General features: G+C 41.8%; 2 protein-coding genes across 3 annotated transcripts; one reads left to right on the plus strand and one right to left on the minus strand.

The window, feature by feature from the left end:
• Positions 1–13,615: 13,615 nt before the first annotated feature.
• LOC118359860 (acidic mammalian chitinase-like) lies at positions 13,616–19,031 on the plus strand. 2 transcript variants are annotated; one of them, XM_035738714.2, is made up of 12 exons: positions 13,616–13,675; positions 13,888–13,960; positions 15,864–15,893; positions 16,142–16,346; positions 16,489–16,545; positions 16,708–16,873; positions 17,067–17,191; positions 17,336–17,465; positions 17,594–17,776; positions 18,037–18,153; positions 18,332–18,464; positions 18,576–19,031. In XM_035738714.2, exons 2-12 carry the CDS (start codon positions 13,936–13,938, stop codon positions 18,869–18,871), a joined length of 1,467 nt encoding a protein of 488 aa, XP_035594607.1. In that variant the 5' UTR covers positions 13,616–13,675; positions 13,888–13,935; the 3' UTR covers positions 18,872–19,031. The 2 variants fall into 2 exon arrangements, with proteins under 2 accessions (XP_035594607.1, XP_035594606.1); XM_035738713.2 differs by lacking the exons at positions 13,616–13,675; positions 13,888–13,960 and having other exon boundaries at positions 15,821–15,893.
• Positions 19,032–24,361: 5,330 nt separating this feature from the next.
• Positions 24,362–37,696, minus strand: LOC118359861 (N-fatty-acyl-amino acid synthase/hydrolase PM20D1.2-like). Its single transcript, XM_035738715.2, has 13 exons — positions 37,334–37,696; positions 37,130–37,216; positions 28,950–29,185; positions 28,159–28,245; positions 27,944–28,077; positions 27,642–27,761; positions 27,088–27,163; positions 26,871–26,932; positions 26,669–26,747; positions 26,315–26,386; positions 25,951–26,116; positions 25,688–25,787; positions 24,362–25,336 (listed from the first exon to the last, which is right to left on the minus strand). Exons 1-13 carry the CDS (start codon positions 37,551–37,553, stop codon positions 25,207–25,209), a joined length of 1,569 nt encoding a protein of 522 aa, XP_035594608.1. The 5' UTR covers positions 37,554–37,696; the 3' UTR covers positions 24,362–25,206.
• Positions 37,697–72,089: the final 34,393 nt, after the last annotated feature.

Raw genomic sequence — 72,089 nt, forward strand, 5'->3', positions numbered from 1 at the left:
TGAATTTCTTCAGCCTCCTGAGGTTGAAGAGGCGCTGCTGCGCCTTCTTCACGACGCTGTCAGTGTGAGTGGACCAATTCAGTTTGTCTGTGATGTGTATGCCGAGGAACTTAAAACTTGCTACCCTCTCCACTACTGTTCCATCGATGTGGATAGGGGGGTGTTCCCTCTGCTGTTTCCTGAAGTCCACAATCATCTCCTTAGTTTTGTTGACGTTGAGTGTGAGGTTATTTTCCTGACACCACACTCCGAGGGCCCTCACCACCTCCCTGTAGGCCGTCTCGTCATTGTTGGTAATCAAGCCTACCACTGTTGTGTCGTCCGCAAACTTGATGATTGAGTTGGAGGCGTGCGTGGCCACGCAGTCGTGGGTGAACAGGGAGTACAGGAGAGTGCTCAGAACGCACCCTTGTGGGGCCCCCGTGTTGAGGATCAGCGGGGAGGAGATGTTGTTGCCTACCCTCACCACCTGGTACGGCAACTGCTCCGCCCTCAACCGTAAGGCTCTCCAGAGGGTAGTGAGGTCTGCACAACGCATCACCGGGGGCAAACTACCTGCCCTCCAGGACACCTACACCACCCGATGTTACAGGAAGGCCATAAAGATCATCAAGGACATCAACCACCCGAGCCACTGCCTGTTCACCCCGCTATCATCCAGAAGGCGAGGTCAGTACAGGTGCATCAAAGCTGGGACCGAGAGACTGAAAAACAGCTTCTATCTCAAGGCCATCAGACTGTTAAACAGCCACCACTAACATTGAGTGGCTGCTGCCAACACACTGTCATTGACACTGACCCAACTCCAGCCACTTTAATAATGGGAATTGATGGGAAATGATGTAAATATATCACTAGCCACTTTAAACAATGCTACCTTATATAATATTACTTACCCTACATTATTCATCTCATATGCATACGTATATACTGTACTCTATATCATCGACTGCATCCTTATGTAATACATGTATCACTAGCCACTTTAACTATGCCACTTTGTTTACTTTGTCTACATACTCATCTCATACACTCGCATTAACATCTGCTAACCATGTGTATGTGACAAATAAAATTTGATTTGATAATAACCAATAATCATAAAGTATTGGTGAAATCATTACAATTTTTAATGTGTGTGTGTGTGTGTGTTTAAACAAACACAAATTTGACCTCGTTAGTCCCCAAGAGGTCAAATGCTATTTCTATGGGGTTTAGGGTTAAGGTTAGAATTAGTGTCAGGGTTAGAATTACGTAAAGGGTTCGGGTTAGGAGCTAGGGTTAGGTTTAGGGGTTAGGGAATATTGTGTCCCTCCACAAGGTTAGCTGTACAAGACAGTGGGTGAAAACTAGACATCACATTCTTGCTTCCTCTGCCCTTGTTTCCTCCACTCCTTGCCTCTCCTTGAAAGTATATTGGAGAAAACTGAGAGAATCTCGATTGCATTTCCTTCATTCCTCATGCCCTCTCTCCCCGCCTCCTTAAAACCCATTAGATAAGAAGGTGAGAGAGGAGGGAACTCTGACGTTCTTGTCCAATGGGTTTTGAGAAGAAGCTGAGGAGAGAGGATGCAACAAATCAAGGAAATGTAATTGAGATTCTCCCAAGGATAGAGGAAGCAAGCATTTGACAGTTATTACATTTTTTTTGATAGTGCCAGACTGATTGAGCTACCATAATACCCATGGTCCAGAAATAGCCCCTACTACCCAGAGTCTAGACACATGTGGAGATCTGAGAGGGATGGATGGAGACATGGTGAGAGCGCCACCTTACCCTCTGATAGGCTTGGAGGAATTTTGATGGTATTGGGTACACCTGTCCAATCCTCTCAGATCTCCACAAGTGTCTAGGGCTAGAGGCTAGGGGTAGTTTCTGGAAAGGATGCCACAACCCTTTGGGTGAGTGGTGGATCTACAGCATGACACTTGGGGCATTGGTTGGATGTTTAATTCCATTGCTATACACACAGGCTGGACACACCCACAGCACCCTATCAGTCTGATCAGACAGGTCTGGGTAGCTAGAGACCTGCTGTAAACAGTGAAAGAACATATTTGCATGCCTACTATTCACACACTTGCTTAATTTCAGCTAGTTAGATGTGCAACCATTGACTAACTATAGCTAGGGCATACCTCTAATCTAGCAATAGGTACTGTTTTGGTTGTTTTGCATCATGTAAGATATATCCTAGCTAGGTAGCTAGGATATATCAGTCAGCTAACCATTTACAGTAACAGCAGTTCATAAGTCAATACACACTAAATCTTATGCAGAAATCAAGAAATCTTACTTTATCTTGGCACTGTGGCACGGTATGGGCAGCTATTAATAAATTAATAGAATGGAGTTAGAAGGGTGACCTCTTCAGCCATGAAGTGTTGGCTCTGCACTTGATCCAGCATTTCATATTTAACCCCACACACATTTGAACATCAAAATATCAAGTTTTTAAAAGTTTTACATGCAATTGTATCCGTTTTCTCTGTATTACCTAGGAAAATAAACTTTTTAAACATACATGGACCGTAATCTTACCTCAGGAATCTTGATTTAATGTTGTCCACGAAGTAGGCTAACAACATAGACATCAAATGTTCTGTCAATCCTACAGTTAATTCCCGCACTTTGGCTGTTAAGTCACATGCAGTTTCACACAAGCTCTTATCATTTGACAGTCATTCAGAAAATTAATGAATCAGCTGATGTTGCGTGATAATGTCCCCATGTAACTAAACAGCTAGACATCAAACGGACATCAAACTAAGATGAGTACTTATTGAAGAACCTTAATGACAGTATAAATGTTTATTCATCATATTAAAGTTTGTATTTGTATTTATTATGGATCCCAAGGCAGCAGCTACTATTCCTGGGGTCCAGCAGAATTAAGGCAGTTTATTCAATACAGTCACAGATTTCCCAACACAGTGTGTGCCCTCAGGCACTTACTCCACCACTACCACATATCTACAGTACTAAATCCATGTTTGTGTAACAGTATAACTTTACGTCCGTCCCCTCGCCCATACCCGGGCGCGAACCAGGGACCCTCTGCACACATCAACAACAGTCACCCTCGAAGCATCGTTACCCATCGCTCCACAAAAGCCGCGGCCCTTGCAGAGCAAGGGGAATTACTACTTCAAGGTCTCAGAGCACGTGACGTAACCGATTGAAACGCTATTTAGCGCACACCTCTAACTAAGCTAGCCGTTTCACATCCGTTACATTTGTATATAGTGCGTATGTCATCGACCCCTTTCTGTATGAAACAGAGATCTCCATACAAAAAATAAATAAACAATGTCCAGGAATTTCACAGGATCAAGGTCAATGTAATTCAATTGTTAAATGCTTAATATATGATACAAACCGTATCATAAATGTAAGGAAATAAAGGTACTGTTATGTCACATGATTTTTGCCAAATCTGTGAAGACTCCAAACACAAAAAAAGGGTTTAAACATTCGTTTTTAAACATTAGTTTTGATTCAAATCATGAATTATATACAATGCATCTATGTTCCCCCTTCATTTATCCACATGAAAATAAAAGTGATGAATGTCTCTGTAACAGCTCCAAACAGTTGTACACTGCAGGAATTGCACACTGGTACCCTAGTTTATAGAAAGACCCATCCATACTATAATATGGTGTGGTAATAATAGTCAACAGTGAAACAAATCATTCAATTTCCTAACAATATTGTACCATCCAGTGTTGTCATTATTTCAGAACAATGTATTTTTCCTGATAACTCCCCCATCCTTAGAATTGATCTCTTTATTGTGACTACTAATGTTTTCACATTTTTCCTTTGGACTACTGAAGGTCTCTGGAAAGGTATGATAATATGAACACTAACACAAGTCTACACCATGTACACCATTTCTACTGTATTATTTTACTTATATATTGACTGTATTTTGTATTTATAACCAATAAATTGGAACTAAAATAAATGTTTAGGTAGTCTGCATTTCAACATGCCATCGCTGTTGAAACAAGTTAATGGTTTAAGTGACTTGATTAAAATATCCTAAAATCATTGATAATTCATAGAAATGTTCTTCAAAAATGTAGCTCTCAACACAAATGATAACCAATATTTTTGAACATTTCAGGATAAGCTGTGTCACCACCATTCCCTACTCTGCCCAACGGTAAGTGTTACAACCACACAGTCTGTTTTTAATGTCTAGAACTGTATGGTGAAAGCTGGGAGCCATAACACAGCCTCTAATACTTTCACTTTTCTTCCAGGGAAAATGAGACTAAAGTCAGGAGGGGTTAAACGACAGTCGACACCATGATGAAATGAACAGAGAGTGACGACAGTCTGGTGGAGTACGGTGATGGACGGGAGATTGAGTTCAACGAGGACGGCTCCTTCATTGGCCAGTACACTGGACACAAGGAGCGGGATGGCAGAGACCCAGCATTTAGGGAGAGTAGGAGCCAGGAGGCCCTCTCCCCCATGAGCACCATCTACTCATTTGCATAAGGAAACAGGACTTACAATGTGTGCTGTGGTGACCTGTCATTCAGGGCAGGTGGGGCAGAGCCTGTTTTGCATGTTATTTTGGCATTAATACGTGTCACATTAGTTTGCAAACAAAGTCACAAAAAAAAAAAATGTTAATAAACCTGCATACAAACATGGTCTCTTTTTTGCTATCTTGAGTAAGGCAGCTCCAAAATGAAGGTGTGTCAGCCAAGCTCAGTGCTTTCTGTGGTGGTGGGGCATTCAACAGAAAACACGAAGCTTAGGGGTTGATAATGTTCTCTAGTTGCGCCATGATTGGCTCAGTATTCTGTCGCTCATGGGGACACAACGTCACAGCAAAATCTACAGGGAGAGCTCGAAAATTCAAGCCCCCTGGGTGCTGCCATAGAGTTACATTAGAAGTGGCCATCCAAGAAGACTGAAGGTCATTGGTCACAGTTAAAATGACATCAATTCATGTTATATCTACAGTAGCCTTGATTGGACTGATCATGTCAAAATCATACTTTCAAAATCTTAGCTAGCAAGCTAATAGTCATCATCATCAATCAAGTCTACAATCTACTGGCAAATCATTTTCAATCCTTGTCATATTTACATTTACATTTACATTTAAGTCATTTAGCAGACGCTCTTATCCAGAGCGACTTACAAATTGGTGCAAACACCTATGACAACCAGTGGAACAGCCACTTGCATCTAAATCTTGTTGGGGGGGGGGGAGAAGGGGGGTGAGAAGGATTACTTACCCTTACTTACCCTATCCTAGGTATTCCTTGAAGAGGTGGGGTTTCAGGTGTCTCCGGAAGGTGGTGATTGACTCCGCTGTCCTGGCATCGTGAGGGAGTTTGTTCCACCATTGGGGGGCCAGAGCAGCGAACAGTTTTGACTGGGCTGAGCGGGAACTGTACTTCCTCAGTGGTAGGGAGGCGAGCAGGCCAGAGGTGGATGAACGCAGTGCCCTTGTTTGGGTGTAGGGCCTGATCAGGGCCTGGAGGTACTGAGGTGCCGTTCCCCTCACAGCTCCGTAGGCGAGCACCATGGTCTTGTAGCGGATGCGAGCTTCAACTGGAAGCCAGTGGAGAGAGCGGAGGAGCGGGGTGACGTGAGAGAACTTGGGAAGGTTGAACACCAGACGGGCTGCGGCGTTCTGGATGAGTTGTAGGGGTTTAATGGCACAGGCAGGGAGCCCAGCCAACAGCGAGTTGCAGTAGTCAAGACGGGAGATGACAAGTGCCTGGATTAGGACCTGCGCCGCTTCCTGTGTGAGGCAGGGTCGTACTCTGCGGATGTTGTAGAGCATGAACCTACAGGAACGGGACACCGCCTTGATGTTAGTTGAGAACGTCAGGGTGTTGTCCAGGATCACGCCAAGGTTCTTAGCGCTCTGGGAGGAGGACACAATGGAGTTGTCAACCGTGATGGCGAGATCATGGACGGGCAGTCCTTCCCGGGAGGAAGAGGAGCTCCGTCTTGCTGAGGTTCAGCTTGAGGTGGTGATCCGTCATCCACACTGATATGTCTGCCAGACATGCAGAGATGCGATTCGCCACCTGGTCATCAGAAGGGGAAAGGAGAAGATTAATTGTGTGTCGTCTGCATAGCAATGATAGGAGAGACCATGTGAGGTTATGACAGAGCCAAGTGACTTGGTGTATAGCGAGAATAAGAGAGGGCCTAGAACAGAGCCCTGGGGGACACCAGTGGTGAGAGCGCGTGGTGAGGAGACAGATTCTCGCCACGCCACCTGGTAGGAGCGACCTGTCAGGTAGGACGCAATCCAAGCGTGGGCCGCGCCGGAGATGCCCAACTCGGAGAGGGTGGAGAGGAGGATCTGATGGTTCACAGTATCGAAGGCAGCCGATAGGTCTAGAAGGATGAGAGCAGAGGAGAGAGAGTTAGCTTTAGCAGTGCGGAGCGCCTCCGTGATACAGAGAAGAGCAGTCTCAGTTGAATGACTAGTCTTGAAACCTGACTGATTTGGATCAAGAAGGTCATTCTGAGAGAGATAGCGGTAGAGCTGGCCAAGGACGGCACGCTCAAGAGTTTTGGAGAGAAAAGAGAGAAGGGATACTGGTCTGTAGTTGTTGACATCGGAGGGATCGAGTGTAGGTTTTTCAGAAGGGGTGCAACTCTCGCTCTCTTGAAGACGGGAGGGACGTAGCCAGCGGTCAGGGATGAGTTGATGAGCGAGGTGAGGTAAGGGAGAAGGTCTCCAGAAATGGTCTGGAGAAGAGAGGAGGGGATAGGGTCAAGCGGGCAGGTTGTTGGGCTGCCGGCCGTCACAAGACGCGAGATTTCATCTGGAGAGAGAGGGGAGAAAGAGGTCAGAGCATAGGGTAGGGCAGTGTGAGCAGAACCAGCGGTGTCGTTTGACTTAGAAAACGAGGATCGGATGTCATCGACCTTCTTTTCAAAATGGTTGACGAAGTCATCTGCAGAGAGGGAGGAGGGGGGGATTCAGGAGGGAGGAGAAGGTGGCAAAGAGCTTCCTAGGGTTAGAGGCAGATGCTTGGAATTTAGAATGGTAGAAAGTGGCTTTAGCAGCAGAGACAGAGGAGGAAAATGTAGAGAGGAGGGAGTGAAAGGATGCCAGGTCCGCAGGGAGGTGAGTTTTCCTCCATTTCCGCTCGGCTGCCCGAGCCCTGTTCTGTGAGCTCGCAATGAGTCGTCGAGCCACGGAGCGGGAGGGGAGGACCGAGCCGGCCTGGAGGATAGGGGACATAGAGAGTCAAAGGATGCAGTAAGGGAGGAGAGTAGGGTTGAGGAGGCAGAATCAGGAGATAGGTTGGAGAAAGTTTGAGCAGAGGGAAGAGATGATAGGATGGAAGAGGAGAGAGTAGCGGGGGAGAGAGAGCGAAGGTTGGGACGGCGCGATACCATCCAGTAGGGGCAGTGTGGGAAGTGTTGGATGAGAGCGAGAGGGAAAAGGATACAAGGTAGTGGTCGGAGACTTGGAGGGGAGTTGCAATGAGGTTAGTGGAAGAACAGCATCTAGTAAAGATGAGGTCAAGCGTATTGCCTGCCTTGTGAGTAGGGGGAAGGTGAGAGGGTGAGGTCAAAGAGGAGAGGAGTGGAAAGAAGGAGGCAGAGAGGAATGAGTCAAAGGTAGACGTGGGGAGGTTAAAGTCGCCCAGAACTGTGAGAGGTGAGCCGTCCTCAGGAAAGGAGCTTATCAAGGCATCAAGCTCATTGATGAACTCTCCGAGGAACCTGGAGGGCGATAAATGATAAGGATGTTAAGCTTGAAAGGGCTGGTAACTGTGACAGCATGGAATTCAAAGGAGGCAATAGACAGATGGGTAAGGGGAGAAAGAGAGAAAGACCACTTGGGAGAGATGAGGATCCCGGTGCCACCACCCCCTGACCAGAAGCTCTCGGGGTGTGCGAGAACACGTGGGCGGACGAGGAGAGAGCAGTAGGAGTAGCAGTGTTATCTGTGGTGATCCATGTTTCCGTCAGTGCCAAGAAGTCAAGGGACTGGAGGAGGCATAGGCTGAGATGAACTCTGCCTTGTTGGCCGCAGATCGGCAGTTCCAGAGGCTACCGGAGACCTGGAACTCCACGTGGGTCGTACGCGCTGGGACCACCAGATTAGGGTGGTCGCGGCCACGCGGTGTGGAGCGTTTGTATGGTCTGTGCAGAGAGGAGAGAACAGGGATAGACAGACACATAGTTGACAGGCTACAGAAAAGGCTACGCTAATGCAAGGAAATTGGAATGACAAGTGGACTACACGTCTCGAATGTTCAGAAAGTTAAGCTTACGTAGCAAGAATCTTATTGACTAAAATGATTAAAATGATACAGTACTGCTAAAGTAGGCTAGCTGGCAGTAGCTGCGTTGTTGGCACTACACTAATCAAGTCGTTCCGTTGAGTGTAATAATTTCTACAGTACTGCTATTCGGGGGCTAGCTGGTTAGCTAGCCGAAATTATAGATAAAAGGTATCAGTGCTCATTGGACATAAACATTACACAACAAGTTGGAAATCACAAATTAAACAATGGTTTGGAAGAAATCAGTGGCTAACTGCAAGCATTGCAAATCCATCACTAACCTGCTATTCAGTGGAGTGGATGTGTGGTCTAAGTCTGGGTTTAAGGGTCTCTTTTCCAAGCTTAAAATGATAAACATTCAGCATTGGTCATGCAGTCAATCCAGCATGACTTCTGCCACTTTAAAAACAACTGGAAACTCGCAACTGGGAAATCTCAGACTTTACTGGAAACTCTGATAAAAAAATAACTCGGACTGGGAAAATGCGTTTTCAACGATCATGCAACTCGGATTTTGGCTGTGTGCTTAGGGTCATTGTCCTGTAGGAAGGTGAACCTTTGGCCCAGTCTGAGGTACTAAGCACTATGGAGCAGGTTTACATCAAGGATCTCTTTATACTTTGCTCCATTTATCTTTCCCTTGATCCTGACGAGTCTCCTAGTCCCTGCCACTGAAAAACAACTCCACAGCATGATGCTGCAACCACCATGCTTCAGCATAGGGATGGTGCCAGTTTTCCTCGACATGATGCTTGGCATTCAGGCCATAGAGTTCAATCTTGGTTTCATCAGACCAGAGAATCTTGTTTCTCATGGTCTGAGAGTCTTTCGGTACCTTTTGGCAAACTCCAAGCGAGCTGTCATGTGCCTTTTACTGAGGAGTGGCTTCCGTCTGGCCACTATACCATAAAGACCTGATTGGTGGAGTGCTGCAGAGATGGTTGTCCTTCTGGAAGGTCTCCCATCTCCACAGAGGAACTCTAGAGCTCTGTCAGGTTCTTGATCACTTAACTGACCAACGCCCTTCTCTCCCGATTGCTTCGTTTGGCCAGGCAGCAAGCTCTAGGAAAAGTCTTGGTGGTTCCAAACTTGATGGAGACAACTGTGTTCTTGGGGACCTTCAATGAGGCAGAAATGTTTTGCATACCCTTCCCCCAGATCTGTGCCTGATACAATCCTGTCTTGGAGCTCTATGGAAAATTCTTTCAACCTCAAGGCTTGGTTTTTGCTCTTATGTAGACAGGTGTGTGCCCTTCCAAATCATGTCGAATCAATTTAATTTACCACAGGTGGAAATAAATCAAGTTGTAGAAACATCTCAAGGATGATCAATGGAAACAGGATGCACCTGAGCTCAATTTCGAGTCTCACAGCAAAGGGTCTGTATACTTGGGTAAATAAGGTATTTCTGTAATTTTCTTATTTTTATAAATTTGCTACAATTTCAAAAAACAGTTTTCACTTTGTCATTATGGGGTATTGTGTATAGATTAATGAGGATTTTATTTTATTGAATCCACTTTATAATAAGGCTGTAATGTAACAAAATGTGGAAAAAGTCAAGGGGTCTGAAAACTTCCCAAATGCACTGTATAATGTAGCTACGAAAGCAATACTAAGTGTATGTTGTGTAGTAAGGTGTTAGTAGCCCATGTGCCTCACCCTAATAATTTAGTCGCATTTCCCCTCATAATTTAGCCTACTGTTCTGACTTGTTGGTGCACATGTAGCCTGTTTTAGAAAAGTGTAAGAGCTTCCATTGTCTGCTTCTATGCCCCCTTAATTTATCCCATGGTTCTGACTTGGTGTACAGGGAGAATACTGTAAGGACAGTCCATGTTCTGAATTATGTCGCTGTACATTTCAAAAGTGCTGAACAAATAGTTATATTGACTATGTCCGTCCTAGCTCGCTCATTAATGTCTTAATTACGGATTACCTCTTATACGCTCGTCGTCCCTTTATGCTATATTTTGTACATCTCAATTGTCAATAGAAACCACATTTGTTTAAGCAAGTCGGCCATGTCAGCTATGTTTTTTTAAAGACATTAAATTAGCCTGAATAAACTGTTTCGCTGCCAAACAAGGCTCCCCTGATAGCCAGGTTTAACAGTGGTAAGTTGTTGGGACTGCTGTTGGGACAGCTTTATGTAGGCCCTAACAGTTTGTGGGCACCGTTATAGTCCAATTAATGTATTGTTTAGTGTTGTGTTGTGGCTTTGCTGGCATGCATCTAAAAGAAAATTGGGGGAGTTTGCCCCACCAAGATTTACATACTAAAATCGCCACTGAATGGGTGCAATACTCAACTAGCGCCTCTATAAACAGTTGTATACGAGACTGACTGAGTCCGGAATGCCCACTGCCCACTAACTGGGGGACACAGGTGTTCCCAAGCAAATCCACCACCTTTTCTTAATTCCAGGCACACAAGATGATGTGGTTGGAGCCTGATAGTGTTCCTCTATTCTCATGCTCTGCATTGACACTGGGTTGGTAGAGCATTTTAACAAGAAAATGAAGGTTACAGCCTGTGGTATTTATGACGTGGTGAAAAGTATATAATTTTCAAGTGGGTGTGGAAGTGTGTGCGCACGTGCATACATGTTGATGTGGGTGTGTAATATTTCTACTAAGGGAGAGATATTGACTGGATGGAGGAATACACTGATACGTTTATCATGTTGATAAAAGCAGTGACACCTGGTAGAGGAACTATTTATATGATGACAAGGGTAGAAAAACCTTAATGAATGATTCTTTGCTAAATCACTGGTTTAGGCCTGGTAGGATTGCTAAGTAGATTTGAGCTCTTTATCTCTACCTGATGGAAGTATATCATAGTACCATCTTCAGGGCACTGTACCCTTGACTTTTTTGTCTGTTGCTTTGTCTCAACATTGATCTGTGAATCTTAGCTGATGTACATTGTATACATACCTTTCAGGACTGTGGGCTGCTTCAACGTTCTTCAGAGAATGGCAGATTTCATCTTTAGCCTTTAAAATGTCTAAAACACAGACCTAAACACCCCCCTAATCGATGTCTCTGGGACCATACTGTACCTACCTTATTTCCCCTTGTGCACCTTTATTGTATAATTGTTATATGTTGATCTATGGTTTATAGAATATGGGTTTTAAATTCTATGAAGAAGGCTAATGTTTGCACTTTTGTACACAAGCATGACAAGCAAAATAAGAATGATGTTTTGCTTACTAGAACTACAATGTGCATTCTTATGGCATCCAGTCATTTCTGTCTCTTTTGCTAATCATTCATGTACCTTGTGATTTTTGACAATATTAACCGATAGAGATGTACTTTGTACTTACGGTCCTCTAATGGATTGACTCTAGTCTCCAGACATGCTCATGTTACTGACAACATTGCAACTCAATAATCCCTGACTGGGAGGTTCATTACAGTATGCTGTGTGCACCATTTAATTGAGAAAATTATGATACTGTACTTTACACACTTAACTATGATGGACATATGCTGCTGACTTTAAGCATTGCCTGTCATGACAGTAACTTTCATGGTCGGAATATTATTATGATTATGACAGTGTGATATCATTATGGTACAACAATAAAAAAAAAATCTTATGTTTGAAAATGTCCTTTCTAATTAAGCTCCTCGGTGTAGTTAATGTGAAATGTTTAAATCCTGACAGCCTGATAACAGAGCACATTAGAACAGTGTTTTAATCCAGGGAGGAGGAGAATACTGTAGGTTCTGAGTAGTTTGTTAATGGGAGCAAGAGCTCAAGCTGCGTGGTGATTCAGGGCTGTAACAGAAGCCTTATCTCAGCCATAAAGAATAGAATTTTCACTGGGTTTTTATTCCCTTTAATATCCCGGCACTTGTAAATTTCTCTAATCTTACTGTCTGTGGAGTCTTCTGTGTATGGAGTCTATTGTGTGTGACTGTTTGCTGACCTTTAGAGACAGGAAGCTGACTGACATTCAAGATCACTCACAATCATTCACACATGATCAACCTGGATGGTCAGTCCGCTTCATGTATGGCAAACATGTATGGCAAATTTGCTACTATACTGAACAAAAATATAAATCATCATGCAACAATTTCAATGGTTTTACTGAGTAATATGTTCATATAAGGAAATCAGTCAATTGAAATAAATAAATTAGGCCCTAATCTATGGTTTTCACATGACTGGGTAGGGGTACCAGGCCCACCCACTGGGGAGCCAGGCCCCCACAACATTTTAGAGAAGTAAGCTTTTTGTACATATGGAAACATTCCGGGATCTTTTATTTCAGCACATGAAACATGGGACCAACACTTTACATGTTGCGTTTTTCAGTGTAGACTTGAATAAATAAAATGTAAACGTAAGCAATGTCTTTTCTAATCTCCGGAGTGATTGGGCTATATTAAATAGACTACAACCACTTTATTCATGTAGCAACACTTATGATGCAATGACAACATAATCAGACCTCTATGAACTAAATAAACAAATTGTTACATAAAGACTAGAGAAATTTACAAGAGCCGGGATATTAAAGGGAATGAAAGCCCAGTGAAAACTCTATTCTTTATGGCTGAGATAAGGCTTCTGTACAGCCCTGAATCACCACGCAGCTTGAGCTCTTGCTCCCATGAACAAACTACTCAGAACCTACAGTATTCTCCCCCTCCCTGTGTTTATTGCATTGGCTGTATTGTTCTGTGTCATGTGACCTCAATTAGTAAACCAAGGACCAACCTCCCCAGTTTCAACAAAAGAAGCAAAGGTAATCTTATCTTAAAACCAATCAATACTAGCATTTTTATGACAGCTTATCTTGTCGTGTCTCTCGTGCTATGTCCTGGAGCTTGCATAATGTTTGTTCTAAGATTTTGAGCCTTTTCTGTACATTTATGTTTTCTTTGTTTATGGCGTGAACTTCACATCAAAGATATCCAAGAGAAAGGCCTACAGGAAGCTATTATGTGTGAATGGAAGATAACTACTACAATAGGTCCAGTTTGTGGAATATTTATATTCAAACTAAAACCTCTTAACTAGTTAAAGAAGATTGCTGACTGAATGTTCCAATTCCACATTGCTAATGCAGAGGATAGAGATGGTTTATTTCACCCTCAATATCAATCATCCATGGTTGTTTATCTGACCATAAATATAAAGGTCTATCTCTCATACAATTCAGACAGGTTATATCCTTAAATGAAACTAGCATAAACGATGACACTGATTAATCCCGATCAAGAGCAAACAATCTCCCCCAGGTTGCCACTTCCTGATACAGGTATGTAGCCTTTGGCCCAGGCGTATCAGAACGGTATAAAAGGTGAGCTGTATTGTCTTTCAGACACTGATCCAGTGTCTCACTGAGGACCAGGTAGGACTTGTGCTATATGTTTTTATTAACATTATTATTGCATTATAGTTTTACTATCACCCGACCATCAGTTACAACCTTTTAGGTACAATAATTGCAACACATTAAACTTGAAGCTGGACAGTGCAGACGCACTCGGGCAACCTTAGCCACACACAACATTCTAACCACCATGGTTTGTTCTATTAAATGAAAATGTTAATTTTTTCCAGGTGCCTCTTCGGTTTTGTAAGGAGAGGCCGTGTAACTACAAACTCATCATGGCCCAACTAACACTTCTCGTTGGTAAGTCAAATTCTGGCAATGGAATATTTTATAAATTTTCAGTGGTGTAAAGTACTTAAGTAAAAATACTTTAAAGCACTATTTAAGTCATTTTATGGGTTATCTGTACTTTACTATTTATATTTTTTGACAACTTTTACTTTTACTCCACAACATTCCTGAAGAAAATAATGTACTTTCTACTCCATATATTTTCCCTGACACCAAAAAGTACTTGTTACATTTTGAATGCATAGCAGGACAGGAAAATATACCAATTCAAGCACCAAAAGAGACAATCCCTGGTCATACCTACTGCCTCTGATCTGACGTACTCACTAAATACAAATCGTTTGTTTGTAAATTATGTCTGAGTGTTGGAGCGTGCCCCTGGCTATCCGTAAATAAAATAAAAAAAGAAGGAATTTGAACATATTTATACTTTTACTTTTGATACTTAATATATTTTTTACTTTTACTCAAGCAGGATTTTACTGGGTGACTTCACTTGAGTCATTTTCCTTTTACTCAAGGAAAAGCTAGAGCTGTCCCGGTCAACTGTAAGTGCTGTTATTGTGAAGTGGAAATGTAGCGTCAGCACAATAACTCTTTGTCGGGAGCTTCATGAAATGGCCTTCCGTGGCCGAGCAGCCGCACACAAGCCTAAGATCACCATACGCGATGCCATGCGTTGGCTGGAGTGGTGTAAAGCTCACAGCCATTGGACTCTGGAGCAGTGGAAATATGTTCTCTGGAGTGATGAATCACGCTTCACCATCTGGCAGTCCGACGGACGAATCTGGGTTTGGCGGTTGCCAGGAGAATGCTACCTCGGGCCTCCTGGGTGGCACAGTTGTTAAGGGCGCTGTACTGCAGCGCCAGCTGCGCCACCAGAGACTCTGGGTTCGCGCCCAGGCTCTGTCGTAACCACAATTGGCCTAGAAGCACAATTGGCCTAGCGTCGTCCGGGTTAGGGAGGGTTTGGCCGGTAGGGAAATCCTTGTCTCATCACGCACCAGCGACACCTGTGGCGGGCCAGGCGCAGTGCGCGCTAACCAAGGTTGCCAGGTGCACGGTGTTTCCTCCGACACATTGGTGCAGCTGGCTTCCGGGTTAGATGGCACTGTGTTAAGAAGCAGTGCGGCTTGGTTGGGTTGTGTATCGGAGAACACATGACTTTCAACCTTCGTCTCTCCCGAGCCCATACGGGAGTTGTAGCGATGAGACAAGATAGTAGCTACTAAACAATTGGATACCACGAAATTGGGGAGAAAAAGCGGTAAAATTAAAAAAATTAAAAAGAGAACGCTAGGTCAACTGTGAAGTTCGGTGGAGGAGGAATTAAGGTCTAGGGCTGTATTTCATGGTTCGGACTAGGCCCTTTCGTTCCAGTGACATTTTAACGCTACATTCTAGACGATTCTGTGCTTCCAACTTGTTCCCCTAACTGTGGCAACAGTTAGGGGAAGGTCCTTTCCTGTTTCAGCATGACAATGCCCCCGTGCACAAAGCGAGGTCCATTCAGAAATGGTTTGTTGAGATCGGTGTGGAAGACCTTGACTGGCCTGCACAGAAGCCTGATCTCAACCCCATCAAACACCTTTGGGATGAATTGTAAAGCCGACTGCGAGCCAGGCCTAATCGCACAACATTATTGCCCGACCTCACTAATGCTCTTTTGGCTGAATGGAAGCAAGTCCACGCAGCAATGTCCCAACATTTAGTGGAAAGCCTTCCCAGGAGTGTGTAGGCTGTTATAGCAGAAAAGTGGGGAATAACTTTATATTAATGCCCATGATTTTGGAATGAGATGTTCGACAAGCATGTGTCCACATATTTTTGGTCATGTAGGGTACTTTGTTAACTGCAAGCAAATAAGCTTGTTTGATTAGTCTAATGAACAAATGTTTCATTTCTGTTTCAGGACTGTCCGTTTTGATGTGTCTTCAAATAGGTAAGTTTTGTAGTTCTTACAGCATTACTCTTGATGTCTATCCAAACGTAATTGTACTGTAGCTACCACAAATAGGATATCGTTAAGTAACATTCATAGGGAGAAAATAAATCACTTACTGTTGAATAACATTGCTCAGTACATAGCATACAACATTGATACAATCCTAGACAAAGTCACTGTCAACGTCTCTGTCTATCACTTTGTTCTGATGGGAGCCTGATACCAGTATTTTAAATCCTCAACAGTGTCATCAACCAAACTGGTGTGCTACTTCACCAACTGGTCCCAGTACAGACCAGGCACTGGGAAATATCTGCCGGCCAATGTGGACCCCAACCTCTGCACTCATCTGATCTATGCCTTCTCAATGATCAACCACAACAACGAGCTAGTCACCTACGAGTGGAACGATGATGTTCTCTACCAGTCCTTCAATGGGCTGAAGAAGCAGTGAGGTTTAGCTGCTGAGCTATATGATGTCTTATGTTCTCAATCAGCACTTTGTGCATTTACAATCATTATTCCATATTCACATTTCTCTTTAAATGCATTGAAATTGAATGTGTTGATGAATCTTTCTTGTCTTGGAAAGAAATCCTGCACTGAAGACCCTGTTGGCAGTTGGTGGATGGAACTTCGGGTCCAGCCAGTGAGTATTGTTGTCATATAGCCATGATTAAGTTGTACATGTTTCAAAGTATTTTACTGAAAGAAATAAACATGTTCTTAAGTATCTATTGGTCATTATGCTTTTCCAATGAATAATAACAATTACAAGTATTATGATTACTGACACTGAATAACTTTTCAGGTTCACCATCATGGTGTCAACACCTGCCAATCGCCAGAAGTTCATCCAGTCATCCATCAGTTTCCTGAGAATGTACGGCTTTGATGGCCTGGACCTGGACTGGGAGTACCCTGGAGCACGAGGGAGCCCCCCAGAGGACAAGAAAAGGTTTACACTGCTGTGCAGGGTCAGTTTGACATTCACAGCCACAGTAGCAATAATCAAACTTCTGGAAAACATTATATTTGGATCCTGAGTGACAGTTTTAATGGGGCACCATAATAATTATGTTCAACTGTAACTGATCCAGCACAATGTCGTCATAATATTATTTCATACCATTAATAAAATACACTGTCTCATTTGGTTCTGGGGTCCAGGAGTTGCTCAAAGCATTTGAGAAGGAAGCCGCTGACACCAGCAGACCAAGGCTGCTGGTCACAGCTGCAGTGGCTGCTGGGAAGGGAAACATTGATAACGGTTATGAAATTGCAGAGGTTGCAAAGTGAGTTCAAAGGTTAAAACAGAGGGCCTTCATTCACCATAGGTGATTGGTATAGTAATAATTCTTGTGAAGGTTCATCATTTACCAGTTGGTGTTTTCCATGTTACATTTCGTGACCTTTGGCCTTGTGTGACTGTGTAACAGGTACTTGGACTTCATCAATGTGATGTCCTATGACATGGGTGGAGCCTGGGACCCATTCACACGCCACAACAGTCCCCTTTACCGCGGTGCTTCAGATGCAGAGGAAGGAGAGCACAAGTATTTCAACGTTGTGAGTAAAAAATATTTACTTTACAATATTTTTAAAACTATTTTGAAACCATAAATCATTTAGAAACCATTTTAGAAACCGTTAACTATTTGTCAACCAGTTGTTGAATGTTTACTCCTTTTCCAAAGGACTTTGCCATGAAGTACTGGAGGGACCAGGGCACCCCTGTTGAGAAGCTGATGATGGGTTTCGCCACCTATGGGCGCACATTCCGCACTGTCTCTGGAGACAATGGTGTCGGAGCCAGAACGAGTGGACCAGCCTCTGCTGGACCCTATACCCGTGAGGCCGGCTTCTGGTCCTATTATGAGGTCAGGGAGAGAGGTCAAAGTTCAAAACTACAAATACAGTTGTCTCTAGTGGAGCGATCTCCCAACTAATTAATATCATGTTAATTAACATGATATGATATGTTTTGGAACCAGGAGATTGTGAAACACTTGTAGGATGTAAAAAATAGATTAACACAATACATCAATGCACACTTTCAGTATACTGTACTCAGGGCCAATTCAAAACAAAGGTATTCTTTATGTAAAGAATACTCATGTTTATTTTTCTTTTCCACCAGATCTGTACTTTCCTGAATGGAGCAACTGTTGAGTTGATTGAGGATCAGATGGTTCCCTTTGCCACCAAAGGAAATGAGTGGGTGGGATATGACAACCGGGAAAGCTTTGAAATAAAGGTAAGGTATCGTATTACTTAATACACTGCCAAAAGTAATCTCCTTTCAGTTGATTGCTGTAAATTCTAGCAGTTGAATGTCCATTGCTCATTTCAACCCTCATCTTTGTTATTGATTACATGGTGATTGGTAGAAGGCTATATGGTTTCGGGAAATAAAATGTTTGGTCATTTTATAGGCACGCTATCTAAAAGACAACAAGTTTGGAGGGGCCATGATCTGGGCTCTGGATCTGGATGACTTTGCTGGACAATTCTGTGGGCAGGGCAACTATCCCCTGATCAGCCATCTGCGTTATCTTCTGGCCTCAGGTATGCAGCCATTACTAGAGCACTGAGGTGTATGTCTCATAAGAGGTTTGGTTGGTATAACAATGACATTGTATCATTCCACGCTTGACAATAACACACTGTGTTTTATAGATTTGCCACCCCTTCCTTCCACAACACGTCCACCACCCCTTCCTTCCACAACACGTCCGTCACCCCTGCCAGGAACTACCACCAGCAGTGTGCCCGACACCACCTCCACTCCTCTGCCCGGCAGTGGCTTCTGTGGGGGGAAAGCTGACGGCCTGTACTCTAACAAGGAAGACCTTAATGCCTTCTACCAGTGCGCCAATGGACACACCTACCTCCAGAAGTGCGCTGCTAACCTTATCTTCAATGAGAAATGCAAGTGCTGTGACTGGAATTTGTATAACACGAGCCCGGCATAGGTGTTTTCTGTTCATGTACACATTGTAGCCTGAGTAACTGATATACTGTATACTGGTTACCTCATTTTCATGGTACCAAGGCTAGTTTAGATTTAAATGATAAAATATCTACTCCAATTACAATGGAATAATACAAAAAAAATAAAGTATTTGTAATGTTTTTATGTAATAGTTATTGATGCTGCTTATTGTGACTCGATTCCCAGAGATTGTAATCTCTTCCTTTCATTGTTGTTACACCGTTAACCCAACTGTAAAGTACTTCCAAGTAGTTAGTATAAGTCACTCGTCAAACTCATTCCACAGGGTGTCTTCAGGTTTTCGCTCCTCCCTTGTACTTGATTGATGAATTCAATCAATCAAATGTATTTATAAAGCCCTTTTTACATCAGCTGATGTCACAGTGCTGTACAGAAACCAAGCCTAAAACCCCAAACAGCAAGCAATGCAGGTGTAGAAGCACGGTGGCTAGGAAAAACTCCCTAAAAAGAAACCTAGAGAGGAACCAGGCTACGAGGGGTGGCCAGTCCTCTTCTGGCTGTGCCGGTTGGAGATTATAACAGAACATGGTCAAGATGTTCAAATGTTCATAGGTGACCAGCAAGGTCAAATAATAATAATCACAATGGTTGTAGGTGGTGAAACAGGTCAGCACCTCAGGAGTAAATGTCAGTTGGCTTTTTATTTTTTATATTTTACCCCCTTTTCTCTCCAATTTCGTGGTTTCCAATTGTTAGTAGTTACTATCTTGTCTCATCGCTACAACTCCTGTACGGGCTCGGGAGAGACGAAGGTCGAAAGCCATGCGTCCTCCGAAACACAACCCAAACCCTCCCTAACCTGGGCGACGCTAGGCCAATTGTGCATCGCCCCATGGACCTCCTGGTCGCAGCCGGCTGCGATAGAGCCTGGGCTCGAACCCAGAGTCTCTGGTGGCACAGCTGGCACTGTGATGCAGTGCCCTAGACCACTGCGCCACCTGGGAGGCCGTCAGTTGGCTTTTTATAGCGGAATCATTCAGAGTATCTCTCCTGGGCCAGACTACACTCAATCATAGGACCTACTGAAGAGATGAGTCTTCAATGTCGAGACAGTCTGCATCTCTCACATGGATAGGCAGACCATTCCATAAAAATGTAGCTTTATCGGAGAAAGCCCTGCCTCCAGCTGTTTGCTTAGAAATTCTAGGGACAGTAAGGAGGCCTGCGTCTTGTGCCTGTAGCGTACGTGTAGGTATGCATTGCAGGACCAAATCGGAAAGATAGGTAGGAGCAAGCCCATGTAATATTCTGTAGGTTAGCAGGAAAACCTTGAAAATCAACCCTAGCCTTAACAGAAAGCCAATGTAGAGAGGCTAGCACTGGAGTAATATGATCACATTTTTTGGTTCTAGTCAAGATTCTAGCAGCCGTGTTTAGCACTAACTGAAGTTTATTTAGTGCTTTATCTGGATAACCGGAAAGTAGAGCATTGCAGTAGTCTAACCTAGAAGTGAAAAAAGCATGGATACATTTTTCTGCATCATTTTTGGACAGAAAGTTAGATTTTTGCAATATTACGTAGATGGAAAAAAGCTGTCCTTGAAACAGTCTTGATATGTTCGTCAAAAGAGAGATCAGGGTCCAGAGTAACGCCAAGGTCCTTCACAGTTTTATTTGAGACGACTGTACAACCATCAAGATTCGCTGTCAGATTCAACAGTAGATCTCTTTGTTTCTTGGGATGTAGAACTAGCATCTCTGTTTTATCCGAGTTTAAGAATAAAACATTTGCCGCCATCCACTTTCTTTTATCTGAAACACAGGCTTCCAGGGAGGGCAATTTTGGGGCTTCACCATGTTTCATCGAAATGCACAGCTGTGTTTCATCCGATAGCAGTGAACGTTAACATTACGTTTCCGAACGGCATCACTAAGAGGTAAAATATATAGTGAAAACAATAGTGGTCCTAAAACGGAGCCTTGAGGAACACCGAAATTTACAGTTGATTTGTCAGAGGACAAACCATCTACAGAGACAGACATATCTTTCCGACAGATAAGATCTAAACCAGGCCAGAACTTGTCCGTGTAGAACAATTTGGGTTTCCAATCTCTCCAAAAGAATGTGGTGATCAATGGTATCAAAAGCAGCACTAAGGTCTAGGAGCACAAGGCAAGATGCAGAGCCTCGGTCTGACGCCATTAAAAGGTCATTTACCACCTTCACAAGTGCAGTCTCAGTGCTATGATGGTGTCTAAAACCAGACTGAAGCGGTTTGTATACATTGTCTTCAAGAAGGCAGTGAGTTGCTGTGCAACAGCTTTTCAAAAATTTTTGAGAGGAATGGGAGATTTGATATAGGCCGATAGTTTTTTATATTTTCTGGGTCAAGGTTCGGCTTTTTCAAGAGAGGCTTTATTACTGCCACTTTTAGTGAGTTTGGTACACATCCGGTGGATAGGAAGCCATTTATTTTGTTCAACATAGGAGGGCCAAGCACAGGAAGCAGCTCTTTCAGTAGTTTAGTTGGAATAGGGTCCAGTATGCAGCTTGAAGGTTTAGAGATCATGACTATTTTCATCAATGTGTCAAGAGATATAGTATTAAAAAACTTGAGTGTCTCTTGATCCTAGGTCCTGGCAGTGTTGTACAGACTCAGGACAACTGAGCTTTGGAGAAATACGCAGATTTAAAGAAGAGTCTGTATGATCATGATCTTTTCTTCAAAGAAGTTCATGAATTTATCACTGCTGAAGTGAAAGCCATCCTCTCTTGGGGAATGCTTATTTTTAGTTAGCTTTGCGAGTGTCAGTAATAAATGTTGGATTCTTCTTATTTTCCTCAATTACGTTGGAAAAATAGGATGATCGAGCAGCAGTGAGGGCTCTTCGATACTGCATGGTACTGTCTTTCCAAGCAAGTCGGAAGAGTTCCAGCTTGGTGTAGCGCCATTTTCGTTCCAATTTTCTGGAAGCTTGCTTCAGGGCTCAGGTATTTTCTGTATACCAGGGAGCTAGTTTCTTATGAAATTTTTTTTTGTTTTTAGGGGTGCGACTGCATCTAGGGTATTACGCAAGATGGGAGAATCCCTCCAGCTAGGATAGAGTCCGTCACTCCTCAGCAGGCCAGGCTTGGTCCTGTTAATCTACTAATTCTATATTTTGCGAGGTGCAGAAAACAGTTTTTAACCAGCGATTGAGTTGTGAGACTCTGCTGTAGAGCTCATCACTCCCCCTATCTGGAAGGGGGCCAGAGACAATTACTCGATGCCGACATCTTTCTAGCTGATTTACACGCTGAAGCTATGTTGCGCTTGGTGACTGATTCATCCTAACATTTTTGGTGCCGACGTGGATAACAATATCCCTATACTTTACACTCGCCAGTTTCAGCCTTAGCCTGCACCATCTTCAGATTAGCTTTAACGTTGGTAGGCCTCCCCTGGAAAACAGTGTATGATCGCTGGATGATTCATTTAAAGTCTAATACTGCGGACAATAGAGTTGCCAATGACTATGGTTTTCAATTTGTCAGAACTAATGGTGGGAGGCTTCAGCGAGAGACAACATTTCTTTCCAGACACCATGCGGCAGTGGGAACTGTGCGAGGGGATTTATACTAACTACATATTGGTGGCACAGACGCGGTTTCATCCTTTCCTACACCTAAATTAGCCTAACGATTTTGTCTTAAACTGGCTATCCTCGCCATAAGGCGATTGTTCTCCTGTATATTATGAGTACAACGACTGCAATTAGAAGGCATAATGTTAATGTTACTACTTTGCGTCGGCTGGTGGGTGTCCAGATAAAGCGTCCGGGATGAAAAAGTTGATTGAAAAAAGTTGAGCAAGGGAAAAAATATAAAACGGTAATTAAAAAGTAAAAACCGTAAAGTTGGCAGGTAGCAAAGTAAGGTAAGCAACAAACCGCACAGCAGCACGTAAACAAGTCTACAAGTTGTGTCCAGAAATTTTGCAAAAAAGGTCACTAATTAGTAAAGAACTCCCCTCACCCAGTGTTGCCAACTACTCACTAAGGAAAGTAGCTATTGGCTGTCCTAAAAGTCGCTAATAATCGCCTAATTTGCATAATTGGCCATGTGACATGTAATTGTGATGGACGCTGAAGAAGAGAGGAATAACGTTGTGGGAGAGACAAAAAGTGAGTAACAAAACACCCTAAATATGTTTAGAACTACAAATGAACTTCTGTTGATTCTTGTTTTTTTATATGTCACAATTTCAACCCTCCTCCTTTATCCGGGCTTGGGACCGGCAAAAGTGACCCAAAAGAGACACTGGTGGAGTTACTTATTTTTTATTTAATTTTTTATTTACTTTTTTTTCTTCTTAATTTGGTTTGGGTTTTAACCTTATGGTCCACTTAGGAGCCTACAACAAGTCACAGTAAAACATGAACATTTTTAACCATAATTGTTTTTGTATAAATATCTACATTAACAATCTAAATGGACCAAAAAGAGACAATAGAAAAAACTGTCAATGGCAATGTTAGAAAATTATGGTAACTTGTCTGGCCCTAATTCAGGTTAATTGTTTGTTTTTTCCAGACACCCCTCCACACCTAGAGTAAAATTTGTTAACCATAAATGGCAGCTTGTTTTGGGTGGAACTGTTACAAGGCTTTGCCTTTTGAGTATGTTTTTGAGTTGTCATGTTTTTTTGTTTTTTACATCACAAGTTTGGTGTAGAAATCAGCCTTACAATGCCTGTGTATCATCTCCAATAAACGACTTCAACCAACCTTTGAATTCAGGGTTTGATTCCCACTCCTTTCTGTATTTTTGATTGTACAGTTTAGACATGATGAGCTAACCAACTAGATGTTTAGCTTATGTCACAGAGGCACACACACAGTGGACAAGGTGAGTAAGTGACTGAGGCTGCAGTGATTTATTTTAGACAAAGAACATTTTACATTTACATCCTGCCCTGAATGTAAGCCAGGGCGGGATCAGCCAGCGGCGGCTTCCCGCATGCGCAATTAATTTGCAGTCTGGACGCGGAGGGGTGAAGATCTCCTGCTCTGACTGCAGCTGGGAGGGACTGCTGTGCGAGGACTGGGCAGCCTGTGAGTGCTTTGGGATGGTGGTGGGGCCCACGGCAACACCCGCTGCTCGTTAAGAAGAGTAAGAACGATACGTGCTTTCACATCAGTCTTCAAAAGTCTCCAATAAACACCAGAAATAGTTAATTTTTTATTTGGAAAATGTGTCGCTAGAGGGGTCTGAATACTCGCTAAATATAGCAATAAAGTCGCTAATTTGACAACACTGCCCTCAACTGGTTGTCTAGGTCTTAATTGAAAGGAAAACCCAAGGAACAAACACTGACAACTTTGGTATAGCTGAAAAAAACTATTGTAAAGCTCCTTGTTAATGGTTTGGAATGACATTAGACCTACTGTCTGAACACTTCTAAAATAATGTCTGACTGCACATTGTAACAATTTGGACACATCAACTGGAAACAAAGATGGCCATCACCACAGTGCATCATGTTTATTAACCATTATGTTCACCACTCGCCCACATCAATGATATCTTCAGCTTTATTGGCCCAGTACCTTGCACACTGGGCAGCAGTATTTCAAGACATTTTTTTAGAATTTCAGTTCTCAAACAGATAAATCAAGTATGGCACCTCAATTAACCTGTATTAAATATTCACAAAAAAACAAGTAACTCATAGAAATCAGCAAGTAAGATATCACGCTTACTCAAAATATAGCAATTTCAAGTTTCATACCATTAATGTGCATTGAAAATAAATGATTTATATAATATCTTTATATTTGTTTAGAAACCATTCCACAGGGAGGAAATTTGTCCAGTAGCTCTCACAGCACACTGCATACACTTCACCCATCACAATGATTTCCAATTCAAGTTTCACGTCAATGACCAATAACAAAATAGTAACATATTACACAGATTTTTTTATACCCATTAACTTTATGGCCATAATACAAATCAAACTCCATCTCTCTTATGCAATACTGTCACCAGTGTTTTTTTTTTTTACAACACAGAGATCAAAATCTCCATGTTACATGTCTGTTCCTCGTGAGAGCCTGCCCCCTTTTGATGCCTGAGTAACATTGAATTGATGTACTCACTGATAATACAATCAGACTGTCTTCATTCAAACTATAGCATTGGTAGTTTGTTATATATATATATATATATATATATAAGCATCACCAAGAGAGGTCTGCACTTCATCCAAAACAAAGAAGGGACCCAACCTGAATGGGTAAATAGAATCTAACAACAAACTCATTTTTATCTAGATTATGAATGTAATAGTGGCCCCCAAATACCCTACTGCTTTAGAGCTCATGGCCAGCACTGTGGGGAGAAGGGAGCTCCTTGATGTCACAGTTCTGGATCAGATTGAAATAAAAGACCACCAGTTCCTCATAGTTCTTCTTAGAAATCCTCTCGTTAATACCATGGAACCTGGAAATGTAGAGAATGCATAAACAGTGGAACGATAGCAAGCAAACTACAGTGTTAGTAAGGTGAGACTTTATCTTGTTTGTTCAATGCAAACAGAGGGCATTGTTAAACCTTCCTTGTCAAGACGCTGTGCATGTAGGGCTGACATACATTTTATGGTTCAACCGTGTCACATGGCTAGATCATAAGACTGGAGTTTTAGTCTCCCAGTCAACAAAAGGGCAGTGTTAGAACAATCTCCTCAACCCCAACAGGCTATTGAAAGATACAGTTACTAGACTACATTCAACACCTGATAAAGAGAGCTCTTCTCTACAGAATATCCACTGCTCCAGCTACAATGAGTCGTACCTCTGGGTGTCCCCTGGTCTGATCCAGGTAGGTGCAAAGCGATAGATGTCCTTGGCCAGGTCAGTGTAGTGGCGGCTGTCTGTGTTCCCGATGCAGACACCTGCACGTTGGAATATGATACATTTGTATGCTGAATACTATGCCATAAAAATGTGAACATGTTACCTAAAAAAATCATACCAAAAACAGGATCCCCCCCTTTCCCCAACATCACAGTGGGCAAATCAAACAAATACCACTCCCTCTTCTATTCCGTTTCTTACCAGGCGCAACAGTAACTTGTGGGAACTGGTCCAGCAGGGTCTTCTTGATGGTCTGGAACCCAAAGGATGTTTCACCATACGAGCTGACAGGCAGTGGGTCAAAACCATTCACCAGCTCCATCTTCACTCTCTCATCTCCCACTGTGGATTGGATGAACTCTAGAACCTGACAGGAAGACACAAACACTATACATTTTGAACTGTACTTCAAAGTTGCCAGCATGACTAAATAGTTTATAAATTCAGTGTCTCGGTTTTGTGAGATGGACCTATGATTTTAGCTTTACAGTATAATAGAACATGAATTTTGAATATAACATGCTGTTGAACCATATATGTAGATGTATAAAATGCTAATCCTCACCTCTTCTACGGTCTGTGCTGGATGTATCCGCAGATTCACATAGGCCTCAGCAAGGGAGGGAAGAACATTCACCTATGAAGAATAGAAACATCCAAGTATTGTATTTGCTTAATAGATGCAGCCCAAGACTATATAACATAAAACAATTGGAATTCTGAACATATACAACATTCTTTCAAAGAACATATCACACGAAATGTATGACGTATTACAACAATTTCAAAGACCCCGTATTGAAAGTGCTCTCGAGACAAACAACTGCTGGAACTATAGAAAACCTCAGGAGCATCACTTTAACAAAACACCTTCATGCACTATAACTCATTTATTATAACAACAACAACAATATTGTACCTTAACACCTGAGTTGAACATGGTGACTGCAGTTGTGGTTCTCAAAAAAGCATTTGTGTCAGGACTTCTTTCCATTACTCTGTAACATACATACATGTTATTTAGGTTTTATAACTCAATCAAGTATAATCTGCAATTATTTCAAATGTAATTGAAATAATCAAGGTGGAACAAACCAGAGAAATTCAGTGAGGGAAATTACCTGCCAATAAGTGGAGAGAACAGCCACATATTTGACATGACAAACTTAATTGGGAGTCCAAACTGTAAGACAAAGACATTTCAAAATGATTTAAAAAGCTGTGTACTTATTTTAAAATGATGTTAAGACTAGTACTAAACACTACACTCTATATCGCAGAACATCCCATAGGATAATTGAAGCCAATGTAGGACAGAGGTTAGAAACACAGCATTACCCTGTGAGCTAAGTGTTCAAAGGTCCTGCGCTCAGGGCCTTCACCAAACAATATGGGCATAGGGTTGTCCTCCAACCTGACAAAACAGATCACGTGTGCTTAGAGAATGTGGGCTTAGGTTCACAACATGACATGACACAATATACTCTATGATGCAGACCTAAAACAATGTATAACTAGCCAATTAAGAAATGTCCTCCCTCAACTCCCTCAACTGAGAGGTGTATACAACTTCCTTACTTTCTCGTGTTCTTCTTATTTCTATTTCTTGTGTGTTTTGTACTACTTTACATTATAGTACTATGGATATTTATTATTGCATTGTTGGGATAGCGCTTGCAAGCAAGGCATTTCACTCCACTTATGTGCGTGACAATAAAAACTGAACCTTGGGCATTATAAAATATTTGTCTCAGGCTCTATAACGTTCATGGCTGACCAAGCAAGAAGTGGAATTCCCCTTCATTGAACTGTATCTGTAGGTGTTAAGCAATGGCTATACATAGAAGACCCATCTAGTCCGTGATGAGTGTGATTCCCAAATCCCCTTTCACCTTTTGACAGCTCCAGCCAGGATGCCGATGCTGCTCTCTCTGGGAGGCATGGAGGAGTGACCCGGGGCCTTGAAGACACTCAGTTTCACCGTGGCTTGTCCCTTCTCACTGATCCCAATCCTGACACATATACACACAGGAAGGCCCACACACGTTTAATAAACAGTGAGTGTAACCTATGGCGTAAACCTTATAAGTAGCACTTAATAAAATGCATTTATAAAGGCCTTTTTACATCAGCAGTGTCACAAAGTGCTATAGAGCCTAACATATGAGACAAGAGTTAATGAATGAATGCTTACAGAGCAGCAGGCCCCTGCAGACCACTGATGACTCCATCCAGCACAGCCAGACCCTCATCCAGTATGAACACCAGCTGCACCCCTTTCCTCTTCAGCACCTTCACTATGTTCATGGCCCCCTGCAAGCCACCCACCTACAGTACAAAGAGAAGATCATGCTTCTGAATTCTGTCCCTTTCGGTTTCTGAAATAAAATACCTCTACTAAATTCAAACCTCTTCATCATGACCCAGACCAATGAAGAATCCCCTTTTCGGAGAATAACCTCTTATCAACAGGTACTCCAGCGCCTGGAGGATTCCCTACAGTGAAAAAAATAGGCTGTTTAAATTCTGACAATATGAAATCGTATCACAGTAAACACATTGTTAAATCAGGCCCTTGGCTTAAATCAGGGATGGGTGTCCCTGCTCATCAGCACAGAGAATTTTTACTTTTTAGAGTTCATTTCAGTGAATTCTTCACATTTTGCCACAGGGTGTAGAGAAAATGTTGCCGTTTTAAGCAAGTTTGCTCCAATTACAGATTTTGCCATTTTATAACTAATTTCATGCAATTCTACTCATTTTTCCATGGGTTGGATTTTTTGTTGTTGTTGCTGTTTACAGCTCATTTCATGCAATTCTACCCATTTTGCCGTAGAGTGGAGAAATGTTTGCAGTTTAATATATCTGAGTGAGACCTGACTAACAAAATCAATGGGAGGCCCCCCCCAGCAGGTCATCCCCCCAGCAGGTAATTTGACTATGACAACAAGTTTAGATTGCTAAATTAGTTTTGCAGCCAGCTATCTAAAATAATGTAGCTGACATGGGCTAATTGACTGACTATCAGTGACTCACATAAAAAGAGAAACTGATGATGCACAACAAAATTTAAAAATTGCACCTTGTGTATTCTACTACTTCTAACTCGCAATAGTAAATTGAGACCCCAACTGAGTTCCCAAAATTGACCAGAGCGCCTTGGGAAGTCCCATAAACCTCTACCTACGGTCAACACTCACCATGACGGACTGCTTGTTATCGATGGTCCCTCTACCATAGATGAATCCATCTATCTCCTTTGCAGAGAATGGTGGGACCTCCCATCCATCATTCTCATCAGCAGGCACCACATCTATGTGGGCCAGCAGCATGTAGGGGACCAGGGCCAGGTCAGAGCCAGGCACCCAGAACAGGTGGCTGTAGTTGGCCACAACCTCATGCTGGACCAGGTGGGAAGAGAAAACTGTAGGGAAAACTGGAAGAGGGAAAACATGTGTTTAGTGTAGGGCAGTGGTTCCCAAACTCTTTTGGCCCACGACCCCAACCATGTGAAAAAAAAAAATCTGTAATTAACAGCCAATGGTAACTTTTTTATTTGGAGCTATGGCAGTCTTCTCAACTCACCATTGCTTACTTTTAATGTGGGGCTCTGAAGTTCAACCTGGATCAACATTTGGGTTTTAATGCAGACGAGAGCACTGAATCCAACTTCACAGTTATGAGCTGGCGATGAGCACCATGAGTTTTATGGTGCTTTCAAGACAACGAGGTCAAATCATGACATCAATGATCTTCAGGTCGGAACTCAAGAAAGAAGCTGTGCCTGGTTCGCTTTTAAAATATATATTTTTTTAGTTTAACACTTTTTTTTGGTTACTGTATGATTCCATGTGTCATTTCATAGTTTTGATATTTTAGATTCTTCAAAGTAGCCAATCTTTCCTTGACAACAGCTTTGCACACTTTTGGCATTCTCTCAACCAGCTTCAACTGGAATGCATTTCAATTAACAGGTGTGCCTTCTTAAAAGTTAATTTGTGGAATTTCTTTTCCTTCTTAATGCATTTGAGCCAATCAGTTGTGTTGTGACATGGTTGGGGTGGTATACAGAAAATAACCCTATTTGGTAAAAGACCAAGTCCATTTTATGGCAAGAACAACTCAAGAAAGCAAAGAGAAATGACAGTACATCATTACTTTAAGACATGAAGGTCAATCAATCCAGAAAACGTCAAAGACTTTAAAAGTCCTCAAGTGCAGTCACAAAAACCATCAAGGGCTATGATGAAACTGGCTCTCCACATCAGCCTCAGAAAGTGCAGCCCAAATAAATGCTTCACAGAGTTCAAGAAACATCTCAACAGTTCAGAGGAGACTGTGAATCAGGCCTTCATGATCAAATTACTGCAAAAAAAATCACTACTAAATGAAACCAATAAGAAGAGACTTGCTTGGGCCAAGAAACAAGAGCCATGTTCATTAGACCAGTGGAAATATGTCCTTTGGTCTGGAGTCCAAATTTGAGGTTTTTGGTTCCAACCGCCATGTCTTTGTGAGACACAGAGTAGGTGAACAGATTATCTCTGCATGTGTGGTTGACACCGTGAAGCATGGAGGTGGTGGTGTGATGGTGCTTTATTTAGAATGCAAGGCACACTTAACAAGCATGGCTCCCACAGCATTCTGCAGCGATACGCCATCCCAGCTGGTTTGCGCTTTGTTTTTCAACAGGACAATGACCCAACACACCTCCAGGCTGTGCAAGGGCTATTTGACCAAGGAGAGTGATGGAGTGCTGCATCAGATGACCTGGTCTCCACAATCACCTGACAACCCAATTTAGATGGTTTGGGATGAGTTGGACTGCAGAGTGAAGGAAAAGCATCCAACAAGGTTTCAGCACTCCTTCAAGACTGTTGGAAAAGCATTCCATGTGAAACTGGTTGAGTGGTTGCCAAGCGTGTGCAAAGCTGTCAAGGCAAAGGGTGGCTACTTTGAAGAATCTCAAATATAAAATGTATTTGTTTAACAATGTTTTGGTTACTACATGATTCCATGTGTTATTTCATAGTTTTGATGTCTTCACAATATAGAAAATAGTAAAATAAAAACCCTTGAATGAGTAGGTGCCCAGACTTTTGACTGGTACTGCATATATAATTACTTTTCACAATCCCTAGTGTTGAGTGTTAGGGGGGTAAAATGAACATTGCTTTTAGAGCTGAAATGATACAACATAATCCCGGAAGCACAGCACACTTGGTTTTAATGTCTGTAAGCCTTACCATTGCTGAGATATTCCAATTTGTGCCTAAATTATGGGTCAAAAAGGTCACAGGAGATAATGCACAGGTCAATGGCAAAGCCTTTGCCAAAAATTGCACCAAAATTATACAAATTAGCTGTTGAAATATGTGCATAAATTGTTGTTCACAATAAATCTGATAAACTAGCCTTTTCCCAACTGAGTTATTTATTTTAAACGACTAATGCATTTAATCACATGCTACTGAACTAACCAGAAGTAATACTTTTAGGGTTTTAGTGTGCTTATAAAAACAGCAACACTTACAGTGGGGAGAACAAGTATTTGATACACTGCCAATTTTGCAGGTTTGCCTACTTACACAGCATGTAGAGGTCTGTAATGTTTTATCATAGGTACAATTCAAATTAATTACTTAAAAATCATACAATGTGATTTTCTGGATTTTTGTTTTAGAGTCCATCTCTCACAGTTGAAGTGTACCTATGATAAAGAATTACAGACCTCTACATGCTCTGTAAGTAGGAAAACCTGCCAAATCGGCAGTGTTTCAAATACTTGTTCTCTCCACTGTATGTAATTCGACTAGACACTAATTTTTTTCTGCACACTCCGCTCTAAAACCTGAGCTAGAGAAACTGATCTAACAAACTGCTTCAGACTAGATTACCTGAGAAAATATTTGTGTGTTTGGTGGCAGCTAACCTTCCTGAGCTACTCTAGCAAAGGTGAGATTGTAAGTGTTCATAAATGTGTGCACAACAAACCATTTTCCAAACAGATTATTGGCCAATTTATTAGTAGCAAAGAAAATATTCCATACAGGCAGATGTCATTACACTAGGTGCATATCTTAAGTTCCTTAGTTCATAGTGAACATGCAAAAAAAAGGTCAACCAATAAACTGTGTGCACGGAAGAAAGACAAAAACAAAACAAAAAATAAAGAAATAAAATAAATAAACAAAAGAAAAAAAGATTACATTTGATGGTTAAAATGTAGACTGTCATGAGAGTTTAAGCTCTGAGCATAATGATCATGGGCTCACACATTACCTTGACACCTGTCCAGGGTTTCCTTTATGAAAATGTGGCTCCGGACATTTGACCTTAACAGACATTTGAGAAATTTTGCAGACCAATATGCATTTGGTGCGTAACCTGATTAGAGAGTTCATCCACAGTGCTGAGAATGAAGTAAATCACATTTAGATTATGGTAATTAGTCTTAGCAGAAAATGCAAGCCAAGGATGCATTGACGCGTATCGACGTTGTCGTCTAAACTGGAGCAGGAAACTGACCCAACAATGATAAAGTGAATATCACCGGGGATACGGCCGATGCTCTCCGCTGGTGCCAAATTGCACGCACTGCCTTTGCTTCCAACTGTAGGCTATGCCATTTTAAACAATCCACAACTTGTTTTTTCTTTTAAGGCTTAGGGAATCTAAATGTTCCTCGGTGGCCAAATCATGCTTTAGTAACCCATTTTGAATGATTTTATTTATTTCTGTATAAAGTGGAGTAGGCTAATTAGGCTGTATAATTTTAGCAATTAATTTATATTTACTTAGTCTTATGGACGCACCACCTACGAGCATATGTCAATCTACTATCCACCAAAGTAGAAAAGTTGACCTATTCGATTGGTCAGCTTGTCGAGAAAGAAATAGCCAAAAAAGACTCTGGGACAGGTATAGGACAATAGATCCCAAATTCATTTATTTATCTGTTATTTTACCAGGTAAGTTGACTGAGAGCACGTTCTCATTTGCAGCAACGACCTGGGGAATAGTTACAGGGGAGAGGGTGATGAATGTGCCAATTGAAAACTGGGGATTATTAGGTGACCGTGATGGTATGAGGGCCAGATTAGGAATTTAGCCAGGGGGTTAACACCCCTACTCTTACGATAAGTGCAATGGGATCTTTAATGACCTCAGAGAGTCAGGACACCCATTTAACGTCCCATCCGAAAGACGGCACCCTACACAGGGCAGTGTCCCCAATCACTGCCCTGGGGCATTGGGATATTATTTTTTTTAGACCAGAGGAAAGAGTGCCTCCTACACCACCTTCAGCAGCATCTGGTCTCCCATCCAGGAACTGACCAGGTCCAACCCTGATTAGCTTCAGAAGCAAGCCAGCAGTGGTATGCAGGGTGGTGGTAGGCTTCTGAATTGATCCCAAATTCATACAACCATCTGTCCGACAGCGCCAATTAAATTTCACTAAATTACCCCATAGACCAATAAGCATTAAGCATGACTGGTCAAATGTATTTAGATCAACTGTTAGTTCCATCAATGAATAGGCTAAAAATCATTATTTCTCAATGGGAATTTTTCACCTTTTCCAAATTGTATTTCTCTCTATTCATTTATTTACGGCCAAAAGCCGGCTATTGGAAACCTTGCATCTGTACCACCTTTTACCCCACCCTCACAGACTGTGTGTACTTACATTATTCAAACTACTTGGTCAGAAGAGGCCATCCTGACGAGAAATATATCTGTTAAACATGGGACGAATACAGGCCTATTAATATCAAATAAACCAAAACAGAATGAGCATCTTTAATTTCATACAAATATGTAGTTGACTGGCAGTCCTTGCGGAGGGCCTCTCTCCCTCGACAGGTGACAAGCAACGTTCCTCTCTCTAATAGCAGACCTGCTAAAAACAGAAATTGTCACCTCCGTGGTCTCACTTGCTGCCTATCAAATTGTTACTAAGAATTAGAGGTCGACCGATTAATCGGAATGGCCGATTAATTGGGGCCGATTTCAAGTTTTCATAACAATCGGAAATCGGTATTTTTGGACACCGATTTGGTCTATTTTTTTATTTATTATTATTTATTTTACACCTTTATTTAACTAGGCAAGTCAGTTAAGAACACATTCTTATTTTCAATGACGGCCTAGGAACGGTGGGTTAACTGCCTTGTTCAGGGGCAGAATGACAGATTTTTACCTTGTCAGCTCGGGGATTCATTTTTGCAACCTTCCGGTTACTAGTCCAACGCTCTAACCACCTGCCTTACATTGCACTCCATGAGGAGCCTGCGTGGCAGGCTGACTACCTGTTACGTGAGGGCAGCAAGAAGCCAAGGTAAGTGGCTAGCCAGCATTAAACTTATAAAAAAACAATCAATCTTCACATAACCACTAGTTAACTACACATGGTTGATGATATTACTAGTTTATCTAGCGTGTCCTGTGTTGCATATAATCGATGCGGTGCCTGTTGATTTCTCATAGAATCACAGCCTACTGGGCCAAACGGGTGATGATTTAGCACTGTCGTTGCACCAAACCTAACCATAAATATCAATGCCTTTCTTTAAAATCAATACACAAGTATATATATTTTTAAACCTGCATATTTAGTTAATATTGCCTGCTAACATGAATTTCTTATAATTAGAAAAAAATGTGTCACTTCTCTTGAGTTCCATGCATGCAGTCAGGGTATATGCAGCAGTTTGGGCCGCCTGGCTCGTTGCGAACTGTGTGAAGTCCATTTATTCCTAACAAAGACCGTAATTAATTTGCCAGAATTGTACATAATTATGACATAACATTGAAGATTGTACAATGTAACAGCAATGTTTTGACTTAGTGATGCCACCCGTTAGATAAAATACGGAACGGTTTCGTATTTCACTGAAAGAATAAACCCTTTGTTTTTTCGAAATGACCGTTTTTGGATTCGCCAAAGGGCTCGTATTTCTGTGTGTTATGTTATAATTAAGTCTATGTTTTGACATTTGATAGAGCAGTCTGACTGAGCCTGCTACGCATTCACTCAAACGCACTTGCGTGCGTTTTGCCAGCAGCTCTTCACAATGCTTCAAGCATTGGGCTGTTTATGACTTCAAACCTATCAACTCCCGGGATTAGGCTGGTGTAACCGATGTGAAGGCTAGCTAGTTAGCGGGGTGAGCACTAATAGCGTTTCAATCGGTGACGTCACTCGCTCTGAGACTTAGAGTAGTTGTTCCCCTTGCTCTGCAAGGGCCGCAGATTTTGTGGAGCAAAGGGTAACGATGCTTCAAGGGTGGCTGTTGTCGATGTGTTCCTGGTTCGAGCCCAGGTAGGGGCGAGGAGAGGGACGGAAGCTATACTGTTACACTGGCAAGACTAAAGTGCCTTTCAGAACATCCAATAGTCAAAGGTATATGAAATACAAATGGTAGAGAGAGAGAAATAGTCCTATAATAACTACAACCTAAAACTTCTCAGCTGGGAATATTGAAGACTCATTTTAAAAGGAACCACCAGCTTTCATATGTTCTCATGTTCTGAGCAAGGAACTTAAACATTAGCTTTTTTACATGGCACATATTGCACTTTTATTTCTTCTCCAACACTTTGTTCTTGCATTATTTAAACCAAATTGAACATGTTTCATTATTTATTTGAGGCTAAATGGATTTTATTGATGTATTATATTAAGTTAAAATAAGTGTTCAGGCCCTTAACCGGGTGACACAGTGGTTAAGGGCGCTGTTCTGAGCTTCGGATGTTTTCACTCACGAGACTCCCAGTTAGACAGCAAATGTTCCTTTTGTTCCATAAAGATATTTTTTATATCCAAATACCTCCGTTAGTTTGATGCATTATGCCTAGGAATCCACCGGAAATAGCGGTCACGACAACGCAGACAAAAATTCCAAATGATATACATAATATCGACAGAAACATGGCAAATGTTTTTTTATAATCAATCCTTAAGGTGTTTTTCAAATATCTATTCGATAATATATCAACCGGGACAGTTGGCTTTTCACTAGGACCTGGAGGAAAAATGGCTACCTTTCTGTGTTGCGCAAAAATCACACTGAGAGCCAACAACAGACCACTTACGCAATGTGGACGTTTACGCTCATTCTTCAAAACAAAGGCCTGAAACTACATCTAAAGGCTGTAGACACCTTAGGGAAGCCACAGAAAAAGCAATCTGGTTGATATCCCTTTCAATGGGCAATAGGGATGCATAGAAAGACAGGGGTTTCAAAATAAGAGTCACTTCCTGATTGGATTTTTCTCAGGATTTCACCTGCATTATCAGTTCTGTTATTCTCACAGACAATATTTTTTACAGTTTTGGAAACTATAGTGTTTTCTGTCCTAAGTTGTCATTTATATGCATATTCTAGCATCTGGTCCTGAGAAATAGGCAGTTTACTTTGGGAACGTTATTTTTCCAAAAATAAAAATAGTGCCCCCTAGCTTCAAGAGGTTTTAAGAAGCAGAAAGGCTTGGTTGGGTTGTGTATCTGAGGACTCATGACTTTCAACCTTCGTCTCGTACGGGAGTTGTAGCGATGAGACAAGATAGTAGCTACTAACAATTGGATACCACGAAATTGGGGAGAAAAAGGGGTAAAATAAAAATGTAAAAAAGTGTTCATTCAGTATTGTTGTAATTGTCATTATTACAAATAAATAAAAATAATTTAAGAATCGGTATCGGATTTTTTTTGGTCCTCCAATAATCGGTATCGGCGTTGAAAAAGGTCGACCTCTACTAAGAATCTGAGGTTTGAATGTATTAAACTATTTGTTTCACCAAATCGAGAGAGACTGGGTGCGAGGGGAGAAAACCTCTAACCATTGCGAGCCAAACAGAACGCCCCACCCTACCCAACAGTAAGCAGAGACAAATGTTAGCTAGCTAGGTGTTGTAGCTATCTAGCCAAACAGCTTGTCAGCCAACTCCTCGCAGTAAATCTACAATGGCGTCAGCATGAAAGCAACATTATCCCATTAACCGTATCTTTGTAGTGGTACGTAAATGTTGCGTGAAAAGGGGTCAGAAGAGTCAACCGCTCTGGTCCACTGAATCAGGGTAAACTCACACGTTGAAAGGCTTTTATGAACGTTTAAAAACAGACATCGACACACAAAGTAAAATGTAAAAATATTTAAGTTTTTCAAAGTAATTTATAGCACCAGCGCCAAACATCCATTTTTTTCACGTGATATCATTTCTAGTGGAGTAAACGGATGCATTTCTGCTCGAGTATCATAAAGCAGTGTCTAAATGCTAATTGCGAACTGTGTGCTCAGTGAAAACATGTTTCCTAAATTAACCGTCTGCCTATGGAATGGATCATCGTATACTCCCGGGACCTAAACAAAGTTACCTCTCCTCAGGAGGCTGTCGAACTCGCCCAGTGCGGTGATGTTGAGCTGCGTCTTCGATGTTGACACCGTGGGAATCTGGATCGCCTCTGCATACAAAACAAGCCGGTGGCGTTGACCAAATTTAGCGTGCATGTTATAGCGATTATTCACACAACATAGGCTGTCAAATTTGCTCAGTTTGATGAAGGTAGGCCGGATCTCACCTCTGAAATTAGCAAGAAGCTCCTTTCGCTGGTGCTGGTTTATGTCAGACGCAATGTTGTTCGTATTTTCCCAGTGTGCAAGTTGAAGTCCTGAATTCACGTCAAACGTCAGAGTCCTTAAAGTGGCTGCAACGAAACATACTATAACAACGAATAATAAGCTGAGAGACACAATTTTGACTAACTTCATAATATTACATTTTCCAATGCGGTCAGTCATTTTTACTATTTGACAGTAAACACAGAGTGTTAATGCAGCTACTCGTGACGTTAGAGCGTCATGTGCTGGGCTTGAAATAGGGTACCCACCCTTTAAGTTAACATTTGAAATGGAAAGAGTTAAAGTTCGAGTATGGTCATGACAAGGATCCAAGATAGCACTGACATATGGCACCAGATAACCAGCATACTGACTAACTGTTCAACTAAATATGCACATGCATGCAGTTTGAATTAAAATGTCATACAGCATGTGTTATTCATTTGGGACCATGTCCAAATGAAACAAATCTCTTTATTCAAAATAACTCAAACACAAAAGCAACTCTTGAAAAAAAAAAAACACTGAATTCCCTAACATTTTGGTTTAAAGTAGCTATTTCACACCCAAAATAGAAACAGAAAAATTACAGATGGGTTTGAAAAGGTAATGAGTATTCACAAAATATATTTTTTATATTGCTTATTAGTTTGACATTTCAGTGCCCAAAAACTGTACTGAATAAAGATACATTTACAAAACCTTTAAAACAAGAGAATACTGTCCCTGATCACATCTGATGAACTAACACAGACTGGACTTTGATAACCCCAACTGAACCAATGTGTAAATTGTAGCCGTAACGCCATTCAGTTCTCCTTGATACATACTTTAAATTAAATACATCTTCCATTCAGTTACAAATCTCAAAATGGTATTATTTCTCTAAATTAGGCCTAATAACTTTATTTTCTGCACTTCCACCATCACTGTATATATTTGAACAGTAGTTTCATCTGAACATTTTCCAAACCACAAGGTTATAATGGCGACCTTGCTTGGTTAAGAGTGGCATCATCTAAAGTGTAAAGGTGAATTACAGTGACCAAATTAAGTTCCTCACAACAACTGTAAACCAATTTGTGGAGCATCCTTCCTTAACCCCCAAGTGTGCACTACTTCTCATGGATTTTAAAGTTTAGGATTGGTATAAGCTTTGGCTGGATGAAGTTTTATCCACTATTAAATTCATGCATAAAATGATTTCTCCCTTTAGGAGAAGGGTGGAGAGTCAGTACACAGACCTAGAGCAGGGGAGTTACTCCTCCCTAGAGAGGGTGTACAGATGAGTCCTAAGGGTCATCCTGGAGCGACAGTCCCTCAGTTGCTGTCCCCATACTGAGGTTGTCCAGCAATGCCACAAAAGGATGGTCCGAGCTGTGCTCCATGGCAGAGTAGATGAGTGAGGAGGAAAGTCAAGATGAGGAAGACCCGGATCTGGGCCCAGAGGCACCAGGCAGCGCTCCAATACCTGTCTCTGTAGGCTCATGGGACTGGCAGGCAGGTCTGGGTATTTAAACTGGACTGGTTGCCCTGCTGCACCCTTCATAGGCCTCTGCCAGGTGGCAGTGGAAGAAAGAGTATAATTGACCACATAAAAAAGGTAGAAAAATAAGTAGGATAATATGGAATCAAGGTAGCCTCAGTAAGCAGTAACCATAAAGTCTCTGGGACATAGCCTTATTTAACCTGAGAGATAGCTACCTTACAAATGGTGACCATTCCCTAATTGTCATGGCTTCTGTATGTGTAGTGTTGTTTATGGAAACTGGACTTACACAATGCCAGTGTGTATAGAGTCGGTCTCTAGGAACTCCATCAGGACATCTGTGACCGGCTCCTGAAGAAGTGAAACCAGACTGTCTGACCCAAACAGATGAGGAAAGAGAAACAGCCACACTACCAGTGTCCCTCACCATCTTAAATCAGATCGGGTGGAATGGCAAAGAGATAAAAGGTTAGGGGAAAGTCATAAAGCCACTTGTGGTTATTGTGCAAGACCTTAGGTTCAAAGTCGTGAGGTAAAAGTACAGTGAACAAGACATTTCCCCCAAACATTTTTTTTGTAAAATATTATTTTCAGTATGAATGAGCACTTTGATTAATGCACTAGCTTGGTTATATACACGAACAACCCAATCAAAGTCACATAATTAATCATTAATTAATAATAATAAAGTATACCGTGTAGACCTGCATATACACCGTAGCTCTAGTGTATGAACTGTTGAAAGAGTGGAAAGATGGGAATGAATCTGAAAGACAACTAAACATGCTAATGTAGGTGCCTTGATATGCTGTTAGAAAAAGGTCTTTGGGGTGACGCAAGGTGATCGGTTAGCCGTGGTATACTTGTCCACCATCGCCATGTCCTGCTACAAGAAGTGAGAAAAATAATAATTAAAAGTATATTCCCCATTCCCTCTACTGACTATGTTAACCGCAGCCCAGTGAATCACCTTGATGGGTTCTGAATTCTAAAGTTGAAATATAAACAAGGATATTTCATGTTACTGAGGGAGAGAGGGGAATGCAGAACGTTTACATTGTCAGAACATGTTACTGTTAGACATCAGGTATCCTGTGGAAATGAGAAAGGCCACAGTCTGGTACAAGTCAACAGGACAGCCATGAGTTGGGGAGGCGTGAGGAATTTGGGCCAAGGTCAGATGAAGTGAGAAAGAACTGGAATCACTAAAGTCCTGTCTAGCAACCGATATGTATTGGCTGTCCATATGTATAAGGAGGAGACTCAGTATAGGGGGAATGTTTAAATACCCGTGCTTGTGTGAATATGTCTTTGTCACCATTTGGTGAAAACTTAGTTTGAGCTTTTCATAGTTGTCTGAGTTCTCTTGTTTATTTAGAACCTAACAACATCCACCCAGTAACCACCAACAACAGCTTGTCACAGATAAGATTACTGAAATGTTTGTGATTACCACTGACCCGGTGGGGCCTTGGCCAAGGTCCCAGAATATTACTCTCAGTGTGCTTCTGGGTTCTACTACTGGAGAGAGGGCTTTGACTCTCAATCTGTGATTCCAGAGGAAAACAAATACAGAATATCACTCATTGGTCATCACTTTAGTGGGGATTAGATATTTAGGTTGATGTGATTGTCAAGATTAGATAGAAACCAGATCAAAACAAACTTCCCTCTACCATCTCAGTAATGCTTAAGCTCTGAGAAAAGGAATAGAAGGAATCATTACGACCGCCACCCAGAGATACAGATGGAGGCTCCACCTGCATGGGTTAAGTTGTTTAGAGCCACAGCCCAATAACAGGACATCCAAAACAGGACATCCAAAAATATGCTCCAACGCCTTGCTTGATCCCTTAAAACCCTAAATATGCACCAGCTTTGGAGTGTGAGAAGAGTACATAATGTGCAGATTCAAGATGAAAAAAATTGCAAGAAGAGCAGAGATCCCATTCCCTTTGAAGAGTTAATGAGTGAGTTTTTCTAAAAGGGTTACTGATCCTGTGGTATGTCCTAGCAGAGAGGATGTTCTGCTCTGCCCAACTCCATGCCCAGGTGTAACAGGCGATGGGGGCAACTGCCCCGGGTGCCCCCCCCCCTCTGTTGTTGTGGACAGCCACATTCCCATGATTCCTCTTGGGATTGAATTCATAGCGCCCCAGAGCTCTCCAAACCCCCTACCAGGGTAGCATCATTGTTATCCCATTACACAAAAGCATTACACTCCAGAAATAATTCCATCACCCATTTTAAAATGTTGAATTTGTGAATAATTCGTAAATAAGGGTACTGGTGGTCTAAGTAGTTGTCAGATTTACCATTCTCGACGATGGCATAAAACACTGATAATGATATTCAGCTTTCTTATTATTCAGAGAGTGCCGTTCCATCTGTTAAAAGTAAGGAGTAACCGAACTGAGAACCACTGAGACGCCACTGAGACATTGAGACAGTTTGCATTAGAACCCAGGCACAGAAATACCTAACTACTGTCACAAGGTGGCACTGCAGGCAAAAAATGTTCCTTACTTGAGGAGAATGACATTGCTGCATAGAACATTCACTATTCTTTGATCAGGGTCTCAAAATAAGATCCTAGTATGAACCACTCACTTGTTCATTACCATGCTGATATTCTTTCTCTAATGAAAGTCTCAGGTTCAGAACAAGGAAGACCAACAGAATCAGAGGTAAACACATCCTTGTTTGAGGACACCGTTTTGTCATCCATTTTAGCATACAGAATCCACATCTGTCTGTAACAAAAGTTAATGATTATACCCCACTATTCTTCCCTATCAGAGTATTGGTCTGCATCTCCTGTGCCACCGTTCTGTCTGGGCAGGTTCTGGTAGCCTTTGTAGCTTCCTCTCATAGTCATCAACAGGTCTATCTTTCACATACACAGAGATCCATTTCAGACTAAAGACATTGTACAAGGTACCATATGGATAAGTTGTATTAGCAAGTATAGATAGATCAAATACAGAGATTAAAAGGGGCAATTATCAGTAGCTACATCCATTTTTGAACTTATAATTAAATATGTATACCCATTGATTGTCGTACCCCATCAGAACCCAAATAAATAAGCTTGTTTTACTCCAATGTTTGTAAACAAAGCAAATGTAAACAAACACTGCATAGCCTCAAAACATGGTTAAAACTATGGATGGTCAGTCCTTGCATCCATAACTCGGTCTATGAATTAGAGTGGTACCATTTCTCCAGCCCCATCACGCAGCTTTTTAGATTTTTTGTTTCAACTGCTGATTGCCACTTTAATGTGTAGTATTTAGTAGTCTCACCTACAATGGTTCCAGCTTTGACTCTATATTTGAGCAGTGTGGCCTTGAGTTCATCTTCCGTAAGTCAACAGGGGTCAGTCATCACTGGATCTTCCTTATTTTCTTCTTCCTGTGGGGACAGGAAATGACCAGGTATGATGATACTCACAGAAATCCCTTGACACAACTTTTACCATAACTGAGAAGTGTCTTTTAAAAATGAATTTCAGACCACTGATCAGAGCTTACTGAACAAGGTAAACAGTCCTGTTGATTATAATGCTAGACACAATCATGACTAATGTAATGAAAACAAGGACAATTGAATGCTGATCAAAACATTAAATAAGCTAGCTGCTACAGCAAAATACTAAAAATCAATATAAGAGCAAGTGGCACAAAGTGCTGGTGTTACAGCATTTCAAATTCCACCTCCTATAGAAGACACCCCGATTGTCTACAATCCAACTTATGTATAAGGCTTGGTGCTAGCCCTTATTCAGGAAATAATTCAGTGTTCATGTACATTCATTGACAGGCAAGCTGACATATTGTTAGTTGCAAAAAAGACTAATCAATTCCAGCCTTTGAAAGAATCAAGCATGTGTTTGAGCAGAACAGAGCCCATATACACCCACAGTATATTAGGTACACCACCCCGTTGACAAAAATGAATCGCTCCTACAGTGAGTCACGTGGCCGTGACTTGCTATATAAAAGTAGGCAGACAGGCGTCGAGGAATTCCGTTACTGTTCAATTAAACGTTAGGATGGGCAAAACGAGTGACTTAAGCGACTGAGTGTGGTATGATCGTCGGTGCCAGGCGCACCAGAGCCAGTGTTTAAAAAATAGCCGCCCTCCTGGGCTTTTGACGCACGACAGTGTCTAGGGCTTAGCGAGAATGGTGCCACAAACAAAACATCCAGTCAGCGGCAGTCCTGTGAGCGAAAACAGCTCGTTGATGAGAGGTCGAAGGAAAATGGCAAGAATCGTGCAAGCTAATGGACAAATAACGGCACCGTACAACAGTGGTGTGTAGAACAGACAATTGAGAAGTGGAAAACCATTGCCTGGAAAATGAAAGCGAGTTCATTTAACTTGAGTGACAGTCCCCAGACCTCAACCCAATAGAGCTTCTTTGGGATGAGATGGAATGGGCTGTTCACAGCATGAATGTACCGCCGTCCAATCTGCAGCAACTGCGTAATGCATCGCGTAAGCATGGACCAACATCCCTGTGGAACATTTCCGACACCTTGTAAAATGTCCCGAAGAATTCAGGCTGTTTTGCAGGCAAAGGGAGGTCCGACCAGGTACTAGTTGGGTGGGCTACCTAAAACTGATCAGTGAGTGTATATAAGCAATAAATTCATAAAAAATCCTACAATGTGATTCTCCTCATTGTCTGTCATAGTTGAAGTGTACCTATGATAAATTACAGGCCTCTCTCAACTTTAAGTGGGAGAACTTGCACAATTGGTGGCTGACAAAATACTTTTTCCCCCCACTGTAACTCATGTGGTTATAGTGCCCCATCAATTAAAAATGTTTAGGGGAATGATTGGAGTGGCAGAAAGTCTCAAACGTTAAATGTTTGATTATTTTGACCTGTCCTTTTGGTCTGTTTTGCCCTATAGTCGCTGCCAGTTTGGAAGTCTTTGTTGAGGCCTCTATAAATGCAAGTGATATAAAAACACCAAATAGTTATTAATATGCTGTCATTTATAAACACTTTACCAAGCAGCCAACCTGCTTCCACCAATCCCTTGTAATTACAGTAAAATACAAAACCCTCTCCTGTCACGTTCTTTCAAAATCGAACCCAGAAGCAGACCAGGACAAGGAGAGTAGGAAGAAGGTGAGTATTTAGTTACAAGTGAATGTGAGTGGGTAGATATATCCAGGTGGCGTAGCGGGCAGCTGTGGTCAGTTGATGGGAGTAAATAGGTGGATCCAATGGGGTAGCGGAATCCTCCGACGACCAGGCGGGAATGGGGTAAATGATCCGGGTGAGTAACTGAAGACAGAACAAACGGAGGTAAGTTTAAGGCAAGCAATTAAAAAAAAAAAAAAAAAAAAAAAAAAAAAAATTTTTATCCAACTTGAGGCTGATACTATGGCACAACATACTGTTCATGGCTAACGATCCAGCAGGGAATGGATGTCAGGTCCGGGCTTATGAAGAGAAGAGATGATGATCAGGACCAGGTGTGCAGATAGCTGATGGGATACAGGTGCGGGTAATCAGAACTCCCAACTGGCTACATTGCCCGGCAACCAGACAGGGTGCGTTCCAGGACGCCGGAAAAACACTCCAGGACAGAACACAGGCAAAAAAACAGACTCAGGAAACGGGATTCCTCAATAAATGTCATTAATTCATGCTGATTACGGTAGAATTGACATTTTACAGTATCGAGCTGCTTGTAAGTTAATATGAAATTCATGGCAACCACTTAACAGGAAAGTGATCAAAAAGTAACTGAAAGTAATCAGATTGTGTTATTGAGTTTGAATAATCCAAACGTTACTGCTGAAAATTTGATAGCTAACTAGTAACAGATTACATTTAGAAAGTAACCTACCCAACCCTGCACGCTAGATTGCCACCTGTGTTAGTTAGCTATCTATAGCTGTGTTCGAACACTCATACTAGCCACACTAACCGTACTATTTGTGACGTGAAATATATATATAATATTTATTCTTATTGATCATAGTATGGATATAGTTAGTATGCCAAAAGTTCCCGGATGTTGTACTAAATTCGCCAAAATATGAAGAATACATGCAGAGGATACTATTTCTGTATTTCAGGGACCATAATGCAATTCTTCAGGAAAAGGACATGGCTTCACATCGCTTTCAGATTTGAAGAAAATATGCAGCCGAACGCCAACGATAGCAGATACAAATTCATTGTTTTAACTAATTAGAACAAATGTTAAAATACATTGCATAATTTTAAAGTAATTACTTTTCAAATAAGTTACGTTGTTGGCTAACAATTTGTTAGTTACGCTGTCCTTACGTACCATAGCTTATCATTACAGCAGTATGTACTGGTATGCTAGCTACTTATACATCAAACATGCCAGTATATTAACTAAGGCTATCCAACTTGTAAGTTTGAAAATAAAAGAGAGCCGCACACTCTAGGAGCTCAGATGCAAAAATGTAATTACCAACGTTTCGACAGCCAAGCTGTCTTCATCAGGGTATAATCACAAACACTGCGGAATTACTTGTTTATATAGTGTCAAAAGACACAGGTGTCTGTAATCATGGCCAAGAGTGGCCTAATATCATTGGTTAATTCTCAAATATTAAAATGGCATACAAAGAACAGTATACAAACAACAAATGGATATCATACCATCATAGATTCATTTTAGACTACACAAGCTTACAAACAATTACAATGGCAAAGTCACAATAATCACAAGAATGGCTTCAGATCAAAGTCTACGTTGAGAAGGGAGCAAGGGTCTTTAAATTAAACATCCAGGCAGCCTCTCGTTTTAACAATAAATTATCAAGGTCACCCCCTCTCCTAGGGAGGGTGACATATTCGATGCCAATATAACGCAGAGACGAAATTGAGTGGCCTGCTTCCAAAAAGTGGGCCGCAGCTGGGTAAGTCAAGTTTTTACACCTAATGGTGCTACGATGCTCTGAGATACGTACTTTTAATTTGCGCTTTGTTTTACCTACATCATTTTTACCACAAGGACAAGTTATAAGATAAATAACTGCCTTAGTGGAGCACGTAATAACAACTTTGATTGGGATCGATTTCCCTGTTGTGGGTGTTTGAAGGATCTACATTTATAAGTGCCATTGCATTGAGCACAGCCATTACATTTGTAATTTCCATCCAGTAGGGGCGCAAATAGACGTTGTTCGGGAATATTTTGGGATGGTAAATCAGTGTACCAACTGGTCTCTGAGATTTCTGCCCCGCGAGAATACGACCAAAGGAAAGGTCCGAAAACACATTACGGAGACTATCATTGGATTTTAGGATGTGCCAATGTTTGAACAATTCCCTTAATTTGTTCAGAACACTTTGAATAGTGGGTAGTTAGAACACAAGGATGAGTCTTTTTGCGAGACTGACCTTGAAAAAGGTCATGTCTCGTTTTGTTTAGAATTTTCTCAATGGCAATAATAATCTGATCATTTTTGTAGCCCCTCTTCTTGAACTTTCTTTGCTTCTCAGCCAAATTTCTGTCGAAATCTGATTGTTTTTTTGCAAATTCTTTTGATTCTACAGAAATGGCTGTATGGCAAACTATTTTTCAAGGGAAGTGGGTGACAACTATCAGCCCTCAAAAAACTGTTACGATCAGTAAGCCTCCTGTAAAGATCAGAACATTATCTTCACAAAAGATCATAAGATCAAGAAAACTGATTTGACGTGTATCAGATTGCATAGTAAATCTCAAATGATCCATAGAACAAAAATATCATCAATATATATTTCCAAATAATGATGTTAGGCAAGAAAACATTTTTGAGAGAATTGAAAATAGACTGTTTCTCCATGTAACCCACATACAAATTAGCATAGTTAGGAGCCATGGGAGATCCCATAGCAGTACCCTTCGTCTGAATAAAGAAATCATTTAGATACATGAAATAGTTATGTGTGACTACTATTTCAGACAATGTTATAATGCATGCACTGGAAGGTAGTTCATTAGGGTCACGTTGCAGAAGAAAATGTTCCATAGCTTCAATACCGCCCTCGTGTGGAATATTTGTGTATAACGACTCAACATCAAAAGTAACTAACAAGGTATTCTCAGGGAGAGGATCAAGAGATTCAATGATAGAGATCATACTGCTGGTGTCCTTTACAAAGGAGGGGAGCTGTTCTGCGAGTGGTCTAATAAAAAAGTCAACAAAAGTAGATAGAGGGCCGTTACTGCATCAATGCCCGCTACAATAGGGTGCCCTGGAGGTTTTGTAACATTCTTGTGTAATTTCGGCAAAGTATAGAAAGTGGCAATTTTAGGGTGTTGAATAGCCAAAAAGTAATGTTATTTTTTGGTTATCTGACCAGAACTTAAATACCCATCTAGGACAGTAAAGAGAGTATTCTGAAATTGGGTAGTAGGGTCACTTCTGGGTTTCTTGTAAAAGGTGTTGTCAAGCAGCTGTCTATGACACTCATTTACATAAGCTTCCCTATCCATGAGTACAACCGACCCACCCTTATCAGCAGGACGAATAAGGACTGACGTATCGGATTGTAAATCAGGTAAAGCTTGTTTTTCATCCCTAACTAAATTAATGAAAGATTTGGACTCCTGTTTGTTCTTAAGGAGAAGTCCAACATCTTTTTCCACAAGTCTGCAATATGTCTCGATAGAGTGATTGCGATTGGCTGGAGGTATAGAATAACTCGTGCTTCTAAAAGGAGTCGGAGTATGTGCAGGAGAGCAACCTACTGGTTCAATAGAAGTGTCAGAATGAGGGGAGCTAAAGTATTCCATTAAACGGATGTTTCTAAAAAGCTTAAACATGTCTACCTTAACATCACAATCGTTGCACTGGGTTGTAGGCACAAAAGATAACACTTTATTAAGCAAAGAGACATGGGCAGGGCTCAATATCTTGCTTGATAAATTAAAGACACTCAGTTCCGTGGGTTCTGGGACCGTGTGAACGGTCTCCTCTGCCTCTGATAGTCGAATCTTCTTACCCCGTCGGGTGCGACATCTCGTCGATGCGCGTGCCTGCGGCCACCTCCGCCCTTCGGTCGGTCCAGTCTCTCGTTGAATATAAAACTACCACTGGAAGCAGATGAGGCGCTGGTTGTAGAGCGTTGATCAAACGGGCGTGGATCGAAGTAAGCGGCGTCCCTCCTGCGCCTGTCATGGAGGGGGGGGGAGCAGGACTTCCCTTGTCAGGGTTTCTCCAGAAGTAGACTTTATCCTCGGCCTTATCTTTTTTGTCTTGGTTCAATTTCTTGATTTTAAGTTCCTTTATTTCTATAGTCAAGTTGTTCTGGAGCGCTTGGTTAGTTTTCATCCGTTCATTGAATATGCCATCATCATTAACAGCTATTTGTAGAGCTGTGCGTTTGTCTTTAATCGTGTTATCCATTTCAATAAAATCCTTTTTCAACTGGTCAACAATTAATGTCATTAAATCAATAGAGCATTTGTTCAGGATGGCACACCAGCGCTCACAGAAATCATCTGTGCGCTGTCCCAATGATGGTTCTTTTTGCCACCTGAGTCCCCATGGAATAATGCCTTGACGGACATAATCACTAAGAGTGACGAAATGTAGACGCGTTCTCGTCTGGCGTTTAGATAAATGTAACAGTTCTTTCGAGAGTTCAGAATTACCTCCCGGCATGTCAAAAAGGGACTCCGATACAGTGATCTTATTTTAATTATATTTATTTCACCTTTATTTAACCAGGTAGGCAAGTTGAAAACAAGTTCTCATTTACAATTGCGACCTGGCCAAGATAAAGCAAAGCAGTTCAACACATACAACAACACAGAGTAACATATGGAGTAAAACAAACATCAATAATACAGTAGAAACAAGTCTATATAGGATGTGAGCAAATGAGTTGAGATAAGGGAGGTAAAGGCAAAAAAAGGCCATGGTGGCAAAGTAAATACAATATAGCAAGTAAAACACTGGAATGGTAGATTTGCAGTGGAAAAATGTGCAAAGTAGAAATAAAAAAAATAATGGGGTGCAAAGGAGCTAAATAAATAAGATAAATACAGTCGGGAAAGAGATAGTTGTTTGGGCTAAATTATAGATGGGCTATGTACAGGTGCAGTAATCTGTGAGCTGCTCTGACAGCTGGTGCTTAAAGCTAGTGAGGGAGATAACTGGAAACACTTTCAGAGATTTTTGTAGTTCGTTCCAGTCATTGGCAGCAGAGAACTGGACGGAGAGGCAGCCAAAGAAAGAATTGGTTCTAGGGGTGACCAGAGAGATATACCTGCTGGAGCGCATGCTACAGGTGGGTGATGCTATGGTGACCAGCGAGCTGAGATAAGGGGGGACTTTACCTAGCAGAGTCTTGTAGATGACCTGGAGCCAGTGGGTTTGGCGACGAGTATGAAACAAGGGCCAGGCAACGAGAGCGTACAGGTCGCAGTGGTGGTAGACTGTGATAGACTGCATCCAATTTGTTGAGTAGGATATTGGTGGCTATTTTGTAAATGACATCGCAGAAGTCGAGGATTGGTAGGATGGTCAGTTTTTACAAAGGTATGTTTGGCAGCATGAGTGAAGGATGCTTTGTTGCGAAATAGGAAGCCAATTCTAGATTTAACTTTGGATTGGAGATGTTTGATGTGGGTCTGGAAGGAGAGTTTACAGTCTAACCAGACACCTAGGTATTTGTAGTTGTCCACATATTCTAAGTCAGTTGTATGGCATTGAAGCTTGCCTGGAGGGTTGTTAACACAGTGTCCAAAGAAGGGCCAGAAGTATACAGAATGATGTCGTCTGTGTAGAGGTGGATCAGAGACTCACCATCTGCAAGAGCGACATCATTGATGTATACAGAGAAGAGAATCGGTCCAAGAATTGAACCCTGTGGCACCCCCATAGAGACTGCCAGAGGTCCGGACAACAGACCCTCCGATTTGACACACTGAACTCTATCAGAGAAGTAGTTGGTGAACCAGGCGAGGCAATCATTTGAGAAACCAAGGCTGCCGAGTCTGCTGATGAGGATGTGGTGATTGACAGAGTCGAAAGCCTTGGCCAGATCAATGAATACGGCTGCACAGTAATGTTTCTTATCGATGGCGGTTAAGATATCGTTTAGGACCTTGAGCGTGGCTGAGGTGCACCCATGACCAGCTCTGAAACCAGATTGCATAGCAGAGAGGGTATGGTGAGATTCGAAATGGTCGGTAATCTGTTTGTTGACTTGGCTTTCGAAGACCTTAGAAAGACAGGGTAGGATAGATATAGGTCTGTAGCAGTTTGGGTCAAGAGTGTCCCCCCCTTTGAAGAGGGGGATGACTGCAGCTGCTTTCCAATCTTTGGGAATCTCAGACAACACGAAAGAGAGGTTGAACAGGCTAGTAGGGGTGGCAACAATTTCGGCAGATAATTTTAGATAGAAAGGGTCCAGATTGTCTAGCCCAGCTGATTTGTAGGGGTCCAGATTTTGCAGCTCTTTCAGAACATCAGCTGACTGGATTTGGGAGAAGTAGAAATGGGGAAGGCTTGGGCGAGTTGCTGTGGGGGGTGCAGTGCTGTTGACCGGGGTAGGAATAGCCAGGTGGAAAGCATGGCCAGCCGTAGAAAAATGCTTATTGAAATTCTCAATTATAGTGGATTTATCAGTGGTGACCCTGTCTCCTATCTTCAGTGCCGTGGGCAGCTGGGAGGAGGTGTTCTTATTCTCCATGGACACTTTACAGTGTCCCAGAACGTTTTTGAGTTAGTGTTGCAGGAAGCAAATTTTTGTTTGAAAAAGCTAGCGTTGGCTTTTTTAACTGCCTGTGTATATTGGTTTCTAGCTTCCCTGAAAAGCTGCATATCACGGGGGCTGTTCGATGCTAATGCAGAACGCCATAGGATTTTTTTGTGTTGGTTAAGGGCAGTCAGGTCTGGGGAGAACCAAGGGCTATATCTGTTCCTGGTTCTAAATTTCTTGAATGGGGCATGCTTATTTATGATGGTCAGGAAGGCATTTAAAAAAAATAACCAGGCATCCTCTACTGACGGGATGAGATCAATATACTTCCAGGATACCCCGACCAGGTCGATTAGAAAGGCCTGCTCGCTGAAGTGTTTCAGGGAGCGTTTGACAGTGATGAGTGGAGGTCGTTTGACCGCTGACCCATTACGGATGCTGGTAATGAGGCAGTGATCACTGAGATGTTGGTTGAAGACAGCAGAGGTGTATTTGGAGGGCGAATTAGTTAGGATGACATTATGAGGGTGCCCGTATTTACTGATTTGGGGTTGTACCTGGTAGGTTCATTGATAATTTGTGTGAGATTGAGGGCATCAAGCTTAGATTGTAGGATGGCTGGGGTGTTAAGCATGTTCCAGTTTAGGTCGCCTAGCAGTACGAGCCCTGAAAATAGATGGGAGGCAATCAGTTGGTAGGTATGGTAGGATGTGAATACAGTGGAGGTAAACCTAGGTATTGAGTGATTATGAGAGAGATATTGTCTCTAGAAACATTATTGAAACCAGGAGATGTCATCGCATGTGTGGGTGGTGGAACTAATAGGTTGGATAAGGTATAGTGAGCAGGACTAGAGGCTCTACAGTGAAATAAGCCAATAAACACTAACCAGAACAGCAATGGACAAGGCATATTTACATTAAGGAGAGGCATGCTTAGTCAAGTGATCAAAAGGGTCCAGTGAGTAGTGAGGTTGGTTGGGGTCACGGCGATTCAGACAGCTAGCTGGGCCATCGGTAGCAAGCTAGCATAGGATGGAGGTATGTTTTTAGCCACCTCGTGCGTTTCCGTCGGTAGGATTAGTGGGGTTCCGTGTGGTAGAGGAGATCAATCCAATTCACAAAAAAAATAGATATAGTTATAGAGGCCCAAGAATAAAAAAACAACTGTCTGATAGATCTATAAGACAGCTAACGATTAGCGGGCCGCAGATGGGCGTTCAGGTAACGTCGCGATGGAGGAGCCAGCTGGATAACTCCCTCGGGCAGATAAAGTCGGTAGTCCAGTTGTGAAGGCCCGGTGGGGCTCTTATCACGCTCCCTTTGGCTATATTCAAAGTAATCTTGTATGGGTCTATGACCAGTGTCAGGAAAATAATTATAATTCGGCATCGTTTAAGAGCTTTTTTTGTCTGTAGAGTGCTGTTTACTGGGTAACAGAACAATATAGAAGAAAAAGTAACGTACACCTATTTAGACGAGGTGCTGGCTAGCGGTGTAGAAAACTTGAAAATAAAAGAGAGCCGCACACTCTAGGAGCTCAGATGCAAAAATGTAATTACCAACGTTGAGACAGCCAAGCTGTCTTCATCAGGGTGTAATCACAAACACTGCAAAATGACTCGTTTCTTCTAGATTATTTTGTAAGGTACCCTCAAATCAACGCTACTCATCGGACCCGAGCATCCAGTGTGCACTCCGAAGGCGAAACACTCTGAATTTACGAGCGCACTCTGGCACTCCAGATTTGAATTTAAGAACACACCATAAGTTGTAAAATGACTAACTAGACATTTGTTATGCTAACTAGCTAGCAAGAGGTTGCATAGCAACAACATCAACTTCCGGTAGACTGGCAAAGAGCGAGTATGCTCAACTGAAAGGATACTGTTCCATTTACAGTATACTAAAATTAACTAATATTATGTAGTATACAGTACATTAGTATGGGTATTTGAACACATATTGTCTTCTGTAAACAAGCACTGTAACATGAAGATATGGCCGTGTGGGAACACTGAACCTTTAAAAGGTGTGTAGTAATTTACGTTTTGTTTTTGTTTAATGATTTCTTGGTGATATGATATGATCCTTATGTTTCCAAAACACTACCAAAGGCAATACTTGTTAATGTTTAGAGCAACAAAACTATCGTCAATAGGTGCAAGGATGCTTCAGGACTGCAGATTTGGCCAATGCAATAAATTGCAATGTCCGTACTGTGAGATGCCTAAGACAGCGCTACAGGGAGACAGGACGGACAGCTGATCGTCCTCGCAGTGGCAGACCACATGTAACAACACCTGCACAGGATCAGACCCGCGTGACAGGTACAGGATGGCAACAACAACTGCCCGAGTTACATCAGGAACGCACACTCCCTCCATCAGTGCTCAGACTGTCCGCAATAGGCTGAGAGAGGCTGGACTAAGGGCTTGTAGGCCTGTTGTAAGGCAGTTCCTCACCAGACATCATCGGCAACAACGCCGCTTATGAGCACAAACCCATCGTCGCTGGACCAGACAGGACTGGCAAAAAGTGCTCTTCACTGACGAGTCGCGGTTTTGTCTCACAAGGGGTGATGGTCGGATTCGCATTTATCTTCAAAAGAATGAGCGTTACACCGAGGCCTGTACTCTGGAGCGAGATCGATTTGGAGGTGGAGGGTCCGTCATGGTCTGGGGGGTGGTGTCACAGCATCATTGGACTGAGCTTGTTATCATTGCAGGCAAACTCAACGCTCTGCGTTACAGGGAAGACATCCCTCTCCCTCATGTGGTACCCTTCCTGCAGGCTCATCCTGACATGACCCTCCAGCATGACAATGCCACCAGCCATACTGCTCGTTCTGTCCGAGATTTCCTGCAAGACAGGAATGTCAGTGTTCTGGATCTCAATCCCACTGAGCACGTCTGGGACTTGTTGGATTGGAGGGTGATGGCTAGGGCCATTCCACCCCAGAAATGTCTGGGAACTTGCAGGTGCCTTGGTGGGAGAGTGGGGTAACATCTCACAGCAAGAACTGGCAAATCTGGTGCAGTCCATGAGGAGAAGATGCACTGCAGTACTTAATGCAGCTGGTGGCCTCACCAGATTCTGACTTACTTTTGACCCCCCCCCCCCCTTTGTTCAGGGACACATTATTCAATTTCTGCTCATCATGTCTGTGGAACTTGTTCAGTTTATGTCTCAGTTGTTGAATCTTGTTATGTTCATACAAATATGTACACATGTTAAGTTTGCTGAAAATAAACACAGTTGACAGTGAGAGAAGTTTCTTTTTTTGACGAGTTTAGAAAGATCAATTGATCTAGATCAGAAGAACACACATCTGCAACAATGTATATAAAATTGTTTTGGCTTGATTCTCAAGCCTTGAGGATTAGTGAAGCCATTCACTCGAGCTACTTAATACAAATAATTATCTGTCCTATTGGCATGACAGTTCTACTCACCGTGGGCATTCCGAGTCTTTTCAGTGAGCTGACTCATTTTGGTCCGTTCAAGTAAAAGTGAAATGCTCGTTCAAATACATTTAGTATTTTTTTTCTACGCACTGTCTTGGACTTTCACAACGTCTTGCTGGTCATCTTCCCCGTCGCTAGAGATATCTGGAGCATTTTTTTTGACTGATGTGTTTCAATTATAGTTTCATATGGACTTGTGCTCTGCCGCAGGAAGCGTAACATTGTGGGCTATCAACTCCGACTTAGTCTTGGCTTGGAGAACTGAGCGGGGTCTTCTACGAACATCGGCATGTCACGTGTTGAGGAACCGACCAAAATAAACACCAAGCAATATGCCAACTTGTTTACAAGGTACTCAAGTAGAAGACGTCCAATGTCAATGATCCAGCAATAGTTGCTAGCTACATCGTCTACCCTGCTGGTAAACCAACAATACACTAGTTACTTGATATGCCAGCTAACACAATCAAGAAAGCAGTTGCAACAGTAGGCGCAAGCTGCATGATTAGCTATCTAAGCTAATTTAATCAGTGAGCATAGTCATGATTCAAATCAAATCAAATTAAATGTTATTAGATTCCCTGGCATTTAACGTTGATAGTATTAAATTACTTTTATTGTTGATACTGTTTTATGCTTAATTTAGAGCTTAAAGTTATACCTTTATTTAAATTAGCTGGTGCACGGTCTTGGTCGTTCCATGTGCTGATTTGGTTCCAAATTGCATGCACAGCATCTTAATTGGATGCTTTTCACATCACGCGTGCTTTTACAAACGTCAAGTCACCTTGACTAGTTTACTTTTACTTGTGAGGCTGGCTGGGACATCATTTGGGAAAGAAGGTATATTTAATTTCCACACATTGGGGACAAAATTAAAATAAAGAAGCTTCTACTTGACCAGGTTTGGGCTATTGGTATAAACAATGAGATATAGAGATGTTTCATTCTGAGCATAAACTTTAACATGCCAATACCAATGATGTTCACAGCAGGTGCGTACACGTATAGGGCTCTACATGTGCAAAGCACATGCCCTTTTGCCCTTTTAGTCTCCAAAGTGGCCTTTTGGTTGGTGGTATAATTTCCAAAATACTTTTTGTGTAATTACATTTACATTTAAGTCACTTAGCAGACGCTCTTATCCAGAGCGACTTACAAATTGGTGCATTCACCTTATGACATCCAATGGAACAGCCACTTTACAATAGTGCATCTAAATCTTTTAAGGGGGGGGGTGAGAAGGATTACTTATCCTATCCTAGGTATTCCTTAAAGAGGTGGGGTTTCAGGTGTCTCCGGAAGGTGGTGATTGACTCCGCTGTCCTGGCGTCGTGAGGGAGGTTGTTCCACCATTGGGGGGCCAGAGCAGCGAACAGTTTTGACTGGGCTGAGCGGGAACTGTACTTCCTCAGTGGTAGGGAGGCGAGCAGGCCAGAGATGGATGAACGCAGTGCCCTTGTTTGGGTGTAGGGCCTGATCAGAACCTGGAGGTACTGAGGTGCCGTTCCCCTCACAGCTCCGTAGGCAAGCACCATGGTCTTGTAGCGGATGCGAGCTTCAACTGGAAGCCAGTGGAGAGAGCGGAGGAGCGGGGTGACGTGAGAGAACTTGGGAAGGTTGAACACCAGACGGGCTGCGGCGTTCTGGATGAGTTGTAGGGGTTTAATGGCACAGGCAGGGAGCCCAGCCAACAGCGAGTTGCAGTAATCCAGACGGGAGATGACAAGTGCCTGGATTAGGACCTGCGCCGCTTCCTGTGTGAGGCAGGGTCGTACTCTGCGGATGTTGTAGAGCATGAACCTACAGGAACGGGCCACCGCCTTGATGTTAGTTGAGAACGACAGGGTGTTAACAGTCCAGGATCACGCCAAGGTTCTTAGCGCTCTGGGAGGAGGACACAATGGAGTTGTCAACCGTGATGGCGAGATCATGGAACGGGCAGTCCTTCCCCGGGAGGAAGAGCAGCTCCGTCTTGCCGAGGTTCAGCTTGAGGTGGTGATCCGTCATCCACACTGATATGTCTGCCAGACATGCAGAGATGCGATTCGCCACCTGGTCATCAGAAGGGGGAAAGGAGAAGATTAATTGTGTGTCGTCTGCATAGCAATGATAGGAGAGACCATGTGAGGTTATGACAGAGCCAAGTGACTTGGTGTATAGCGAGAATAAGAGAGGGCCTAGAACAGAGCCCTGGGGGACACCAGTGGTGAGAGCGCGTGGTGAGGAGACAGATTCTCGCCACGCCACCTGGTAGGAGCGACCTGTCAGGTAGGACACAATCCAAGCGTGGGCCGCGCCGGAGATGCCCAACTCGGAGAGGGTGGAGAGGAGGATCTGATGGTTCACAGTATCGAAGGCAGCCGATAGGTCTAGAAGGATGAGAGCAGAGGAGAGAGAGTTAGCTTTAGCAGTGCGGAGCGCCTCCGTGATACAGAGAAGAGCAGTCTCAGTTGAATGACTAGTCTTGAAACCTGACTGATTGTTTTGTCATTGCTGTTCGGAACCCACTGCCCACAAGTCGTTGTGAGTGAAGTTCGCCACCCCGTTCGTCTGGTTGCCCCTGTTGATATGCCCTGTACAGAGCCTGCGCCGCAACAGGTTGCGCCTTTTTCCCTTGTCTGCCCTGTCTCCAAACATGCATGGCTTGACAGACGCGGTCATCGGTCGAGTGTGTGTAGTTAGCTACATGGTTTAAATATCAACAGTACTGCCACATCAGCATGACATTTGATTAACACTTGATTTAGCCTACATCATCAATATTAGGTCTGGTTGGCTAATATATGAAGCAGAGAGAGCAGGAAAGAAAGACTGGTAGCTAACCTGTTAGGAATTTTATGAATAATGACTAAACAATATCCCCATTTTAAATAGAACTGTAACTAAGTAAACTTATACTCTGTTTTATTATATCTGGTTAACAATATGAATTCATAAGTGAGGGATTGTGGAGCATATAAGGTAATTACATTAAATAAATACCATTCCAGCCAGGTTGGAGAAGATTGGAAGTGTTTTTTTAAGTAAGCAGAAAGGGTCGAACCGACTCTGTTCAGATAAGGCAGTGGGTGTTTTCTTAGGTTTTCCATTAGCTGGAACTGTCTGCTGAATGGTGATGGATGAAAACTTCAGAAGGTTTATCTCATTTAACTGTGTATCTGGAGGGAATGAGCAAAGGGGTGGGAATAAACTTTTTGAACTGTTGGGAGAAAGAATGTTTTATAACCTATGATGTCATATTTTGTATATAAACTGTTGTTCGTGGTTACATGGCAGCGCGCTCCGAGAATAAATACTATCTTTTTTTACCCCTTTTTCTCCCCACTTTCGTGGTATCCAATTGTTTAGTAGTTACTATCTTGTCTCATCGCTACAACTCCCGTACGGGCTCGGGAGAGACGAAGGTTGAAAGTCATAGGATTGAGGACAGGGCTTTGTGATGGCCACTCCAACACCTTGACTTTGTTGTCTCTAAGCCATTTTGCCACAACTTTGGAAGTATACTTGCGGTCATTGTCTATTTGGAAGACACATTTGCGACCAAGCTTTAACTTCCTGACAGATGTCTTGAGATGTTGCTTCATTATATCCACGTAATTCTCCATCCTCATGATGCCATCTATTTTGTGAAGTGCACCAATCCCTCCTGCAGCAAAGCACCCCCACAACATGATGCTGCCACCCCGTGCTTCACGGTTGGGAGGGTGTTCTTTGGCTTGCAAGCCTCCCCCTTTTTCCTCCAAACATAACAATGGTCATTATGGCCAAACAGTTCTATTTTTCTTTCATCAGACCAGAGGACATTTCTCCAAAAAGTACAGTCTTTGTTCCCATGTGCTTTTGCAAACCGTAGTCTGGCTTTTATATGGCGGTTTTGGAGCAGTGGCTTCTTCATTGCTGAGCGGCCTTTCAGGTTATGTCGATATAGGACTCGTTTTACTGTGGATATAGGTACTTTTATACCTGTTTCCTCCAGCATCTTCACAGGGTCCTTTGCTGTTGTTCTGGGATTGATTTGCACTTTTCGCACCAAAGTACATTCATCTCTAGGAGACAGAATGGGTCTCCTTCCTAAGCGGTATAACGGCTGCGTGGTCCCATGGTGTTTATACTTGCGTACTATTGTTTGTACAGATGAACGTGGTACCTTCAGGCATTTGGAAATTGCTCCCAAGGATGAACCAGACTTGTGGAGGTCTACAATTTCTGAGGTCTAGGCTGATTTCTTTTGATTTTCCCATGATGTCAAGCAAAGAGGCACTGAGTTTGAAGGTAGGCTTTGAAATACATCCACAGGTACACCCACAATTCACTCAAATTATGTCAATTAGCCTATCAGAAGTTTCTAAAGCTGTGATATAATTTTCTGGAATTTTCCAAGCTGTTTAAAGGCACAGTCAACTTGAGCGCCAAATCTAGGACCAAAAGTCTCCTTAACAGCTTCTACCCCCAAGCCATAAGACTGCTGAACAATTAATCAAACGGCCACCAGACTATTTACATTGACACTCTCCCCTCCATTTGTTTTGTACACTGCTGCTACTCGCTGTTTATTATCTATGCATAGTCACTTCACCCCTACCTACATGTACACTGCTGCTACTCGCTGTTTATTATCTATGCATAGTCACTTCACCCCTACCTACATGTACAAATTACTTTACTGACTTTATTGTCAGTAAAGTGATTGCCCCCCCTTGTTAAATAATGAATTTACTGTGGTTAATCACATTTTTTGGAAAGTTCAGTTCAATTTCACTAGCCACACCCAGGCCTGAATACTGCCAGACCTGTTGAATCAAGAAATCACTTAAATAGAACCTGTATGACAAAATGAAGTAGGCCAAAATATCTGGAAAAAAAGACATCATGCTGCGATCCAAAGAAATTCAGGAACAGATGAGAAACAAAGTAATTGACATCTATCAGTCTGGAAAGGGTTACAAAGCCATTTCTAAAGCTTTGGGACTCCAGTGAACCACGGTGAGAGACATTATCCACAAATGGAGAACATTTAGAACAGTGGTGAACCTTCCCAGGAGTGGCCGGCCTACCAAAATTACCCCAAGAGCGCAGCGACGACTCATCCAAGAGGTCACAAAAGAATCCACAACAACATCGAAAGAACTGCAGGCCTCACTTGCCCCAGTTAAGGTCAGTGTTCATGACTCAACCATAAGAAAGAGACTGGGCAAAAATGGCATCCATGGCAGAGTTCCAAGGCGAAAACCACTGCTGAAAAAATAACGTAAAGGCTCGTCAAAAAGAACGTAAAGGCTCGTCTCACTTTTGGCAAAAAACATCTTGTCACGTCCTGACCATAGAGCCCTTATTGTCTATGGTGGAGTAGATCAGGGCATGACTGGGGGTTTAGTCTAGTTTATTATTTCTATGTGGGGTTCTAGTTTTGTTTTTCTTTGTTGGTGATTTTGTATGATTCCCAATTAGAGGCAGCTGGTAATCGTTGTCTCTAATTGGGGATCATATTTAAGTAGCATTTTTTCCACCTGTGTTTTGTGGGATATTGTTTGTGTAGTTGCATGTTAGCACTCCATTGTCGTCACGTTCCCTTGATGCTTTTGTTGTGTGGTTCACTTACTTTAAATAAAAAGATGTGGAATCCAGATCACGCTGCACGTTGGTCCGAGTATGCTACCAATGATCGTAACACATCTTGATGATCCCCAAGACTTTTTGGAAAATATTCTGTGGACTGATGAGACAAAAGTTTAACTTTTTGGAAGGTGTGCGTCCCGTTACATCTGGCGTAAAAGTAACACAGCATTTCAGAAAAAGAACATCACACCAACAGTCAAATATGGTGGTGCTAGTGTGATGGTCTGGGGCTGCTTCAAGACCTGGACAACATGCTGTGATTGATGGAACCATGAATTCTGATCTCTACCAAAAAATCCTGAAGGAGAATGTCCGGCCATAAGTTTGTGACCTCAAGCTGAAGCGCACTTGGGTTCTGCAGCAGGACAATGATCCGAAACACAACAGCAAGTCCACCTCTGAATGGCTTAAACAAAATTAAGGTTTTGGAGTGGCCTAGTCAAAGTCTGGACTTAAATCCAATTGAGATGCTGCGGCGTGACCTTAAAAAGGCGATTCATGCTCGAAAACCCTCCAATGTGGCTGAATTAAAATGATTCTGCAAAGAAGAGTGAGCCAAAATTCCTCCACAGCGATGTGAAAGACTCATTGCTAGTTATCACAACGGCTTGATTACATTTGTTGCTGCTGAGGGTGGCACAAACAGTTATTAGGTTTAGGGGGCAATTACTTTTTCACATAGGGCCATGAAGGTTCGGATAGCTTTTTTTCCCTTAATAAATGAAATCATCACTTAACTGCATTTTGTGTTTACTTGGGTTATCTTTGTGTAATGTTTAAATTGGTTTGATCTGAAACATTTAAGTGTGACAAATGTGCAAAAAAATAAGAAATCAGGGGGCAAATACTTTTTCACAGCACTTGTTCCTAAATGATGGACAGCTGATTAGTTTCATTTTCAGACAGGACATTTGGACTTTTCAGTTAATTGATAATGAGCCTGTTGTTGATTTTGAGACATTATTTTGTGATATAAATAAAGTACAATAATAAACGGGGCTATGAATTCCTGCAAGTGATAGGGCAAAAGTGATATTCCTTCATCGTGGTCTATGTTTAGGATACAGTCAGTACCCTTGTTGCATTTCCACTCTGTACCCAATGGCTTTAAACCCTACATGACATACCAGAGAGAAATCACATAGGAATAGAAAGCCATAGAACACAGGCATGGCCAACATCAAGCTACTAAATAATCCCAATGTGCTTATTTTGTTTATTAGCTTCCCAAATGATATGCAGCAATATGTTCAATGCCGTGTGGCACAATTATGATTTTGATATCACAAGCTAAAAAAGAGGAATAATCAGGGCAGGTTGCAGGGAGGCAGTGCTCAGGATTTAAAACTCACATCTCCATGAATAATTAACCAAAGGAACTGAACTGGTAGTATTCAACTGGGGCCTCGGAGGAATTAAATGATAGTATCTTATTATGTTTTTCTTTTTTCAACTGATCCCTCAGTGAACAAATGAGAATTGTGTTTTTGACAGAGCTATCCCTATTCAATGCTTTAGTCTAAAATATCCTCCTATCTCAAACATTTAATTCCCAAGGGTAATTACAGACAATAATCTTTGATGAAAAAAAAACACTGCTTTCAGTCACTGTCTGAAGGGAAAAGGTAGAACGTTAATCAAAAGGGGGTTTGTGGTTTAAAGGGAAGCAGTGAATACAAGAAGGTTTACGTAAACAGTCCTTTCTGTTCAGTGGCAGGCCTCTTCCTGACTTTTGGAACCACTGACAAAGGATTAGAAAATGACCTCAGCATTGATTCATTCATGACTGAGACACAGAGAACTAAGCAGATTTGGGCAATTAACTAAATCTTTGTGCAAACAGATAGAGGTCGTATTTGGGATTGGGAACAGGACGATAAGCTTTAGTTGCATGGACATAATTCTGCCCGTTTAAGTTACAGTGTCTTCAGAAAGTATTCACACCCCTTTGACTTTTTCCGCATTTTGTTGTTACAGCCTGACTTTAACATGGATTAAATTCAGATTTTGTGTCATTGGCCTGCACACAATATCCCATAATGTCAATGTGGAATTATGTTTTCAGACAATTTTACAAATGAATAAAAAATGAAAAGCTGAAATGTCCCGAGTCAACAAGTATTCAACCCCTTTGTTATGGCAAGCCTAAATAAATTCAGGAGTAAAAATGTGTAAGTCGCTCTGGATAAGAGCGTCTGCTAAATGACTTAAATGTAAATGTAAATGTAAAAATGGACGTAATAAGTCAAATAACAAGTTGCATGGACTCCCTCTGTGTGCAATAATAGTGTTTAATATGATTTTTAATTACTACCTCATGTACTCCACACATACAATTATCTGTAAGGTCCCTCAGTCGAGCAGTGAATTTCAAACCCAGATGCAACCACAAAGACCAGGGGAGGTTTTCCAATGCCTCTCAATTAAGAACACCTATTGGTAGATGGGTAAATAAAGTAAAAAAGCAGACATTAAATATCCCTTTGAGTATGGTGGTTATTAAGAACTCTTGGATTGTGTATTGACACACCCAGTCACTACAAAGATACAGGTGTCCTTCCTAACTCAGTTGCCGGAGAGGAAGGAAACTGCTCAGGGATTCACCATGAGGCCACTGGTGACTTTAAAACAGTTGCGGAGTTGGCTGTGATAGAAGAAAACTGAGGATGGATCAACAACATTGTAGTTACTCCACAAAACTAACCTAAATTAAGGAAGCTTGTACAGAATAAAAATATTCCAAAACATGCATCCTGTTTACAATAAGACACTATTAATATTTTTTTTTTTTTTAAGTAAAGTCAAACTGCAAAAAATGCAGCAAATAAATTAACTTTGTTCTGAATATAAAGCATTATGTTTGTGGCAAATCCAATACAACATATCACTGAGTACCACTCTTCATATTTTCAAGCATGGTGGTGGCTGCATCATGTTATGGGTATGCTTGTCATCAGCAAAGTCTAGGGAGATTTTTGGGATAAAAATAAACGGAATAGAGCTAATTCACCTTTCTGCAGGACAATAACCTAAAATACAAGACCAAATATACACAGGAGTTGCTTACCAAGATGACATTGAATGTTCCAGTGTCACCTACTTAGATGGCAAGAATTGGAAATGGCTGTTTAGCAATGATCGACAACCAACTTGACAGAGTTTGAAGAATTTAACAAAGAATGTGCAAATATTGTACACTCCGGGTGTGCAAAGCTCTTTGATACTTACCCAGAAAGACTCACAGCTGTAATCACTGCCAGAGGTGATTCTAGTTTGTATTGACTTAGGGGGTTGAATACTTATATAATCGAGATATATTACAATTTGTTCATATTTTTTTTGCAAATGTTATATTTTGTCTTCCACTTTGACATTACAGAGTATTTTTGTGTATATTATTGATAAAAAAGTACAATTAAATCCTTTTGAATCCCACCTTAAAACAAAAGGTGCACTGTATGTAAGGCACTGTATGCTATTTTCAGAGACTCTTGGCCTTGTTCAATCAAAGATGGTAGCCTAACTGGGTCTTCCAGGATAGGTCCAATACAGCAATATCCCCACTCAGTGAGAAAATATTTGCACACAAAATTATTTAAAAAACAATGCAATAGAAAGGATTTTGCTTCATTTACAAACCAATTCCCTATACCGCATACCCAAAATACATAGAAATAAACATCTGAACACATTATTTAACAAAGGGGCCAACTATACTTACCATTAGTGCGATGTCTTCTGTGCAGCTCTTCTGGCTGAAACGCATACGCAAATCACTGTTAACTCTCCCCTTCTCCCCATGTTTCTATTGGTCTGTACCAGTCAGAAACTTCCCATGTACACTTTTTTGGGGGTTAATCAAGCTGGCCATCTCTGCTGAGGGAAAAGTACAAAACATAAAAATCCTGGATGATCTAGTCTAGCTCAGAGAAGAAAATGGGCAACTGAGGAGGACAGAGGCAGTATTTGTTGACATTGTATCGAGTGGCATTTGAGGCACAGGGGGGCCAGGTATTTGTCAGTCAGTGTTCAGGGTTTCTGGTGCTTGCTGTGTCTCCAACTCAAACAACAAAAGACCCATTGAGGCAAACAGTTTTTTTTCTTCTTCTCTGAACTCAAAGCTTCCTGTAGGGCTGTGACTGTCCACTGCAGAGCAGGGCTTATGTGTTAGCCAGTCTCAAGTTATTCAGACAAAACACAAAAAGGGTATGACGTTTATAGACTGCCAAGCAGCTTTGTTCTTTGACCATATGGGGGTTGTATATGGCTGTATTATAGTTGCAAAACAGCCAGGCCATCTTAAGACAGGAAGTGTACAGAGTACAGGCCAATATGCAACAGAGCTAAGGCTACAGTACATTCAGAGCTTTCCTTGTCATATGTTCCTGGATTTAATGATTTAGATATGAAGACCCTACAGTACCTAACATTCTATAATAATGTTCTTCTGGCCAGGTAACTTACCATCTTGCCTGCCATTGTCTCACTGTCCCACCATCTCATTATTATTCTGTTCTAATAGTCTCCCTGCCAGCCTGGGTGAACATTTCATTTGGCCCGCAGACATTAGATGGCTATTATTGGCGAGAATATTCCCTGCTCACTTTATTGGAAATCAGTGAGCTCTCACAACCCTAACGCCTGCTTTCCCCAGACACCCAATTCAAACCCTGAGTTGACAGGCCCCTCTGGCCCCCTCCGTCCTCCAGATCCCTTAACTCCAGGGAGCCTACTGATGCATGTCTTGGCATAAATTAGCAAGGCCTCTGCTCTGTTTTGCTGTGTGTGTCAGACACTGGCCAGAAGATAAGGTGAATCTCAGGAAGGAGGATTAGCGCTAATCCCAAACATCCTACAACGTTTAATCTTTACTGGGAGCCAATTGGAGTAATTGTCACACTGTCTCACACACCAGATGTGTATGTCTGTGTGTTTGTAATCACATACCAGGTGTGTATCTGTCTATAGAGTAATGGACTAAACAACATAGAACATAGAAAAAGAGACATCTAAGTGCAGAGGTTCTGGGTTGCATTTAATGGGGCCCTTCACTATTTCAATGCAGGATAAGATACATTCCACCATTTGCAGTTGTGTTTTAAACTCTGTGATTTAAACCGAAACCATTTCACAGAGGTTTTTATTTGTTTCCCCCATTACACAGGAATAAAGCACAGCACCCAAAGGTCCAGCCAGTCACATTACAACCCACTATTCATTCAATACACATGCACCTACTACTGTCAGCCTACACAGTCACTATCACAGGCAAACAGTGCATTCTGTAAGCAGCAGAACAACTGTAAGATCCTCTTGTTTTGAAACTGCATTTAATTCAGAAAACAATTACCAATGAATGTAGAATTAGTTTATACGTACAGTTAAAATACAAATGAATGGCATAGCCCATAGTTTACTGATAGACAGATTTATTCTTTGTAATAAATCTCTCACTTACCTCCATTTCCTCCTCCTCTGGCTGTGTCCACGCTAGAGCGAGAATGGCATCCCTTCACTGACACTGTATAGAGAGACAATGGGTAATGGGGGAGGAGTTCATGTGTGAGCTGGAGGAGAAAGTGGTAGAGGGAGTAAAGCAGAATGAAAACGGAAAGAGAGAGAGCTTTGCAGGATCAATTGCAGCAAATACTTACAAATTCATAAATCTGACAAAACGCTGCTGGAGTGGCAATTTTAGAAATCCCAGTTGCGGTGTCGGAGAATAATCAAGCAAAAATCGCTCTTCTCATGGGGATATTAAAGGGGGAAAATACAAGGAGACTGGGAGAGAGAAAGGGTCCTGGCTTTAAACAAATCCCCTTCTTAAGGGGGGTTCTTTTGAATGAGAGTTCTTAAGATTCCGAGTTGGCAGTGTGCCCATGTGTGTTGGATGGTGAGGATAAAAGAGAGGGTTGTAGGGGGGCATCTATTGTGTGAGTCCACTTCCTTTCAACCCTGGAACTCCAGTTGATCTTTGCAGGTGGCGGATGGCTGCTGAATCTTCCCAAAGATTTATTGTTTATCAACCTCTGGGTTGGAAGTTTTTTTGGTACATTTGGTTTCATCTGTTACATTGTAACTGCCGACATTGACATGAACTTTGATATCTTCTCCCAGCACAGAAAAGTAGTGGATTGACATGGAAGAAAAGGGCAGGCAAATGGAACATGTCTGAGAGAAGCAGTGGGACTCAAATCAATGCAGAAAAATCCTGGTATCCTCATTGCTCAGAGAGCTTTTTCACTATTCTTTGTTCAGGCTGTCTTTCTTCCTTCTTTGTCCTCTTTAAGAGTCCTCATCACTGGCAGAGGGAGAATGCCGCTTGCGGTGCAGGGATGAAGACAGCAGGCGCTGTGCCCCGCTCTTAGCCACATTCTCTCTCTACCTCACCTTTCTCCTCCTCCCTCCATCCGCTTCCCCTGTTAACACATTCCCCTCTGCTTTTAAAAAACTGGGCGAAGGGAAGGGGGGTAGAAAATTAGCTACTCTATAAGTAAGAACAAGAGGAGAGAAATAAAGTGGAAGAAACCAGAGAGAGAATAAAAGTGAATTGTTAAAGATTTAATGAGTGAAAAGGTTTAGGACATGATGTCATGACAACTTGTTCACCGCTGTAGATATTCTGATGAGAAAAAAATAAGTAAAATAGAGTAGGTTGGAGAATGGTTAGAGGGGAGTAATGAATCTCTTTCCCCTCGCTCTGCATCCCCACTCTACTCCCTGTCTGCCTGCATCCCCACTCTACTCCCTGTCTGCCTGCATCCCCACTCTACTCCCTGTCTGCCTGCATCCTGCACAGCTTGTACTGCATCAGTGCTTCTAGAAAAGCCCGCACTCAGTCTCCCCGCCGCCACCCCCCCGGCCCCCACTCTACTCTCTCTCTCTCTCCTCTCTCCTCACTTTCCCTCAAATAGATGCACAGGCTCAGTTCATTACTGCTCACCAGGTCTCCCTGAGATGCGCTTCACTGCTCTACTCACTATGGCTGAGTGCAGGGGAGGAGAGGGAAGGGTGGAGGTAGAGAGGGAAAGAAATGTTGTAATAGAGGAGAATAAATCACAATATACTTATCTCTGTCCAGATGTCTGTAAAAAACACTTCCTAGACTGTAGTGTGTGATGCCTCATCTGGTGGTTTGTTTTTCTGTTGTGTGACCACATATACAGTTTCCAGGTAAACAACAATGCTAGTTTTATCCTAATCAGCACCACCCCTATTATCTCTGTGTCTGGCAACAAATGCAGCCAGCTAATGGAGTTTTCTGCTGTTTGGATTGAATCTCCACTGCTACTGCACATTACAGATGTATATGTTCATGCATGGACATTGTTAAAACGCTTAGGCCTTTTGTGCATGATATGCATAAATACTTGACACATTAATCTAGTCTAGTGTTACATTCATTTAGGGAAATCTCCCCTTCCACATAAACTAATCCTCTGTTATGTGTCACCCTTACTTTTTTCTCTTCCACCATTTTGTTTTATCAGTGGAAGGAGGAGAGCTTTAGATTTTGTAGCCCTTTCAAAATGGAATCCCACGAAACCTAGAGTTCACTAGATATGATCTCTTAAAAGATACCGGGAAAAATACCTTTGACATAAGTGCGCTTTGACAAGAACAATTGTAATATTATGGCTTTTCAAAAACATCAACAAACAGTATGTCTTAAAGAGGATGTTGATATGATGATGCAGTGAGCTCCAAAAGTTTTGGGACAGTGACATATATATATATATATATATATATATTTCTTTGGCTTTGTACTCCAGCACTTTGGATTTGAAATGACACAATGACTATGAGGTTAATGTGCAGACTGTCATCTTTAATTTGAGGGTATTTTCATCCATGTCGGGTTAACCTTTTAGAAATTACAGCACTTTTTGTAAATAGTCCCCCCATTGTAGGGGACCAAAAGTATTGGGACAAATGTACTTATGCATTTTAAAGTAGTCAAAAGTGTAGTATTTGGTCCCATAGTCCAAGCATGCAATGATTACATTAAGCTTGTGACTTTTGCTGTTTGTTTTGATTGCGTTTCAGATTATTTTGTGCCCAATAGAAATGAATGTTAAATCATGTGTTCTGTCATTTTGGAGTCACTTTTATTGTAAATAAGAATAATATGTTTCTAAACACTTCTACATTAATGTGGATGCTACCATGATTACCGATTAGTCCTGAATGAATCGCGATGAATGATGAGTGAAAAAGTTACAGATGCACAAATATCATACTCCCCCAAAAATGCTAACCTCCTCAATTATTGAAATGATGAGGTTAGCATGTCTTGAGGGTATGATATTTGTGCGTCTGTAACATTCTCACTCATCATTAAATATAATTATTCAGGAGATGGGAGGGAAAGGAGGCCTGAGACACTTATCTGTAGTTTATGCCGTCTACAGTAACTTTGACGTTGATGTGGCCAGCATACCAAATGTCAGAAGGCTTCAAGGAGGGGGGTGTGTGCCAATGCGACAGACCGAGACAAAAGACAGGTTGACGGGAAGAAAATAAATTAGAGGTTGACTCATGGGCATTAATCCTGAGAGAAAATGAAAAACTGTCTGCCAGTACAGTTTTTCATTTAATCTGATCAATAATGTATGGATCAAGATACGTGACAGAGACTTTGTCTGCTATTTAGAGTGTAAAGGTGTTAATCAGTGAAACGTTCAGTATTAGAGACATCTGATTTGCAATCAGCATATTTTATTTTAGCGAAATCTATTTACAGAAAATCTACTATGTCTAAATGAATCGTGCTGTCATAATATTATTTCATTTCTACATTCGGTCACCAATTGAATTAAGAAGGGCCCGTCTTGATGTTGAGGGAACACCACGTGTGTGTACCATCAAGTATTGAAACTCATTAATCTCTACCCCACAACTCTACTATAATCAGAGCTTTAGTGGACAAGTGGCACTTTGTTAGACCTGCTGTTTTGATGATGTAGTGGATGGTAACTCTGGGATATAATAAATACAAATATTTACACTTAAAATGATACTTCAGGATTTTGGCAATGATGCCCTTTATTCCCCAGAGTCCGATTAACCTGTAAATTGAATTTTATGTCTCTGCGTGCAGTTTGAAGGAGGTAGCTAACTAGCGTTATTATTATTATTATTATTATGACTGGAAGTCTATGGTAACTGCTAGCATGCTACTAGATACCACAGACTTCTAGTAATTGCACCTAGATAGCATTGGTTTGCGAAACTACCTCTAACTTCCTTCATACTGGATGCAGAGACATAAAAAGGGTATCCATTCATTTGTATGTCACAGGGAAGTAGAGACAAATCCCGAGGTTTCCCTTTAATTAAAAAATATACACTTTTCTTAACAATAGAGTATGTAAAGTATAACGTATGTAGCAAAAATTGTCAAGTCAAATGTATTGGTCACATATTTAGCAGATGTTATTGCGGGTGTAGCAAAATGTGTGTGTTTATAGCTCCAACAGTGCAGTAATATCTAACAATTCACAACAATACACACATCTAAAAGTAAAACAATGGAATTAAGAAATATATAAATATTAGATTGAGCAATGTCAATGTGGCCATGACTAACTACAGTAGAATAGAATACAGTATATACATATAAGATTAGTAAAGCAGTATGTAAACATTATTTAAACATTATTAAAGTGACTCGTGTTCCATTATTAAAATGTATTGTAATGAAAATATAATGAAGTTCTAATTACATCCCTCAATTAATGTTAATAAATTTCCCTTTGTGATCAATAAAGGGTTCTATCTATCATTTGCATTACCAGATTGATCATGAGCAGTCGAATGGGCTGGAAGCGCACAGTGAGAGGGATGGACACCAGACATCCTGCAGTGATGGCTGCCACCGAGATACTAAATGAAATCTAATGTTATTGATCACATACACATGTTTAGCAGATGTTATTGCAGGTGTAGCGAAATGCTTGTACTTGCCAGGTATCCCGCTGTCTTATTTGGTAGAGACATGGGGGACCGGAGACACTGCATATGTGTACACAAAGCCTGCATATGCACCCTGGGAATAGAATGTGGAAGTCCACAGATTAATCCATTGCTTTATACATACACTAATATGGACCAGGCTGTATAGTTTTAACAGAACAAGGCAATCGGTCATGAACAGGACCATTCAGTGTGTTCCTAAAGTGGTGCATGATCTCTATCACATTCTCTGTCATGTTCCCAATCCTGCAGCCTGTCCTAGACAGGGAGGGATCCATAACCAGAGGGCTCACCAGCGCCCCAAACACAATGAAGAAGTGTAGGGCCTGCAAAAACAAGAAATTGTGATGTACGGGAAAAAATTTACTCAAAATACTCAACTGAACTGGGCATAGTTACTTCTCTCACCTGGCGAAAGATATCCGAGTCCGTCTGATAGATGGCGACAACCTGGATATTGCCATTGGTGTCAATGATGCACATGGCCAGGCCGGACACAGCCATGGCGATATCCAACAGCAGCATATTATGGCAGAAGGGGGATGATGGCAAATATTACAGAGATAAGTAGCAAGGACAAAAACAGGGCAGCTAGAGCACTGAACAAACAACCTTTGTTGCGAGGGGGGGCGCTATTATCTTACTAGAGATAACATACACACATACTATAGGTTTGAATGGATCAAACATTGAACACGATGTTAGCCAACACTATGATTGAATTGTGCAAAGTATGCTGACTAGGGCCTCACTATGAATACAATAGGCTACATTCCCTGAGCTTCAATCTCAAATAACAGCCATGTTTTTTGTGAGAATTCTTTGAGAGAATTCAACTAGCACAGTTGTGCCCAAGTCCTTGTCAAGATGACTACTGTGTGAGCAGAAATAGGCTCTTCTTGTATAATCTAAGATGTATTCACCGGGCTGGAGCTCCATAAAATGCTTCACACAGGGATCAGAGGACTGTTTGAATAGTCACTCACGTTTTCTTGAAGACCCCTCCGATAGAGCTGCTGATGAGCAGGCAGAACTGCTGGGAGAAGAACACCAAGGTGATCTGACTCAGTGTAGACTGTGTTTGACATTGCAAGTACAATATGGTGGGTCCCAGGAAGGCTATACAGAGTCCAAAACTGAAGACCACACTCCAGTATGTACAGGTGTGGTGTAAGTTCCTTTTTAAAAGTGTTTGAATCCGCTCCATTAAAAACATGATAGTTTTTTTATTTGTATGTATTTTGGATCCCCAGTAGGTGCTGCCAGGCAGCAGGCAACTGCTCCTGGGGTCCAGCAAAATTATTACAATACATTCACAACAGATTTCACAACACAGTAAGTGTTTTCCCTCAGGCCCCTACTCCACTACCACATATCTACAACACAAAATCCATGTGTACGTGTATGTGTATGTGTGTATAGTGTGCATGTTATCGTGTATGTGTATGCATGTGTCTGTGCCTATGTTTGTGTTGCTTCACAGTCCCCGCTGGTCCATAAGGTCTATTTTTATCTGTTTTTTAAATCAAATGTTATTGCTTGCATCAGTTACTTGATGTGGAATAGATTTCCATGTAGTCATGGCTCTTTGTAGTATTGTGTGCCTCCCATAGTCTGTTCTGGACTTGGGGGCTGTGAAGAGACCCCTGGTGGCATGTCTTGTGGGGTATGCATGGGTGTCCGAGCTGTCCGAACAGTGTGTGAAAACCTTGTGAAGACTTACAGAAAACTTTTGACCTCTGTCATTGCCAATAAAGGGTATATAACAAAGTATTGAGAAACTTTTGTTATTGACCAAATACTTATTTTCCACCATAATTTGCAAATAAATTGATATTTTTTCTCTCATTTTGTCCGTCATAGTTGAAGTGTACCTATGATGCAAATTACAGACCTCTCTCATATTTTTAATTGGTGGCTGACTAAACACTTTTTTGCCCCACTGTATCTCCCTCACTAGCTTTAAGCACCAGCTGTCAGAGCAGTTTTCAGATTACTGCACCTGTACATAGCCCATATATAATTTAGCCCAAACAACTACCCCTTCCCCTACTGTATTTATTTATTATTTATATTTCTACTTTGCACATTCTTCCACTGCAAGTCTACCATTCCAATGTTTTACTTGCTATATTGTATTTACTTCGCCACCATGGCCTTTTTTTGCCTTTACCTCCCTTACATCATTTGCTCACATTGTATATATACTTATTTTTCTACTGTATGTTTGTTTTACTCCATGTGTAACTCTGTGTTGTTGTATGTGTCAAACTGCTTTGCTTTATCTTGGCCAGGTCGCAATTGTAAATGAGAACTTGTTCTCAACTTGCCTACCTGGTTAAATAAAGGTGAAATAAAAAAATACATAAAAAATATTTGCTCTCTGTGTACATCCAATGGCCAGCCGTGCTGCCCTTTACTGAGCCAATTGGTATTTTTTTGGCAGCTGACCACACGACTGAACAA

The sequence above is a fragment of the Oncorhynchus keta genome, chromosome 27 (assembly GCF_023373465.1).
Source record: "Oncorhynchus keta strain PuntledgeMale-10-30-2019 chromosome 27, Oket_V2, whole genome shotgun sequence".
Classification (NCBI taxonomy): Eukaryota; Metazoa; Chordata; class Actinopteri; order Salmoniformes; family Salmonidae; genus Oncorhynchus; species Oncorhynchus keta.

Excerpts from the sequence above, each read along its gene's own strand:
- LOC118359860 (XM_035738713.2), top strand. The coding sequence starts at position 15,836 with ATGAACAAATGTTTCATTTCTGTTTCAGGACTGTCCGTTTTGATGTGT. Across the intron at positions 16,347-16,488 it reads TTCAATGGGCTGAAGAAGCA|AAATCCTGCACTGAAGACCC; the intron begins GTGAGGTTTAGC and ends TGTCTTGGAAAG. Across the intron at positions 16,874-17,066 it reads GGTTTACACTGCTGTGCAGG|GAGTTGCTCAAAGCATTTGA; the intron begins GTCAGTTTGACA and ends TCTGGGGTCCAG.
- LOC118359861 (XM_035738715.2), bottom strand. The coding sequence starts at position 37,553 with ATGACTGACCGCATTGGAAAATGTAATATTATGAAGTTAGTCAAAATT. Across the intron at positions 25,788-25,950 it reads ACAAGTTACTGTTGCGCCTG|GTGTCTGCATCGGGAACACA; the intron begins GTAAGAAACGGA and ends TCCAACGTGCAG. Across the intron at positions 25,337-25,687 it reads AGACCAGGGGACACCCAGAG|GTTCCATGGTATTAACGAGA; the intron begins GTACGACTCATT and ends CTACATTTCCAG.